Raw genomic sequence first — 61,999 nt, forward strand, 5'->3', positions numbered from 1 at the left:
AGAAAAAGGACAGATTTTTTTTTAAACCTTTGGGATGAATTTACATCACAGATTGAGCCTTTAAGCAACAACGAAACAACTTCAACACATCTAAAGCGACTGAAACTCGGCCAGAATGGACAAAAGACAAACACAAACGCAGAAAACGTCAAGTGATAATCCAGCAACAAAATATTTATAGGCAAGAAGATGATGTGAGTTATCCAATTGTAACAATACCCTGCCATCTACAGTATTTCAAGTTTCCCGTTTTGTCATTAGAGTAGTACTTGCATAACAATCTAAAGGCCTGACGCTTTCCGCCATCAGAAACCACAGCGAGAAAAAAAAAAAAAAAAAGCAAAGAACGAAGGCAACGACAGAGACGAAAGTGAAGAAGAAAAATACCGACAGTCTGAAGCTCCATCTATGACGAGAAACACAAACAGGAAGTGGGATCACGATGCCATGCAGAGGGTGAGGAGGGCGATACGATGGGAGAGGCAGAGATCCCGGCATCATCCTGATTGAAACATCTTATTTTCCTTTAGTTGTTTGCTAACAGAGAGGCACATAGAAGGCTTGCAAGTTACAGTTCAAAAGCATTTACGTGTTTGAGCCGAGAAGAAGACGACAGGAACGTACACAGCCCACACAAACACACGAGAAGAGTCTCTAATGGATCGGTCAAGTCTTCAGAGGGAAAACAGCAGTTGTAATAAATAAGAAAAACTGCAGTAAATATGTCCGGGGAAAAATAAAAACCTGGATCTAAATAATAGCAACAATAATTAATATAATATTAATAATAATAATATTAGTAATAATATCCAGTTCTTTTCATGTTGAACATGGAGTGGAGAGGGTTGTGATTGGCTCAGTACACACAACAAGGAGAAAATGAGCAGTCTTCTCCTGCAACTGACCACAATGTCAACACACACCTCACGCAAAAAAATGTGTGTGTGTGTGTATTGTGAAGGGCTGCATGATCGATCGGATTCAGATCGTGATTTTGCCTCGTACCTCGATGCAGTCTCATTATATTTGTGTGTTTGCATCAGCAGGGCGGTCTGCTGCATCAAGCCAAGCGTTTCTGATTTATCCTAAAGTTGCAGATACAAAACGTGATGGACTTCCTATGTCACGGAAAATAAATAGAAAGTAACGTCTGTGTGAATGAGACAGAATCAGCGGTTCATCCTTCGCAAATATGTAATGAGTGTAACACCATGAACGCCTTCAAGGAGACACGAGCTGTTTCCATCCAAATGTTTCACAAATTTAACCCAATTTTAAGTAAAACGGTAAAAGAAAATGTGAGTTAATGCTTGTTTCCATCCACCACCTTTATGTGATCACGAGGAGTTGGTTTATTGAGATCAGCAGTTGGTGGCGCCATTTCTTCAGCTGGAAAACCATTGGACCATTGCGGCAAAAGAGGATGCCACAAGATGATGAAATTAAAGGAGGGCCAGTTGAACCAGTCAATTGAAAAACATGAGTTAAATGTTCTCTGCAACAGAACTTAGTCAGAAAAAGTGTTTCCATCTCCCTGTAAGTGCACTAACTCTTTTTTGAAAAGAGCAAAAACCACCTCAAGCAACCCTAAAAACCTTTTTGCGAAGTTGAGGACGGTTTTTCCAAATGTTGCCATTTCCATCAACTTTTTTCTTCAAAATGCACGTAAAAATATGTTGATGTTTAGCCCTAATTGTACACTTCAGCATGTCTTGTCCCTCTCTAGACAGCAGGGTTTTCGTGTTGCCTTCACGTGTGACCATTCTGAACAGCTATAAACACTTTTGTCTTCAGTTATCGCCAGATGAAAAATTGTTCAAACTAGTTTAAACCACACCCCTCAGGCCTCTGTGAACAAAACAAAACAAAAAAAATCAGGTCCAGACAAACAAAACCTGATCATTATTAGTGTTAGACAGAATCAAGGAAATTGATTTTTCTAAAGTAAGCAATCTCAAACAAAACAGAGATGCAATACAAAGGAAACCAAAGCTTTGAAAACTACCCGAAAATCAATGACTGCCCATTGTTCCGAAAACCCAACAGTCCAAAAAAGTGTTGCATTGGACCGAAAGGCATTTGTTCGTCAGTCCGTTATCCCCAAAACAAATGCCCATCGCTACAAAAATTATACGCTCTTCTGGCAGTTGCTAAGGTTAGCGGTTTCTTGTTGAGCCAGTGTTCTGCTTTTTACATCTGCAAATACATGAGCGTCAATGAGACATCAATTTAGTCATCAGAAGGAGCAGGTGAGGGTCTGTGTTGAACAATTAATCGCAATTGCACTAAAACTGCACTAAAACTGCAATATGGCCAAGTGCAATATCCAAATCGCAGAACCAGAACTGCACTGAAATTTTTTGAAAAAGGAAAAATGTGTGAGAAAACAGCATTATAAGGAGGTGCTGCAGATGAAAAAAAAAAAATTGTTTGGTTCAGATCTCAATAAATGTCACATCATCATGATTTTAATATTGTTTTCTTCAGTGAACATGAACGTTTTAATGCAAAACTGATCATTTCCGCTAACCATTTCATATATCGCAATTTCAGTCAAAATAATCAAAGTGTGACTATTTTACCAAATTGTGCAGCCCTACTGCGCAGACTTGTCCCTGTAGTCACTACAGTTCTGGATCTAGTGCGCATGTAACATATAAAAAGAACTAAGAGGCGTCTGTGGTGTCCACAGTCATCTGTGTACGCGTCCATTTAGGAGTATAATCCAGCCCTGGGTGTGTTACTGCAGGGAGAGTGTGTACTTTTGGAGCAATGGGCGTTTGTTTTCGGGATAACAAGCTGGAGGACAAATGGGCTCTAAATTTTTTTTTACCATTGGGGTTTTGGAATAATGGGCTTTTCATGTCGCTGGAAAATCTCTGCTTGTGAGCCACAAACCACTTGAAGGCATTGATGTGACTCCACTGAAAAGAATCGATTTCTGTCCAAAACTTTGGACAGAAATAGGAAACAAAGTCAAATAAATAATGAGCCAGAACCGAGGAAATTAATGCCTCAAACCAGAGTTCTGACAAAGACTCTACCAACACTTGAAAAAAAGCCTCACGTTCTTTAGTGAGGAACAGTTTAAGATCTAAACACTGAGCCGTGTGAGACAAAATACATCCTGCACCGAAATGCAACAACCAAGTACCACACGTTGGTACCAAGCAGAGCTGCAGTGATTCAAGAAAATTAAATTATTTCAGTCACTTTTCAAGCAAAAATGTCAAACATTTGCAGGTTCCAGCTCCTTAAATGTGAGATTTTTCTTCTTTTCTTTGTTATTTGTGACATTAAATGAAGAGTTTTGGGATTTTCGACTGTTGTTTGAACAAAAGAAGCTATTTGAGGATGTCACTTTGGGCTCTGGGAAATTGTTATTAGCATTTTTTCACAAGTTTTTGCCACTTCATGAAAATAATCAGCAGATAAATCAATAATGAAAAGAATCTTTAGTTGCACATGTAGTACCAAGGCCACGAAAACAATCCGAAAATCCTGCCGCCCGTCCACAAAATAACGTAAATAACAGGAACTTCACTCAAACATCACTGCATCTGACAATGAGACTGCAGAGGAAATGCAAAAATAGCTATTCTAATTTTATCCAAAATCATGCAGCCCTACAAACACACACACACACACACACGCACACACACATCATGCACCAGCTCACACACACAAACACACTCACAGGCAGCCAGAGCCCAAAAAACGTGTAGTAGACCTCTGCTGTAATCAAGGGAAAGCAGTTGAAGTGCAGTACCTATTTGTGACCACTATGGGGGCCTTAAAGTGAGGCCGTACATCTGCATCTGATGGTCTTCAACCAATCGGACTCTACAACTGCTCCTCACTGGCCATCTGAGCCCGTGTTTCACCCAGAGATATATTCTGTACATGCAGTCAATTAATAAACCGATGCAACACTTTTGCTTTGAGTATACAAACATTTAGATTATACATAGATAGCATTATATCATTCTTCTTTTTTTTAATATAATCTGCACCTCTTTTCACTTCAGCAAAAAGAAAAAAAAAATAACCTTGAGTTTGACCATGTGATGCTCGAGCTCCACACACAGTCAGCTGACTAATGTTTGAGTAGTAGGCGGTGCACAGAGGTGGGACAGATCGAACCAAGGAGGGAGTTTTTGCATACAGACATCTTTAAATTATTCCAGATTTAAGTATGAGGCACCCGTCTCCCCCACCCCTCCCATGTCAGGTAATGTACGGAGGCCAGGCGGGGGGGCGGGGACGAACTCCTCCTTCCGCTTTCGTCAGCTTCTCCCCCGGTGCTCCTCCGGCCCGTGTGATTCTGCAGGGAGGGACGGAGGGGTTGAAGAGTACGGCGAGGCGAGGAGGGGGAGGAAGGAGGGGGTCCTGGGCTGCGATTTGGTGCTTTTTTGTTTGTTGTAAATTTTTCTTTTCTTCTTTTTGAACGGATCTTCCCTCCCTCCTGTGCAGGTGTGGCAGCTCAGTCGCCCCCCAGGATGACTTTCACAAAGCTAGCCACGTCGGTTTCTTTGGCCTCGTGGGAGGTGAAGAAGGGATGTTGCTGAGGAGGAAAGAAGGACTTCAGTTTAGTCTGAGTGTAGAAACAACTGATTCATGTGCTGAAGCATCACAGCTCAGATACTCATATGTGAGGCAGATACTGGTATTAGTACGCCCCCCAGTGTCTCATTAACAGCATTACAAGGTGCACGCAGGTGAAGCATGCATGGGATTTGAGAGAAAAGTACAAGAATGACAATAAATTAAAATAGAAACTAAACTCACCATGAGTTCTGTGTAAGTCGGCCGCTCTTTGGAAACTTTCTTTAAGCTGCAGAAATAAAAAGATCAAACATCAACATTAATTCACAACAAAATGTTACTTGTCACCGACTGCAGTAGAGACTGATGCATAGATCTGTCAACTGATATTATCAGCCAGATATTAACCGATCACAAGCCCATATGCGCCTACATGAACACTTTTAAATTATGTTTTTATTTGGTAGCTTAAAAGCAGCATTTTTCTTTTGTATATTTGATAATTTTCCTTGATTAAGGTTCAATATATACATATATTTTTTTCCTATGTGTTTTTTTTTATTTAACAAATACAAAATCAGATGAAAGTGTAAGACATCCTGTTTCCAATGTTTATCTTTGTCACGAGTAGAGCTGCAACCATTTTTTTTTATTAATAAAGTATTTTGATAATTGCGACTGCAACTCAACTGTAATATTTTATGTTTTACTCCTTTATGACGGTAAACTTAAAATCTTTGGGTTGTGGACAAAACGAGACACTTAAGGACGTCATGTTGAGCTTAAAAAAAAAACTTTGGCAACATTTTTCTCCATGTTCTGACGTTTAATCAACCAAACAACTAACTGAGAAAATGTTTGACAGATTAATCGATGATGAAAATGTTTATGATAAACTAAAGGATAAAGTGTTTTTCTTTTTCTTCTTAGGCTAAATTAATTATTTAAAAACCCTCTTGGATCAGCTGAAAAATGCATCACAAAGCTGAAAACAGTTTTTTTTTTTTCTGACACCATGAAAAGACGTGTTACAGATACGTGGACAGGTGCTTCAGCTGCTCAACAGTCCACAGTCTCTGTTGTCGTATTTTGTGCTTCATGATGCACCACTCATTTTCAGTAGGAGACAGGTCTGGACTGCAGGCAGGTCAATCTAGTACCTGAACTCTTTTACTACGAAGACACGCTGTTAGAACACGTCCACAATGTGTCTTTGCATCATCTCTCTGAAATAAGCAGGGACGTCTCTGATGGCAGCATATGTTGCTCCAAAACCTGCATTAAGCCTTTCAGGATTAATGAGGCCTTCACACATCTGAAAGTTACCCATGATGCCATGGGCACTGACACAATCTGGTAACAATCTGGATGGTTCACACACAAGCACACAAACTTATTAGAGTGTTTACTTTGATGTGAGATCCTGTTTAATTCCAAGGAACAATCAAACACTCAAGCATGAGTGGACTTTCAGTAACTGAGAAAACACAGAGCCGAACATCATGAGTCACAAAAGCATCGGTGAATAGAGGAGAAGTCCCTCCCCTTCCTGTATCCCACTGGGATCTTATTTTGGAAACATATGCACCATAGTTTGATCCTGTTTCAATTGTGCCTGAATTACACATCATGTTTGTACATTTACAGCACCACAAAATGTTCCTGCCTTAAGGTATGTATTAATTATTTAAATATTAAAAGTAGGGCTGGTTATTGATTCAGATTTTCCTGTTCGATTTGATTTATTTTGATTCAATTAAATTCTATATTGACTTGGTCGGGGATATTTCAGTTACATACCAATGTAGCTTAGATATGAGAGAGATTGTCAGAGAGATAATGCTGTAATTTGCACAAAGAAGCCTCTAATCCAGTACATTATTAAAATATTGATGTTTACATTAAGAACCTAAAGTAGTTACTTTAACAGTGTGATGAGATCTCGCACTGAAGTCTGGTCATACAAGAGTAGTGGAAGTTAAAACTGCAGGCTGTGCCACACATCCAGGGGAGAAAAGACATTAAGAGATCGATTTTGGGATTTTATGACGGACCATGCAAAGGAAAGTCGATTATATATGTGCATACTCTACGGCTTTTAGTCATGGGTCTGTGTCTCACATCTATATATATTTATGTATCCTATCCAAGTCATGCTGAAGCACAATTAAAAACCTGTTAATATCCATGTTTTTCAGAATGTAGGTGTGTTTTTTTCTTCTGAGTAGAAGTTTTGGCTTTTCCTTTGTGCATGAATCTCTGCCTCAGCCTTGCAAACAGTTGGCTGGTTGGTTTGTTTACAGCACACAGAGCTGACCGCAAACAGACAACAGGCCGTGTGTTGCAAAACTGCAGTACAAACCCCTGCAAAGAACGCTCCTAAAACCTGAATAATATCGATGTCTTCTACACGCTTTATCAGAAATGCTATAAATGGAAAAAGGCCTAAATTTACTGCAGGTAAACACAGTCAGTGTCCGTTTCCACACACTGCTGAGTGATAAGCAGTGAGAGTAAAGTTGCATCTTGGAGAGACGGATGCATTTCCATCACTTTTCTATCCGTCTCAGAAGCTTCTTGCCTGCTGTTACACTCAGCTCTTATGATATCAGACAGCTGCAGTATCTGATTCAGCCCAGGATGCATTAAATGGATGGATGAGTGTAAATGGGGTCACAGGCTGCGAGCTGAGCTCAGGGCTTCAGCTTAGAGCGAAGTGCACACTGAAACAATCTTGATTAGTTATCAGATAACGATCTGATCGACCGACATTTAATGCTCTACGGTTTTTTACACTTTGATTAATTAGTTAATCGTGCAAAAGCAGCAAACATTTGACAGTTTCAGCTTCTCAGACGTGAGGATTTTCTTTGTTTTTCTCCGTGTAAGCTGAATATCTCTGGAGTTTCAGTTTGTCAGTTAGTCTGTCAATATGTTTTACAGAAGATAATGAAGATAATGAATTCCCTGTGGATTGTTTAATATATATAGATTCATGTGTATCGTTTCTGTTTTTGTACTGCTTGGATTTTATTGGTCAATATATATTTTAGAATTTTTTTCTCTCCATAATATCAATGACAGCCCCAAAATAAAAACATCACCTCAGACGATATTGTTATGGCTCCATTTTGAACAATTTTTTAATTTTACATATTTTTTTTATTTAGAACTAGAAGGACAGCCTGAGAGCGCAGACATCCAGCAAGTCCAAATGATTTCACAGCGTTACTGAAAGTGAAATAATTTGTGCCTCTGCTCTAAAATGTAACGGGTTCTTTGCTGGCCTGTGCTGCATCCTTCCACCAAGGCTCATGAAAACTGAGCCAGTAGTTTTTCCTTCATCCTGCTGACAAACAGACAAACAAACGGCGCTGAAAACAGGTCCTCCTTGGCGGCAGTATTAAAGGGTCTCTGTGCTGTACACGGTGTCAGAACAGAGTCTTGGCCTCACAACAACAGCAACAACAAAAGAATGTCATAATGAACTCAATCTGATTAAAGGGGTAATTAACTGAAGCCCTCTCAGCTGGGATCACTACACATTTTTGTCTGATTTATTGTGGCTTTGTTGAACGGCACAGCGACTCCGCTGCCTTCTCGCCCCAAGAGATCAGCCCCGAGTGGCTTTTTGTGTGGAGAAGAAAAATACAAAACACATTTAAAAAAAAATGTGGAACTGAATGTGAAAACTGGGACAAAACAAGAGAAAAAAAAAAACAAGACGCACCACTGAGAGGTGAAGTCCACAAACTCGGGGGAGAACTGGTCGGCAGGAAGCTGGGGCGAAGGTTCTTCCACCACCTGCTTCAGCTGCTGGAAGGGCGTGCCCCACGAGTCGTACGGGAAGCGCAGGATGGCGAGCTCGATCTGAGAGCCACAGAGAGACGAGAAGAGACACTGAGAACGCAAACTGTACGAGCAGAGCGGAGTCTGGTTCTTCATCACACTGTAGACGTGACACAAACACTATCCAGGTTTTTAATTACAACAGTGCAGACGTACGCACACGTGCACACTGTTGTTTTAGTACAGACCGACATGGACGCCTTGTTAGAGATAAAAGCGGAGGTGGTAAAATTAGCACGGGAGGAATTTTCACCTAATTAACACATGAAAGTGTAATTTCCTGCAAGATATCTCCTTCAAACTCGATCAATAAAGCTGCTCTTTCACCATAAAGCTCAGTTTCTATTGCACTATTCCATATATAAATATTACTTTTTCATTGTGTTCTGCACTTGTATTAAGTGACAGTTAAATGCACATAAAGGATGACAATTTACAGCAAACTGAGTACAATTCCCCCTTCATAAGCCCCGCCCCTTTATGCTCAGTGCTCCAAAGATAGTTGAGCAAACTTGTTAACGCTTGTTGACTGTGTTATTTAGGAGACTGAAATTACGCTTGTCCCCGAGTCCGTTAGAAAACTATTTTCAGACACTTGAATCTTCTTTTTTTTAAAGCTCCTTCCAACAATACAGCACAGCAGACCGAGCTGTGCTACATGTGAGAGAAACAATGATGAAAACAAATTCAGAATGATTCATATAGATTATTACAGCTCTTAATATCAAACACAAACTTAATTAGAATGTATCCAAACAAAAGTAACAGAGTAAATGTGAGTTTTCTACTGTTTATTACAAGTTTAAGTCCAGAAAAAAACATTGTGCGGTGTTTGCTGGGATTTTTGTAAATGGCAGCACACACACTACAAACACATGTCACAAGCTACCTGCTGCTGCCGCTTATTCCAGCAAAATCTTTTTTTCTATTTGGCTGCATTTTGTTTGTGGAGGCCAGGGGAAAATGATGTATTTTTGATTTTGGGGTGAACTGTCCCTTTAATGTTGCCAGCTACAGAGCCACAGTGCCTGTTTTGCAGCCTTTAGATGAACTGATTCAAGCCAGAATCTTCACTCTGCAGTTATTTTAGTGAATCATTGTTCAGGTGGCTCTTCAGTGCAGCTCTCAGGGAGAAACAGATCCTCCAGAAATCAGACCAAAGTGTGTTTTATTCCACACACTGATTGCTCATTCTGTCTTAAGATATTAAAAAAAAACTCCCTCCCACCTTTCAGAATTCATAACGAAACGATTTCTCCATAAAAACAAACAAACTCCAAGCTGTTCTTTTCACCTCCATCATTTAAAACCCCTTCTTCTTCTACCCACCAAACATTTAGCGCTCTTATTACCATTCAAATTAGGCCGAGCTGGAACATTTGCTGCTCGTCAGTAAAAGCCGAAGCCGAAAGGACGAGCCAGGTTCAAATGATGGGAAATTGCCAGAGATTGAATCCTTGAAGCCAAAATATTCTGTGGTCTGAGTTGGAAATGTGCAAATGAGAAAGCGATGAATATTTAACAATTCATAATAAAACGTCTAGACACTACTCTCAGAACGGCAGGTTTCTTTTTTTTTTTTAATCATGAATCATTTTTAGCCTTCAGGTGGGTTTATTATTCCTGCACTAATGAAGACATTTAGAAAAACTGAGAGGCACAAATTAAGGACGAGTGTGTGAGATGAAAAGTTTCCAACACTGAAACAAAAATAAAAAATCTGATTTACCATCGTGATTCCTAAACTCCAGATGTCAGACTTGACGTTGTAGCCCTTCTGGTTCGTCTCGGGGTTGATCCTCTCCGGCTGTGGGAAAAGAAGGTCACATGATGATGTCACTTCTGGAAGCAGCGGTTGTCAACGACGGCCTGCACGCATCCCTGTCATCCTAAACTTCTTGTACACACACACACACACACACACACACACAGACCGCTGTGTTCCCTGAGTGCTAACCTGGCCCTAAAACCCACTCAGCCAATCAGCAGCCGAGCAGACGTAGTTAAAATGTAACCGGGCTCATTACATGACAGACAGAGAGGTGAACCTGTTCACCTGTCTGCTTTAGAAAAAGGACTTTCATGCACAAAATTTGTACTTCTGGTCAAATCTAACCAAAGTCGTGACATGAAAAACTGATCTCTGCTCCAAAAATTTCTTGCAAAGTGCAAAGATCCTGATTCTGAATTAAATCGAACATTTGATTAAGTCAAAGAACGATTAAAGTCCTGAAATCAAAAGGAAGGTTTGTTTTTTTTCCCAGACTTGGGTTGTACCGCTGTGGAAAGGGTCAGCAGCCATCTAAATAAATCAATATCAGCTTAAGTGTACACTATATTTAGAATATTTTCATTGTTTTACTTTGCTGTCATACAGCCTTTTCTGGTGGGAAAACATTGTTAAATAAGCCAAATATCACTTTCTCCAATCCAACCAAACTCCATTGGAAAAATCGGCAATTTTATCTCTCAGAACACAGGAGTTGCTGCTAGTTTGTGTGTTTTTGTGTGACTTTGGTGAAACCAAACTAATGCTTTAAACCACAGATGTCACACAATAATGCTAACTAATCAGCAGATCTATGCAGCGGTAGACCAGCAGCTCCTGTGTTCTGCGAGGTAAAATGACTGATTTTGCCTATGGAGTTTGGTTGGTTTGGAGAAAGTGATATTTGGCTTACATAACAGTGGTTACCTGTCGGAAAAGGCTGTCTGACAGGAAGGTAAGGAAGGTACAACAACATTCTTTGAAGCAAGGTACAACCCTGATTCAAATAATCTGCACTATCCCTTTAAACGGCATCTTTTCTTCTGCAAAAGTTAACAGACAAACTCTGTAAATTGCATTTCTTGTTTTCTCTTTTGAAAAACATGACAAAGAGTCAACAGTCATGCAATCTGGAGCCGTGTTTGTGTCACCTGATGAAAGTCCAATATTCACTCTCTTTTAGCTCTGTTTTTGGTCTCCACCAACTCCGCTATGTTCACCAGCTGGTCTCTAACTGTGTCCGTCTGCTGTTTGCTGCTGAGCAGGTATGTGAACAGCGAGCTTTCAGAGCTTCCTCTCCGACAACAGCTTCCTGCTTCGACTAAAAACAGCCAAACAATGAGCTCGACAAAACTGAGACGAGCTGCAGGTTCAGGTGATGATTCTGTGCAGGTTCATCACTATCTGCAACTCCTTTTACATCGTCACATTGTTTTCATGAAATATTGATTATAACCGCTTTAAAGGTACTCTGTGGGGTCAGTCAGTAGCAATACACAGTCATGTATTTACGAGTGGGCTCCTATTTTGTTTGCATCATCACATGCAAAAGGGCGCACATGTTCATGCAAACACATTCCTGCCTCCTGTTTCCTGCTGCTCCACTAATCAACGGTCTTATTCACCAAAGATGTAGCAATACACCAAAAAAGGCAGGGAAGAAGAAGAGTGCAAGCTAACAAACACAGATGTAAGCCACGGACAATTTCAAATGTTCAAAAAAATCTACTTTGCAAACGTTTGGAAGGAAGGAAGGAAATACAGCTAATAGATTTGTCATGATAAACACAGTATGTTTTGGTGAGTAGCTACCCTGATCATAAACATGATCTTTTTGTTTACTGGAAACTCCAAAGAGCACCTTTAATGCTAACATGCTAACATGCTATGGTTCAGCAGTTTTAAATATATTGTATAAATCATCTGGAAAGCGTGAATGTTTGACCAAAATTCAATGTCATTTCTGCAGATTTTTATTTCTGTCCTGAAGCAATGGACTGACCTGCTGACAGGCTGAGTCAGCTGCTGTTTCTCATGACAGAAAAGTTCTTTAAATATAGACGCCCACATTAGCTCTCCAGCTAATGTTTGCAGGTTAAAGAGCTAATTAGCTGGTTAACTATACAAGCTGAGGATCTTAAAACTTTAGATGCTTGTCTTGTCCTCTTTCTTTAATTCCACTGCCAATAAAAGACTGTCTGTCCTTGGCTGATAACACACTCGGCACAAAGTGACCATGTTTCTAAAGACCTTGTTTTCGTCCTTTCACTAGTATAAAAATATGAAAACATTTGAAAATTACTTTGAGAATGAAGCCTCAGGATTGTCAGAAGTAAAACACCTAATCAATCAAACATCAGTGCTTTAAATCTTTTAATCATGTGGTCTCTCGCTGCTTACCGCCATGTAGGGTTTGCAGCCGGCGTCCATGGTTTTAGCCACAGAGTCGACCAAGTAGCCGCTGATGCCGAAGTCGCACATCTTCACCTGGCCCTGCGTGTTGATCAGCACGTTGGAGGGCTTCACGTCTGCGACGGGAGAGAAAGACGACAGCTTTAGGTTCTGTTTTTTTTTTTTCAGAGAACAAACGTCTCCTGCGGCCTCAGTCACACTCTCAGATTGCGCTGTGGTCGCTGGTTAACACACTGGGTGACTTCATCTTTGACACATAACCTTTCTATATGATTACATGGAGCTTTGATGCAACAGAGGCCACAGAGCGGTGACAGGGGTTTGACACAGGAAGGATTAAAAACCCTTTAATGACTAGAACAGTGTTTGCACGTTGAAACTCCTTCCCTAGAAATAATGTAGGCTTTAAATTTTTATACAATAATGAACTATTTCTATTGTTCCAGGCAGCCATTTGTTTCTCTATCATATGACAATCAATAAGTAGGATGTCAACCTCAAGTCTGCATTAAAAGACAATATTACATTACTGCTGCATGATTGTGCATTTTGAAGTAAAATGAAAATGAAACTTGGGTCTTACTTTCATAGTTTTATATGTCATAAGTCATATGTCATAAGCAGGTCAAAGCTGAACCAGGTCTGTTAATGTGTCTTTACTACATACAGTTTGGTATGAACAGGCACCGAGAAAAAGAGACAAACAGACTTTACGGTCACTAAAATGGATTATTACGCTAGTGTTGAAACGTGCACAGAAAAAAGACGTTCAGCAGCAGTTGTCACTTCTGTTTAGGGAGATAAAGCGAGCAAAACACTGGCATGGTCCTTTAATTATAGCTCCATGGATCAGGGAGACACAGACAGACAGAAAGAAGCAGCTCAGTGCATCCTGACGATGCATCACAGAGGAGGAAATTGACGGTCTCTGAGAGGTTTAATGGTTTCCTCTCAGGCTCTTACCTCTGTGTATGACTTGCAGATTGCTGTGCAGATGCTCCAGAGCTTTTACTATCTGTAATAACAAAGCCCATTAATAAGCAAATGAGAGTTACATAACAAGGATCTGTCATTATGAGTGTTCGCAGGAAGGATGTTCTGTGTGAACCCACTGAGACGGCGATCTTTCCCAGGATGTCCTCGGGGATGGTCATGCCCTTCTCGATCACCTGCTTGTAGAACTTGTCGAGGGATGTGTCCATCAGCTCCATGCAGATCCAGACGTCGCCCTGGCAACAGACGAGTCAGATTTGGAAAGAGATGAGGAAGAGCGGCACACAAAACAAAAGCGCCAGGACGCATTCCAGACGGACGGGAAGCAGCGACAGAATTTTTCCAGTGTTTGAGTCACGGCGAGGAAATCCTGAACATCCACTCGCCGCTGCAGGAAGTTTTCTGCATCCGAAAATCTTCAGAGGTGTTTGTCATGAGGACACACTGGAGGTTTGGGTTTTTCACAAGTCATTAACGAGGGCAGATCTGGACAATAAACCAACTGATACATGTCAGATATCAGCTGATGTCGGTGAATCAGAGACATATTGATATCAGCAGAAGAAACTGTTGTGCAGTAAAAAATAAAAACTTATATTGAACATACAGTGAGAAATATTCCACAGGCTGCATTTTTAGGTATATTTAACCTGAATGTTTTTAAATCTAAGATCAACATTTTTGTGTTATTACTGTTCAGACTTTACTGTTATTTATTAAATGGATGGTTCTGGTCCTTGATTATGATTGGCTGAGCCACATTTAAAATCTGCAACCACATTACCGCCCTATAAAAGGAAAAAGGCAGCAACTTCCCAGAGTGCAGAACTGAGAAAAATGACTTGAAAGTTTTCTTGTTGTCAAGCAAAAATATCAGATTTACAGCTTTATATCATATTAATCCTGAACTCTGATTTGACCTTTGACCTTATTTGGAACTTCCTGTATTCTGCCTTTGCAGAGCGAACCAAAAAATATTGGGGCGTACCGAAGAAAAAGGCAGAAACGTCCATTTTATTTGATCACTTTAGTTTTAAAGTGCAGAATAATGACAAATATGATCAAATCCTCGGTCTGATAATGAGGTTAAATGAAACACATTATTGTTATTATTATTATTTATTTGTTATATTATGTTACACCTGTAATGTTCCAACTAACCTTTTCAGTGGTTTCTGGATGTTTCTGAACATTTGAAGCTGCTAATATTTATATTCCAATCAAATAAAATTTGAATTTTAAATATAAAAGGCTGCAAAAGACAAAAATATTTAACAGCATAAAACTGTTTCTGATAAAATATGAAACTGATTGGTTAATTTTAATTCAATGCATTGATTTATTTGAATATTTTTCTATATATTCTGTTATTACATATAGTAGTATGTCGCACATTGTTCACATATTTCTTGTTTTTCTTGTATAAGCTTATCATGTTTCTTATTTTCCACTTTACTTAAATTATGTTATTGACAATATTCTGTATCATACAGACATGAATCACAGTGATGGTGGTTTTCTCTGCAGCTTTTTGCACTTACTCTAATTACGACCCTCTATTTTCTCCAAATTAGAACACATTTGAGAGAAGATATTTGTCCACATGACAAAGGATGTCTTTAATGTCACAGAAATTATTAGAACTCATTTTCCTTTTTGTAAGGGCAGATTATATCAGCAGGGAAAAAAAATGCTTGAAAATGTCAGATTTTGTTGCGAGTTTTGATTTATTGAGTGGGTTGAAAGAAACAAAACAAAAAAAAAAAAAGAAAAAAGAAAGGAGTCATGCTGAAATGTATGAGAGAGAAATTAAAGAGCTGGTGAGGTCAAGAAAAGACACAGAGACAAAAACACTCCATCAACGATCTATGGACAGTTGGCAATGTAACTTTAGCTTGCAAGTTTTTATTTGTTGCCTATTACGTTCAACTTTTCTCTGGTTATGTTTACATCAATATACGTTTTTTTTTTCACAGTGTAGTTTGGTTACACTACACTGTGTAACACAACTGCACCATTAATGATGATAAATGTCAGTAATTACAACCCAGCCTGATATTAAAACATACTTTCCACTGCGTCTTTGTGTTGCTGCATCTCCGTGTTGCTCGGCAACCATTCTGTTAAATATCACTGAAGAACTTGAGCTCGACGGAAGAATGATAATCTGTTTTCAATAAATGATTGTGTTTTTTGTTTGCTTCTCTTCGTGCCTATCAGCGCCCCCTAGCTGTCCTAAATATCACTGTACACCATCAGCCTCTGGGGGTTTTATCGCTTTAGTTTACTGTTCCTGTCATTTATGATGAGAAAACTGACTGTTTAACTGGACAATATTTATAAAAATATAAACAGATTTTTGGGATTACTATGGGGCAAGTTTTTTTCTTAATATCCATTTTTAAGTCGTTAATCACAAGGGACCATATGGACCCGTATTTCCACCAGTGTCTTTGTAAAAAAAAACAAATATAGTAAATACAGTATGATACAGATGTGGCTGCATCTCAAAATCTACAGTTATATCAAATGATATGATGCTGAATTCAAAACAACTTCAAATTCAGTAATATGTGCTTTAAGAAAGTGTGAATGTGATATTTAGCATGTAAAATGAATATTAAACTTATTTTTGCAGAAAATCAACCTTGTCTACCAACCATGACAGGATAAGTTCTGTGAAATCAAATATTTTGATTTTGTCGTCACAGTTTTCACAGTAAATTGTGTGTTTCAGACAGAAAATAATCTGTTGGGCTATTTCTTATCACAGTAAAGATAACTGTTAATCATTAATGTGTTAATAATCAGTGTATTACATCTGTATGACAGCTCATTACCTCTCTGAATAGTGCTCCGTAGAAGGTGACTGTGTAGAAACAGTCCACTGTCCTCATGGAGATGTCCAGGTCCATCAGCAGCCTCTTCTGCTCCTGAGTGTTCACTGTGGCCCGAATCCGCTGACGGAGGGACGATGAGAGACATGAAGGGTCAGAACGATGAGGAACGAGACGACAAACACTTCTGATTCGTTCGAATGTCTTCATTGTTTGTAGCAGAACGTGTGCAGCTGTACACACTGAGGGTTAATGCTGCTTCTGCAATCAACATTCTTCTTCTATTTTATCTTTCTGGTCATTTTATCCTCCGCTGAATACAAAACATTCTTGTATTTCAATTAATTCAAAAAATAAAAAGCTGAAACGCGGATCAGCCTTGAGAATTTGCTTGCCGGATCTGATTTCTCTGAGAAACCTGGTTACTTAAAGGGATATTCCACCAATTTCACACATCAAATTCTGTTTACAGGTTTTGGGGAGGACGACTGTATATGTGAAAAAGTTACACCGAGCAAAATCTGATAAATCTCCTCCGGTTATTTCACTTGAGTCAATGTCAACTGGGGCTGCTGAGGACACTTGAATCAAGACCACAGATCATGGGGTCTATATGAAGGCACTAGAGGGCACTTTTCCATGTTTTGTCCACTAGAAGGACACTTTAGAGGACACTTTACCATATTTTGTCCACTAGAAGGACACTTTAGAGGACACTTTACCATGTTTTGTCCACTAGAAGGACACTTTAGAGGACACTTTACCATGTTTTGTCCACCAGAAGGACACTTTAGAGGGCACTTTACCATATTTTGTCCACTAGAAGGACACTTCAGAGGACACTTTACCATATTTTGTCCACTAGAAGGACACTTTAGAGGGCACTTTACCATATTTTGTCCACTAGAAGGACACTTTAGAGGACACTTTACCATGTTTTGTCCACCAGAAGGACACTTTAGAGGGCACTTTACCATATTTTGTCCACTAGAAGGACACTTTAGAGGGCACTTTACCATATTTTGTCCACTAGAAGGACACTTTAGAGGACACTTTACCCCGTTCGCCCTTGCTGCCCCCCTCCTTGAGTCCACCAGTGAAGTAAATGTAAAGTCAAATGATTGGTTGAAGGTTGAAGTTAATCTGATTACTTCCTTCATGTACCAAACACAGACCCGCCCTCCACTCACCTTTACAGCCATGATGAGGCCACTGGGCACGTGCTTCATCTTGTCCACCACGCCGTACGCTCCGCGGCCGAGCTCGCAGATCTGCTCCAGGTCATCTGCCTTCACCTCGAAATTCTGCTCCGGACAGCGAGAGAGCGAGACGAGAGGCGGAGACAAACATGTCAAAAATAAATGACAGAGACTGAACACAGGAAGAGGATTAAAACAGTGATGTCTGAGCTGCAAAATGTAAAGAAATCTGAATCTCCTCCACAGAAGCAAAACTTGTACTTTTTTTTTTTACATTATTCAAGCAAATTCACTTTGACATGGGGCCAAGACGGGCAGAGAAAAAAGCAGGCACCGCTGCCAACGGAAAATTCCATTTATTTGATGAGTTTAAAATAAATATTTTTACTGCCTGATGGGCAATAAAAGACATTCCAGTCTCCCCACAATCAGAAGTGTTCAATTCGGCTGTAATGTTCAGTGGGCCGTCCTTTACAGCGTACAGACCCTTTATGAAGCCAAACCGAGGGACCTTACTGAACCAAAAATACACCGAGGGAAGGAAAAGAGTCAACAGTGAGGAGTTACGTAAGAGTCGAAGGTACGAGGGAAAAAATATAAAGCTTGAATGGGATTGGGAAAAGTGCAAAGATGAAAGTAAATATGTCCTCATCCAAAAATGAGTCAAAGGAATAAAATCACCTTCTCTCCGATGGTTACACAAGCCTTCGAATCCAAATCTCTGGGGGGTCTGAAACACACAGGACACATTTTATTCCATGGAAACAGGTTCAAGTTGACTGATGAGGAGGAAATCAACAGGATGAAGAGGAGAGATGTCAGAGAAATCTCAGGGGAAACGTGATGTGTGTTAATTTAAATGTTAACATCTACGTCTCTGTTCTCCACCAGTCTGAGGACAACAAATAAAAATAAACAAAATTAAATATACTAATAGATAAATAAGTGAATAAAAACAAAAACAAAAAAAAAACGTAATCAAAATCATCAATGTTCATTTTTGACCGTGCAAACAGTAGTTTGACTCCACACAGCAGATGAATTACATGAAATACAGCTGAAAGATTCAGAAGTTAATTTGTTTTTTTCTGGTCAAAGTTACAAATTGGTTCATAAAAACAGATACAACTGAAGATACTTTACATTTTATAAATTAAGAAAATAATTAGACAAAAATTAAAATCTAATCAGGAAAAAGATGAGTAAAAAACAACTAACAACTACAAAATAAAATAAATATATTTTTTAATATTATTATAATAATATAAATAATAATGATAATTATTGTTATTAATAATGTTATTAATAAATACAATAAAAAAAATAAAAATTGTAAAGTGATATAATAAAATTCAGCAGAGTGATGAAAACAATTAACTAAACTATTAGCATTATATATTAGCATAATTTCACTTTCTTTGGTTTGTTAGATTTTTATTTAACATATTCAGAATTCTGTCAGTCGGGTCTACAGAGGTGAATCAAACAGGATGAGATGATCAATATAAGTATTGGAAGTGATGAAGAGTGATTGTGAACTTACACTGCAGCGGGAGGAGGCTGCTCAAACACCTCCTTGGAGAGCTTGAGCACCGGCTTCCTCTTACCTGGAAACAAACACAGGACACAGAGCAGCGTTACACATAAACCACTTCAGTTCAGTCAGTTGATTGACTATTGATTTTAGCTCTAAAACCAGCAGCATTTTACTACATCTGGAATAATCAGATCAGCTGATCTGCAAACCTGAATCTGGATTCAACTATTTTACATAACAAAAGTAAAATGTTGTGGCCTGTAACACGACAAGACTGACTGAAGACTAACACTTGTTTTCATTACTGATTGATCAGCTGATCATTTTCTCAACCAAAACAGAAAAAAACAGCAAAATCTATGAAAAGTTTGTCATTTTGATAGAAAAATCAATAACTTAAGACCAGAAACTCAAAAGTCAGAATTTAAAATGTATTGAAGAAAGATAAATGCTCGTACATCACATCCAAATATTCTGGAAAGTTTCATTCAGTGATTCAGGAGGTTTCTGACAAAACGTTCTCACTGACTCCTTCGTTTTATATTCTGAACTATATTTTCATAAAGTTGTCAAATCTCTGTTAACAGGTCTTTTATTTTTGGATAAAAGAGTATTTTGCTGTGATGGCCAGAATCTGTCTGGTGTCTTATAAAGATCATGAGTCAATTTCTCCAACTTTGGGAACCGCTGAACTTTTTCCTTCAGAAACTTTGACTCACCTCGTGTTGGAAAGCAGCAACTGACTGACTGCTAATGTCAGTGTCACAGTGCTGTATACATTTCTTTATGATTTATTTATCTATTTATTATTTGTAATGCTTTTAAAGATAAATGTTATAATTTCCAAACTTCACAAGATATTTTTATTAGAATCTGACTGATAAGGATTTTGGAGGCTGACGCCGACATTAGGGAGAAAGAATTCTTGCAGGAAGTTTAACAGAGGCAGGACGTTTTACAGTGAACTGAAACAGTAACTTTCACAGGGATTTTTAAGAATGAAAGGAAACTATGAGTAAAAAAAAACACAAATAGAAAAATATATGTATATTAAACTTGAAAAGGATCAAATATACATAAATGCTATGTATAAAGCTAAAAAAAATAAATAAAAACATCTGATGAGCTGACAGGTCAATAATATTGGTTGGCTGTTGAGCTCTAATTTTAATTAGGGCTGCAACTAAGGATTATTTTCACAGTCAGTTAATTGATAAATTATTTTCTTGATTAATTGATTAAAAGTTGTTTTAAAATGTCTAAAAAAAGTGAAAAATGTCACAGTGTTCCCAAAACCTATGATGATGTTTAGACACAACCCAAAAATATTCAGTTTACTGTCAGAGAGGAATAAAGAAACCAGAAAATATTCAGATTTCAGGAGCTGAAATCAGAGAATCAGAGAAAAAAAAAATCTCAAAACCGATACGGGTCGATGTCGAGCTGATAAGCCAGTAAAGGGGCGATAATATCATCTGAACAATATATATCAGTCAGGCTTCAAATTTAATTTAACAAAACATTCTGCTTCAGTTCATATTTGGTGTTCATTTTCACAGTGATCACTTGAACTTGAAGGCAGACACACACCTGTATCAACAGACCGGTCTAACAGAAACCTAACAGCTCTGTCAATCAATAAAGTTAGAAATAAAATTAAAAAAATTTAAAAATCTGAAATTCCATGAATCTCTTTAGTCAAATTAAAGACTTTTAATTTCTCCATTTAAAACCTTAATAGAAGCTTTGAATATTTAAAAAAAAATGACATTTAGTAGAGCTCGAGTTCCCAGAATTCAGTGTGACGTCAAATTACTCTTTTTATCTGAGTCATGGTTCAGAACTCAAATTAACTCAACTGACTCTCATATAAATCTGAGAAAAACAGAAAATCCATGACAGTAAAATGACTTCAGAGATGAATCGATTATCCAAATTGTTGCAGATTTCTATCTTCAGCTCGTCTGATTTGATTCCCTGAAGCTCCAGCATCTCAGTGTGTGTGCAGATCAGCGCAGCAGCCGAGCGCGAGTGAAGTCAGAGCAGAGGAAAGCAGCCGAGCGAAGAGACTCCAGAGAGGACGCTCTCACTGGCAGCCGAGCATACCACGAGATGAAAGCATACTTCACTTCTTAACTTAGCTCAGGATGAGAGATCAGTTCATCAGACTTCATCCTGCTCAACCTTTCACTGTCACAGAGTCAGACGGAGTTCAGTCTGCAAACCTGATCAACTGTACTTCGACAACGACTGCAGAAAATCAGTTTTAAGATTTGAGATGAGACCGAACCAGCATTCAGGATGAGTCAGTGGTTTAAGGCAGATTAGTGCTGAATAACTGACTGCATGTATCTGCACTCCAGCGAGACTCGATGTCAAAACACTGATGATTCTTCAGCCACCAGCTCTTCAAAACTCCCACTGATGCAACATGACTCAAACTTCCTGCAGCCATCAGTCCAAACACGACCAACACAGAAATGTTTCACATCCAGTCTGCAGCTTCTTTTTTCAAATATTCATGTCGACATAGAAACTGCAGCATCACTGACACTTACGGTTGGATGCAGTAAGTGACTCCAGATCCTAATTGAGTGAAACAGGCACTGAGAGCAAGAAGAAGAAGAAGAAGAAGAAGAAGAAGAAGAAGAAGAAGAAGAAGAAGAGGAGCTCAGGTGTGCTCGCTCCATCTGGAGGTGCTGCACTGACGCTCAAACGGCTGAGCGCCTTGTTAACAGGGCGTCACAGTTTCGTAAGGGTGGCATTGTCTATGTGCATGTGTGTGTGTGTGTGTGTGTGTGTGTGTGCCTCGTCTGGCTCAAACCTCCTCAGACCAGCTTGCAGCAGCTGAATCCAGTCAGAGTTTGTTCTAGTAAATGTAAAATGTGCAGGCAGACGTGGACACCAGGAGGAGGAGCAGCCATGTTGGATCTGCCTCTGATGTAGAACAACTTACGTTCTTTTACAAACCTGTTTCCAAAAATGTAAATAAAAACTGAATGCAATGATTTGCAAATAATTTTCGACTTGTATTCAATTGAAAACAGTACAAAGACAAACTGCACTGCATTAAAAACTGAATTAAAAGCCCACGTCATTGTATAAAGGATACTACATGGGCTCAGGAACACTTTGTAAAACTGTTGTCAGTAAACACAGTTTGTTGCTGCATCTACAAATGCAAGTTAAGACTCTACCATGCAAAGAGAAAGACATATCAACAACATCCAGAAACACTGCAGACTTCTCTGGACCTGAGCTCATCTGAGATGGACTGACGCAAAGAGGAAAAGTGTGCTGTGGTCTGACGAGTCCACATTTCAGATCGTTTTCACAAAACAGTGTGTCTTCGTAGTAAAAGATTTCAGGTACTAGACTGACCTGCCTGCAGTCCAGACCTGTCTCCCACTGAAAATGTGTGGTGCATTATGAAGCACAAAATACGACAACAGAGACTGTGGACTGTTGAGCAGCTGAAGTCGTATATCAAGCAAGAATGAGAAAGAATTTTACCTTTAAAGTGTCCTCAGGTCCCAAACACAGACTTTTTTCAGAACATGTTGCAGCCATCAAATTCAGAACGAGTGTACATTTACAAAAAAACAATAAAGTTAATCACTTTGAACATCTGACATCTTGTCTTTGTACTGTATTCAACTGATTATAGGTTGAAATTGTTTTGCAAATCATAGCATTATGTTTTTATTTATGTTTTACACAACGTCTCAACTTTTTTGGAATTGGGGTTCTAGTTTTATAAATGTACTGGGATATATAAATAAAATCTGACTTTGACTTGACTTGATCCCACTTTTCTGTCTGAGAACATTCTTTGTATGTTGCCAGGAAGTAAATTACTTCTGTCTTAAATTCCAGATACATTAACTTTGCATGTGAGTGTGTGTTTCTAAAAACGGCGTGTTAGTGTGTTCACAAAATGCTTGGAAATGTGTGCGTCTCCCTGATCAGCTGACACACAATTCTTTCAGGCAACATTTAAAGTCACCCCACTGTGCACCGCCCTGTGATGTCATCAGGTGCTATTAAAAGTAAAACTGGAGGTGTGTCTCCTCAAAAGACGTGGAGCAGAGCCAGAGGAATAACTGGAATTTCTGTGTCGTGAGAAAATGCAGACACATGTAGCTGTGGACGGCGAAAAAGACAAATCACTAAAAACGTGCGCACACACACACACACACACACACACACACACACACAGACGATGCGTCCAGTGTGTCCTGGCCTGTTCAAACAGTGCAGGGTGTGACACTGCTGCTGTGCTATGCGGCCCTCCACCGGCGGCCTCCTCCTGGTCTCCACTTTCCAAAGCAGCTTTGTTGCACTAAAATGTCAGTTTGAGCCCCTCCTACATGCATTTACACAGACAACAATAGTAACTGGAAACCAACACTCTGCTAACACGTCCATAACACGCACACACTCTCACAACTAGAAAACTGTCAGACAGAAAACACCTGCACCAAGTCTGCAAAAAAAAAAAACCTCTCAGTCGCTGTGCCACTTTAATATCAGGAAGAGTTTTCTCATCTGCATGTGAATCTGCATCAATATACCGAACACACTGAGAGAGAGAATCATGCTGATTGGCTGATGGTAGGAAAATGTGAAGTGAGACACACTCATGACCAACAGAACCATCCTAATGTATCACGCTGCTCTGACACCTCCTATAAATGTCAATCATAACATGGGTGTGTTAATAATATTTGGTTACAGATGAACAGTGAGTTCAAAACTTGTGACATTTTTTGTTAATTAGGACAAACCTGGAAGAATCTGACATGTTGTAAGGAAACCAAACATCATAGGAACAACTACCAAATTAATAATTCCATTTCCACTGCTGAAAGTGAAAACTGAAGGCGTGAAGGATTTTTTTTCACAATTATCTGGGAACATATGACCCTGAGAACATATATAACATTGAAGGACACCATAGGACCCTAGGAACATGGGACCCTGGGAACATACTGTATATAAGCTGGGGAACATCGTACCATGGGAACATATGACTGTTGGAACGTATGATCCTGGAAAGATAGGACCCTAGGAATATGGGATCCTGGGAACACAGGACCCTGGGAACATATATGATCCTGGGAACATATGACTGTTGGAATTGCTGGAAAGACAGAACCAAAAGAACAGAGGACCCTGGGAACATAAATTACCTTAGGAACATAGGCCCATGGAAAGATATGACCCTGGGAACACAGGATCTTGGGAACATAGATCCTTAGGGATGTATGACCCTAGAGACATACAACTCTGGGAATACAGGACCTTCAGAACATAGAACCCTAGGAACATGGGACACTGGGGACATATACAACACTGGGAATATATGATCTTCAGAACATAGAACCCTTGGAACATAGGACACTGGGGACACAGACCCATGGGAATATAGGACCCTGGGAACATATATACAACACTGGGAATATATGACCCTGGAGACATAGGGCCTTGGGAACATTAGACCATGGGAACATAGTACTCTGGGAACAACCCTCATCTCTTTAGCAGAAGGAACCACAAGTTCCATTCGAGGAGAAGGATCAATAAATACTTTCAGATGCATTAACCAGACCTGAACTTTGTCAGATGATTGACCTCAAACAGCGTCAGAACAAAAGATTCACTGTGTGATCACAATGAAGCGACAGCATCCTTTCTCTTCCTCTGTGAGTAACTGACTGAAAAAATCTGCCTTACAGCCTTCAGTGCACCGAGATCATGAGACAAGAGGCAGCACGCTCCTCCACGGAACAAACCTCAGCCTGCACATTAACATGCACACAGCATTTCAGCCCGATTTAATGTACGCACAGAGGAGACACGGCCGGGCTGCAGGCACAGATTTGTATGGAAAGTGCAGCAAGTCATAAGTGGCAGGTATTGCAGACGTGCTGCATGTTGTGGTGGTGATGGAGGGCCACCCAGCAGCCACGCATGCAAATCAAACTGACATGCAGCTCCGTGCTGCAGCACGACGACATGTCTGAACCAACTGGAACACTGGATTCAGTGTTTGCAACGCTGCACGGCTCCAAAACCTGCTGCTGCCGACCGAGAAGAAATGACACGGAGAGTAAAGAGAGGTGTAAGACAGAGAGAGAGGAGGTGGTGGGGGGGTCGGAGGGCCATGGATTATGTAATCTTTGTGGCTGGCAGGAATAAGCATGTGTTCTACTTTATACCACAGCACAAAGCAAATTCAGATCATTGGATTAAAGTAAAAGGAGCAATTACAGCTACAAACTATTAGCCAATGAATGGATTAGTCGATCAAAAGATCTGATAACAGATTAATCAGTTCAGTCGTTTTTTATGTAAAAAGAATCCAAAAAATCTCTGGTCTCAGATGAAAATATTCACAGGTTTTCTTGGTCTCCTTGGGGTCTGGGAAATTGTTTTTTAATTTATTATTTATAATTTATATGTATTCAGAGACCAAATGATTAATAGGTTAATCACAAAAAAACTATACAAGATCCATTGATGATGAAAATAATCTTAAAATGCAGCTCGAGTAGCAAGAAAACAAACTAAAAATACTCAATTAGAATAAAAGTCCCAGCGTTCAGAATTACACAACAGCACATTTCCATGTGTTATATCATCATTATATATTATATACGGCAGCAAGATATTAAGTTTTCAGTCATATAAACCACAGAGTGTGTTTGCTGCTTTTAGTGACATGACACACATCAGTCCATTATCAAAAGGTTTATGAACATTTGTACAGATATTCATGGTCCTCAGAGTCCTAATCACTTGTGTCACTATGAGATCAAACTCTTCATTTATGGCTTAACATTCCCATGAGCCTTAGCTGTACTTTGTATTAGTGATCAACATTATACCAATTAGCATTTAGCTCAAAGTATGGCTGTAGATTCTTAGGCTAAGCTCCAAATAGCAAACCTTTTCTTTTATTTTTAGTAAGCACTGCCCTTACAAGTACATACTGCTGCATACAGCAGGACAAATGAACACTGTGCCTTTAACTCTGACCCTCTTGCTCATAAATCTGTTTGCAGATGAATATGTAGTTTGTAGCGCAAAATCTGTACAGATGAAAAAGAAAAAACATGCAATTTGGACAGCGAGCTTTCATCTGCGCCGCCTTCACACTGACTCAGTTAATGTGACGGATGTTCCGCTGTGCAGAGGATTGTGGGTCAGAATAACCAGAAAAGCACACTGGCTTGTTTACTGCACAATGGAACACACTATATCTTCTTACAAAGAACTTTATTTCATAGCTTATTTTGATATTTTCATGTCATTTGCAATATTTAATTAAAGCGTTCCATTAAAAAAAATGTGTTCTGTGAGCGCCCACACTTTTTTAAGAAACTGGACCCGATCCAAATCAAACAACCAGTCAAAGTTAGCGAGCACATAACCAGCCAATCATAGCAGTGACTCTGTCCAAACAAGGGTCATCCAGGTTCTTTGTGTCTTTCTTTCCTCTGAGGCAGACATAACTAACCAAGTAAAACAGACGTTAGTTTGCTAGTTATTTACAACAGTTGACAAGCTTGACTTTCTGCCCAGTAACATGTGTGCTTGTGTTTGGTGCATCATTTGGTGGGAGGGGCAAAGCTGTCTGCATTGTGTAAATGGCCTCCTGCAGCTTTAATAACATGGTAGTTCTGGGTACTACCATGGATGCACAGTCAGTTTTGTTGCATGCTGCTCTGTCTGTCAGCTGTGCAGGTAACCTGGAACTCCTCCCCCCATCATCCCCTGCTTTGTGACACCTGTTGACTGGAAAACCCTCTCCAGCCCCGCCCACACACACTCTCTCTGACACACAGTAGCCAGCTTCATCAGCTGTTATCAGCCACCTCTTTCTGTTTCTTTGCTTTAAGTGCACCAAACCTTGTCCTGAAAATTCTAGTTGTTGTTGTTCCTCCTCCTCAGCACACTGACCTACTCTGGAGAGGGGCCAAAGCGAGCCCGACTCTCCTCCAAGCAGGCTGCAGAGACATCTAGCAGGCCGCGGCCAACCCGCGATGACCCTCCTCACTCTCCCTCGAACAAGTGTGATACTGAGCTCTTGTGTGTTCAGGAGAGCAGAGAGAAAGATGTTTCCTGAAGTCTCTTTCTGTTCAGCTCTCAGGACTTTTGTAGCTTCTAACTGAATCTCTGTTCTTTTAGTTTCTCTCCTGTGTCGCTGTTTGTACCTTCAGATCTGCATTATTTTACCGCTTCATATTCACTTTCAGCTTGTCGGAGGCGTGTTAAGTTACTGCTGGTGAAACCCCCGAATGAAAACACAAACACAAACAAAAAACTAATTTACCATGTAATGTTGTGTCAGATATCATCACAGTCTGTTACAGTATGGAGACATTTTTATTGTGACATTCAATATATTCAGGCCTGCAACTAATGATCATTTTCTTTTTCTTGATTAATCAATTTGTTAGTTAGTTAGTTAGTTTGGTACTTGGAAAATGTTGATCAGTGTTTTCCAAAGCCTAACATGATGTCCTCAAATGTCTTCTTTTGTCCACAACTCAAAGATATTCAGTTTACTGTCATAGAGAGAAGTATAGAAACACACTTAAGAAGCTGAAATCAGAGAATTTTGACTTTTTTCTTGCAAAATGACTCAAACCAATTCATTGATTATCAAAATAGATAGTGATTAATTTAATAATAATCTATTATTCTCTAAATATATTGTTATCCCTAATATTCACTATACTACTACAATACTAATGAAGCATTAATATGTAAAGAGAATTTACATGTTGTAGGATGTTGATGTGGAGTAAATTCTAACTATTATAATAGTACATCATATTTTATGAGTAAAAAGTAAAATACTTCCCTCTGATAAGCACTGAATTCAAAGTATTGAGCTGCATAAATACTCAAGTAAAGTATAAGTAGCTGTGGCTAAATGTACTTCGTTACTTTGCAGCAGGCTGACTAGGAAACATGGCGAGCGATCTAAAAATATCCCATTTCAGATGTTCTCCAGATTATGTTGCATAACTCAAATACACAATTCCTTCCTTTCTTCTTGCTGAGCTCAGCATCGAGCTGCACACTGTGGTAGGCAGTGTGGGTTAATTAAAAGCAGCAGTACATATCATTCCCGGTGATTTGCAGCACATGAGCTCAAGTATGCATTGAGATGCCAGAGCGAGGCCACAGGAGATGGATGTCTGTGCTCCCAGTTTCTGCCACGCCCGATACGAGCATGCAATCAGCCTTGTCGTGCACGCGTGTCCGTTTGTGACAAGAAAAATAATGCAGACTTGAGGGTTTGCAGGGCAGAAACAGAGACACAGAGTGCACGCAGGAAAAGGCTCGGAGTGTGAGGGCAGGTGACGGCCGGCCTGCGTGATAATGAGCCCTGCTCACCCACACATGCACCCCGGCTGGAATTCCAACAATCCCAAGAGTTCCTCAATGGAATTCCAGAGAGCCAGAGGAAGACAGATCAATCACAGACTGTGGGACGCAGCAGACCGCAAACAAGTGACACAAGGAAGGACAGGAAGAGACAGCAGAGGGAGGAGGAGGGGGCGGCTGGTAGCAGAAAGAGATTTCAAAATAACTCCCTGAGCTGTTTGGCCCCCTCCGACCGCTCTGGCAGGTTGTGAGATACTCTATACTTCCAAAGATGGCAGCTCCTTTAGGTTACAGCTGTTGGAAGCTCCTTTGGGAACCATGTCGTCACCGGCTCGCGCTACACTTCCTGTGCACCCGATGATACTCGCAGAAAGACTTCAGAGCAGGAACACAACACTTCCAGCAAATAACAGAGATCTGGCAGGTTCATCGTGCAGCTACAGTCTACAGACGTGTGCAATCTAAGACCACCGTTCTGGACATCTCAAAATCCACAACCACAACCCTGTAGACACAGTAACAATCTGACCTGAGTGTCGTCCACCTCTGCTTATGACTTGATGTGTTTTTGTTGGGCTGTGCGTCTGTATTTGTTTCGTCCATTTAAATTTGTCCTGTTTTCTTCATGTACATAAATGTGAACTCTTTGCATTAATAAAGGTGAAAATTCTAAAACCAAACAATATAAAAGAGCCTTAAACTGAACTTAGACTCTGGCGTCGGTTCTGTGCAAACTAGGGGTGCAAGAAAATACTGACACTCTTGAGTATTGCGATATCATGTTTTGTGGGCGCAGTCTTGTTATTAGGGCTGCACAATATGATAGAAAAGTCATTAATTATTTTTGGTGAAATTGCAGTTACGATACACGATACAGTCAGTGGAAATGATCATTTTTGCACCAAACAAACATGTTTTCTTTCATCTGGAAGAGTTTTAGACCAGAGAATCTCTGCAGCACCTCATTATAATTTTTTTTACACTTTTTCCCTTTTTCAAAAAGCTGTGATTTGGTTCTGATTCTGTGATTTGGATATTACACATGGCCATATCACGGTTTCCATAGTTTGATGATTAATTCTGCAGCCCTATTTGCTCTGATTGAATGAAATAGTAAACTTTTTAAAAGCTTTTTTGGTGTGTTCTTTATACTATACTTTATACTTAACCATTGGTTAAGGAAAATGCACAAAAGTTTCAAAAGTTTTTAAAAGTTTCCTACCCTACTTATTTCTTTATTTCTCAGGGACAGTGCATTAATAAACATTACTGTAAATATGACAGAATCAGCCAAAAGGCTAGTTTTCATGTGCAGTCCCTGGTCAGATGTAAAGTTAGGAACCAAAAATAATTACAAAAACTGACAATTAAGGAAGAAGTCATAACAATGATCCTAAAGGCTTGTTAATTATATCACAACAATCAGCTGATTTACTGCCAGACAACAAAAAGGTGGAAATCAAGAATCAGTCCAGGACACTAAATAAAGAACAAACATTAAACCTTGTTGTTGTTTACAGTCAAGCACTCTGATGTTTTACTTCATATGAAACAATCTGAAAACTTATGGTTATTGGTATTATCAGGGTATTGTTAAAAAAAACAAACCCGCATTTCTGTTGCATTATTTCGTCCCTTTCACACATGCACGTCAACATGTTTGTGTTTGCATTTTAACATTTCAGTCCACGTCTGAAGAAGCACCAAGACCAGGATTACATTTCTGACACAATTTCTACAAGACTCGGGCCTGAAACAAACCTCCCACTGCTCCGACGGCTCATCATTCCAAAACCCCATTAGTCTGAAAAATGTCCCTTATCCCGACAGCCTGTTGTCCTGAAAATGAAGGCCCATTGCTCTGATAATACAAACTCGCTGTGCAGTTGTTGGAGGTAAGAATTAGTGTGTTACTGCACAAGCAGACAAATGGGCTTTCGGTCTAGTGGGACATTTTGTTGACATGCTGTTGGAGTTTTGAAACATTGGAACGGCGCTGAAATAAGTATGATCGTAAGAACGGACAGGCTACATAGTGCACAAGGTTAATCTATTAGAGGATTCACAAAGCTGAGTGTCCCTTCACTCAAAAACATGGGCCTTCAACTGCAAAAAACTGAGTCACTGATGCAGACTGGAGCACAGCTGAGGGCACAGACATGAACTAATTATTATACCGTCCACATTCATGTATCCATGAGGGTCTGTATATCTTGAGATCTGGTTGTGTGCATGCAGAAAACACAGGAGAGCATCTCCATGTGTGCAGACGCCCAACACAGTACAAACAAAAGCATGTGTGCATCCACTGTTCACATCTGTGTGCGTTCTTCTACATGATGCCGGCAGTGTTAATCGATTAGCTTTATCAAGTAAAATGCTGAACCAATCTCAAATAGGATGATTTGCTGCATTTCTCTGTTTTATATCTTTGTAAATTGAATATTTTTGTGTTTATGTCTATAAATCTGACAAAATTAGACATTTAGAAATATCATTTTGGCAAAATCTGTGGCAATTTCTCACTGTTTTCTGACTTTTTGAAACAATTCATCAAAAATGTATGAGGAGAATAATCAGTTATACAAATAATCTTTAGTTGCAGTCTCTTGCTAGAAGCTCTTATAAAATATAGATGCTCCACTGTGTGTTTTAATGGGACTTTTCTTTCTGCACACACTTAGAAAGACACATGATCGAGCACAAGTTGCCAATTTACTGAAATTCCTTTTCTTTCCAATCTCTGCTGAGGTGCTAATTGGAGCTGGTGATGACTTGTTTTATTCAACACGAGCAGAAACACAAGCGAAGGGAGAAAAAAAAGCCAACAGGTGTAAAAACTGCTGACTGTTGGGTAATATCAGCATGAAGAGGATCTTCTCATGCAATTACAACAGTTTAAAATTCAGCAGAGAGAAAATAGCTGCCGGTGCTGCCACTTTTCCTAAATCACCAGCGTGAAGCATGGAGTGAAACGTTCGGCAATACTAAATTCTCATTAAGTTGTATCAAATCCAGACAGTCATTAAATGCATGAAGTGTGGCGCAAATATGTCTCCCTCCAGAGTCGTTTTAGCTGCAATCTTTATATACTTCAGAGAATTAAAAATTGTGAAATAAACAGAAGAGCTGCAGCTGCTTCAGTTTTAAAGTTGGAGTGAAGGTTAAGAGAAATACACACACATCACGCAATCAGATGGAGATCAGTGCCTCGATCTACCTGCAACAAACTGCATTTAGAGCTGCAACGACGAGTCGATCAATACACAAATAATTCAATTAATTTTAAAAAGTAATTCATCATCCAAACACGGCAGAAAATGTCAGTGTTTCTGCGTTTTCATATCACATCACACTTATCTTTAGGTTCCGACATCAGTTTGGACATTTCTCATCATTTTCGGACATTTTACAGATCAAACTATTGATAAATCCATAAAATAATCAGGACTCAACAAAAAGACTTGCACGCTTTCCTGGGGCAAGTTAATCTGGAAACTCACCCACCTGACCAGGCAAGTTGTAAAAAGGAATAAAACTATGAAAATATTTGATAATAAATTAAATGTTAAAGTCATTTTTCATTAAAAATGGCAGAAAATGTTGTTTTCAGCCTCTCACATGTGGAAGTTTCCTGCTTTTCTTTGTCTTTATCATATTAAACTGAGTATCTTTGGATTTTAGACAAAATGAGGCATTTAAAGACATCACCTTGGACTTTGAAAAACTGGGATGGACATTTTTCTCTATTTTCTGACATTTTATAGACAGAAGACTTTGTATTAATTTGTTAGCCGATAACACATAAAACAATTTGTGCAGGCGTTAAACCCCAAAATAATCAGTAGATTAATTTATTATCAAAAACTGCTGTTAGTTGCAGCCCTCATTGCATTATTTATAGGGCTGCGCCTAACAATTATTTTTCTTATTTATTCATAAGTTGATTATCTCCTTAATTAATCAATTGTTAATTAAATGTTTGAACCATAAAATGTCAGACATTGGTGAAAAATGTCCAAAGTGAAGTCCCCCAATGTCTTGTTTTGTCCACAACCCAAAGATATTCAGTTTCCTGTCTGAAGCAAGATAATATTCACAGGTGAGAAGATGAAATCGGAAAATTTTGACTCAAAACGATTAAACAATCATCAAAATAGTTGGTGATTACATTAATAGTCAATTAATAATCAATGAATTGCTGCAGCTCTAATTATTTCCTTCCACTATCTTGCATTTCAGGGCTGTTCCTCACCCCTCCCTGCCTCGTCCTCTTTCTTGTTCTCATCACATTTCAGCAGTGAAATCTGGAAACCTGCTGCCATCACGACCAGAGAGTTACTCCAGGTTGAACTGAGACCTGGATTTATGTCTCTCTTGTTTTCGGCACGCTCTCTGTCTCTCTCTCTCTCTTTTTTTTTATTTAATTGCACAACATTAAATTTAATATCTCAGCACACACCTCTGCCTGCACGCACGGCTGCAACAAGGCTGAAATAAACAGGAAAAATGTCCTAAATGTTGCTGCTGATTCTTGCCATCAGAGAAGTGGCTGCAGGCAGAATGTATGCACGCTTACTCAGTCATCCCCCCCCCCGAAAACAGAAGTACAGTTAGTGGATCATCTGAACAATGCTCTGAACAATTCTACTGTTATTGCAGCAAAAAAAGCCACTATAGGCCTGGAACCGGACCAACAATTGGCCCGTCGAAACAGCAAATTTAGTATCTGTGCAGCTGAAAACGCAGCCTCCATTTGCATGACAAACGGGACATTTGTGCAGGGGCGCGAGGGCCGGCCGAGGCTGCAGGGGGGACACGAGCTGGGAGGGCCGCTGTCACGCTGCCATCGGCCAGCCGAGCACACTACAGCACTCAGCACACCAGAGCGCACAATGGCGAGGGCAGAAAGCGTCCGGGCCGCACTGACAGGGCAGCGCTCGAGACGGAGACCCAAGACTTCACATGTGTCTGTGCCAAACGATATGAGAATAGAAGGAAACCAGCAGCAGCAGCAGCAGCAGAGGGGTGAAGTGACTGAGCTCAGTCTGGTCTGATTTAAATAAAACACAGGGACCTGATGCTTATTTTAGCTTTGTACTCATTTCCTTCAGCAGTTGTAAGTTATACAACACTTTGTACAATCTGTGCAGAGCTGAGAGTAACATGCACTCTGTCTTTTTTTTTTTTTTTATACAAAACAAAATGTGTTCAGTAGACTGAAGGTTAAAAACTGTCATGTGTCAGAATTTAGTATTAACTGTCCAGCCAGGTTTATAATATTGTTTACTCATTCTTTGATCAGGTAGTTCCTGATTGAACTCAAAATTTTTCCAATTTTAGACAATTTAATTTAGTTCTTGCACAGCTTATTTTAGACAACATTAAATATTAAAGAGGCTTGGTTGCTTTTGATTAATTTAAAAAAAATGCTTCAATTTTATCTTAAACCTGCTTAAACCTAAAAAATTATATTAACCACTTGGAAGCAGTGAAACTTTTTTAAGTTGAGATGAAATGCCCTTTTAGTCTTGAGATCACATCCTCGTTCATATTGTGCAATTTAAAAATAACTTTAAAGGACCAGAGTGTTGGATTTAGTTGCATCTAGTGGTGAGGTTGCAGATTGCAAACTTGTCACCACACTCTCCTAAGTCCATATCTTAATTAATTCAGTAAAGTCATAAAGTCAGTATTTGATTTGTCCATTCTGAGCTACCATAGAAACATGGTGCAACATGGCAGCAGCCATACAAGAAGACCTGCTCCTTCTGTACATATAAACAAACAACAACATTCTTATGAATATTAAATTGCATTTCTGCCAAATTTGGCAAATAAATCCGCCTTTAATTCAAATCATATAAACATCAGCTCTCATACATTCAAAGTCAACTTTTTGAGAAGTGACAACAGCAGTAATGTTGCAGTGCAGTAAAAGTTCAGATACTGGTATCAGTGATACTTCTCTGTAATTCATTCATTAGTTACGTCATTTATTACCCTGATAATTTTACCATAACTCTAACCAACCCAAACCAAAGGAGGCAGCGAATATCAGCCAATCAGATAACAATGATAGTAATTATATCACAAGCACACAGGGGTTAGTAGTGTACGACTGTACAGTGTACTATACTGTATATGCAAAGTTCAGGAATCTGAATCAATATGATAAAGGAAAGAAAAAGTATCAGAACATCACTGGAAAATATCCGTCACACATCTCTGAAGCTAAAGGTGATGATGTCATCAGATTACCAGTTTTATGGGACCATGAGCACAAAATAAAAACAAAATATTCAACTTATTATCAGACAAGAAACAGAAAAGCAGCAAAGTCTGACCAATGACAAACATTTTTACTTTAAAGACGATTTAAAATGTTGTCCAAAAAATGGCTACTATTTTTCTGTCTACAAATTAATTGTTTCATCATTACTACGTAGGGATGCTAATCAATCAGAGCTGCAACGATTAATCAATTATTAAATCAATTCATTGGTTTGAAGTTTTTTTCAAGGGAAAAAAAGTACAAAATTCTCTGATTCCAGCTTCTTAAATGTGAATATTTTCTGTTTTCTTTGCTACTTTATAACAGTAAACTCGAAATCTTTGGCTTGTGGACAAAACAAAACAAAAACAAAACAAAAGAGCAGCTGTTTAGAGCGAGAACCTCATTGTTTTATTATTCTGTTAGTTTAAATTGTTTGTGCTTCCTGAATTTGAGTTTCAGATGCTAATTTTCTCCTAAAATTGTTTAAATAAAACTGTGAAAAATGCTAATTGACTGTAAACACGTTCAACTATCAATTAAGATGAATGCACAAAAATTGCAGCCCTTCACACAGCTGCAGGAGAAGCATGTGTGTGTCCTCGAGGTGACTGACAGAAGCCATTTTGCTCTTGTTTGTTGAGCTACAAAAAGTCAAGACAACAACTTCATCAAGTCAATTAATGACAAATCGTTTGATCGAATATTGCTTCCAGTACTCGATCTGCACCGTCACAACATCAATGAACGATGACAGAAACCAACTTCTGCTGTCAGGAAAGTCCCAAACCGACTCATTCATCTGCTCACAATAAAAAACTGTGTGTGCATTATTCATCACGAGATGAACCGGCTGCAACAAGAAGACGAGAAGACAGTTCCTCTGTGTGGGTGGGAGGACGATTGACTGTAGCAGATAAACACTGAGAGGCTCCAACCATCAGGGGCGATCGCTCTCCTACCTGTTCACATCCTGCACAGACTCTGACTCTCACTCTGTGTGTGTGTGTGTGTGTGTGTGTGTGTGTGTGTGTGTGTGTGTGTGTGTGTGTGTGTGTTCTGCATGTTGTGCAATGAACCAGCCTCACTTTGGACTTCTTGGAAAACACGGTAAGGGGAGGAAAAACGCCTGAGCTGCTTTCACTGTAGCTGCTTTTTTCCTTTCTCTGCAGGCTGCATTCAATGAGGAACTTAAAGGAATAGTTCGGACCATTTGAAGCAGGGTTGTGAGCAGTGCTTAGATGGCGGTCGATAAGGTCCCAGTTTGGACAAGCAGCAGGAGTACTGGTATAGGAAGCAAAACATATTTTATCCATCGAAAACAATCAGTTAACGTGTACGCTAGGGCTGCGCAATATGGTTAAATAAAATCATATTGCAATTATTTTGACAAATACTACGATATTAGTTTGAATGATCATTTTTGCATTAAATCTGGAGAAAAAAGATTTGTAGGTCAGGGCATCTTTCGCAGCACTAAAATACTCCATTATAATGTTGTTTCATCACATATTTTTCCTTTGTCAAAAAAAAATTGCGATTTGGATATTGCACTTAGTCATATTGCCATTTCAACAACATTCAAATTAATTGTGCAAGCCTAGTGTACAGTGTATTTTGATTATTTTTCAACACCTTACTTTGTCATCAGACAGCCTTTTCTGATGGGAAACTGCTGTTATACAAGCCATATATAGTTCTGTCCGAACCAACCAAACTCCATAGGCGAAATCATTAATTTTACCTCATAGAACACAGGAGTTTCTGGTCTACTGCTGCCATGATCTGTTTGTTTGTTTGTGTTATTGTGCGACTTCCGTGTTTTAAATTATAGCTCGGATTCATCGAAGTCACACAATAACACAAACTAACTAACAGATCAAGGCAGCGGTAGAGTAACACCTCCTGTGTTCTGTGCGTTAAAATGACAGTTTTTGCATGTGGAGTTTGGTTGGTTTGGAGACAGTGAAAACTGGGCTTATGTGAGAGCAGTTTCCCATTACATCAGCCAATACCAGCTTAAATATTGGCTATAGTTAGAACATTTTCTATGCTTTACCTTGCTGACAGAAAACCTTGGTTATTTAAGCAAAATATTGCTCTCTCAAAACCAACCAAACTCAACTGGCAAAAACAGTCATTTTAGCTTGCAGAACATGGGAGGTGCTGCTCTACTGCTGGCTTGGTCTGTCAATTTGTTATTGTGTAACTTTGGTGAATCCAAACCTGTTAAAACACTAAAGTCACACAAAATCACAAACAAACTAAATACTCAAGGTAGTGGTAGACCAACAACTCATGTTCAGCAAGGTCAAATTACTGTTTTTGCATGTGGAGTTTGGTGCTTTGTATAGAGCAATATTTGGCTTATGTAACAGTTGTTTCTTGTTACACAAGAAAGTATCAGTTTAAGTGTACACTTTAGAATATTTTCAGCACTTTACCTTGCTACCAGGAAACTGTTTTCAATAGGAAATAGTCGCTATACAGGCCAAATATTTATTTCTCCAAACCAACCAAAAAAAAATGTAATTTTACCTGGGAGAACACGGGTGTTGCTGGTCTACTGCTGCCCAGAACAGTTAGTTTGTTTCCATTATTGTGTGACTTTGTTGAATCCAAACTAAACCCTTAAAACACCAAAGTCACACAATAACACAAACAAATTAACAGACTGAGGCAGTGGTAGACGAACACCTTGTGTGTTCTGTGAGGTAAAATGAATGATTTTATCTATGGAGTTTGGTTGGTTTGCAGAGAGCGATATTTGTATTTTATTACAGCATTTCTCTGTTAGAAAAGGCTGCCTGACAGCACAGTAAAGTGGTGAAAATATTCTAAATATAACATGCACTTAAACAGATATTGATTTTTTAGTTGGCTACAATATGTTTTGCTTCTGACTGCTGGTACTCCTGCGGCTTCTCTAAACTGGGGTCGTACCAACCACCATCTGCTGCAGGTAACACACTGACTGTGGGCATGTACCCCACATCAAATAATCCAAAGTATCCCTTTAAATAACTCCCAGGCTGCAGGGAGTTTCTCCTCCGCTCTCCTTGTTGTTGTTGCTGCTGCACGGTGATAAAAGTTGGGGTCAAAGTGTGACATGCATGCTTGTGTATGCACGCTGAGGACAGAGCTGGACATCAGTGGACACTCACCCAGGGGTTTGACACACATCCAGCTGACAGAATGTGTTTTAACAGCCCGAACGAGCCCCCTGTTCCTGAACTCACCACCACAACAAATTCTATTATTAGATTCCCATTTTCTATCCCATAAGCAGAAACAAATCTGCAGCCAGTAAACAGTCAAACTTGACAGCAGCTGCAGGTTGTCACGTCATGTTGCCCTCTCCTGCACCAAACCACGCATTATTTGTAGTCCTGCACGCGACATGGCTCTCATTATTTACCTTGAGCCGTGCAGCAACTCGTGCGGAGTTTATTATAAAGAGTTGCAGTGTCCTTGTCTATCTCGTGACTATTAAAGGCGCCCTGTGCTCAACATCCCTGCTGCCTGTGCGCTGTTATAACATCAATATGAGTGAGTACATAGAGCATCGTCTTACCAGGAACTGTGCAAAGGGGAAGATCTTAAAACAGGAAATGCAACTGACCCTTGTAAACCATGTAACTTTAAAATGCACGGGCCGAGCCGGAGCTGCAGCCGTGCATGTTGCACACCGTGCAGCCGTGATTGCATGTCGCTAGTTTTGCACAGATCGGTGCGATATTCTTACCTCCCTTTGGCTGAGACATTTCCCCTTTGCTTTGATGAGGGGGAGGGGAAGCACAAAAGACTTTGCCTTCTTTCTCACTCCCTCCCTCCATCGCCCTCGCACTGGAGCTTCAGCGGCTTGCTTTTGCAACAAAGATGCAAAATACAAGCCTCGATCTTCATGCACTTGGAGCCTTTTTGCGTCCGAGGCGTGCGTGTCCGTGCGGGGAGCGCTGGTACGAATGCACCGCCCGCGCAGGCGACGGGAAAACAGGTAATTTTGCAATTGCACTGCAAAGAATTCTCCGCAGCACTTACATGATGGGCCAAGGCTGGCAGCTGAAAGCTCCTAACTTGGATCAGTGTGAGCCCCTGCGAGAGAACGTTCTTCCTGCTTGGAGCGCGGGGGATGATGGGAAATGTAGTCCCGGCAGTAAAAAAAAAAAAAAAAAAAAAAAAACCAAAACGCTTCCTTTCATCTCAGTACTGGTTTTGTTTTATCTTAGCTGGAGCCTTTATTTGTGAAATGATATTTACTCATGTAATAGTAGTACAAGTTTATAGTACTAGTACTACATTGTGGTATTTACTGCACTGCACTCAGAGGGAAATACTGTACTTGTCACTCAACTACTTTTGTCCGCCAGCTGTGGTGCATATTATGAATTCTTTAAACAAAACATGATCAGCTCATAAAATGCGAGGCTTTATTCAGATCAAGTAAAAGAAGTTATATCAGTTTAGTAATACTCCATTACAAATAAAAGTACTGTTTTCAAAATCAGCTACATGTGCATTAAATATTAAAAGTAAAAGTAATTAAGTAATTAATATAATATTATTACTAATGCATCCATGTGTAGCTGTAGGGTTTGATTTTTTTTATTTATATACTATGTATATAAATACAAATATAGCAGTGGTGGTAAGAGTACTGAAAATCTGTACTCAAGTACTGTTACATTACTAAAATATTACTCAATTACAAATAAAAGTGTTAGAAAAATACTTAGGTGAGTGTACAAATTATTTCAAAAACTACTCAAAGTATTAGTTACTTTTAACTGTTGATGTTATGGTTTCTTTTTCTCCAAATCTCCAGATTAGAACTGAAGATTTCCTTAACCGCTAACTGAAAACACTAACAATTAATTAATCATTAATAATTTCTTAGATACAAAACATGTTTTTTGTCATTGTCAGTGTTTTCTAGAGTTGTTGTCTTTTTTTTTTTTTTTTTTTTTTTTTGTCATTTTAAGTTTAATAACTTTCTTTATTTAACAAACGTCTCCACCAGACAGTGTAGTGTCAAATAAGGTGCAATTTCTGGCATGACTATTGACTAAATATCAATTGATACATTTTTAATTGATTAAAGTCTTAACGGCAATTAATTGATTAATCATGAATCATTAACATTCTTACTCCAAACGTTTCCTGGTTTTTTTTGGGTGATCAGATCACCTGATTGGCTCCTAAAATACTAAAATGCAGATGAAAGGTTTGGATATTAATTCAAATTATACTCAGTAGTCAACTATGATTTTTAAAAGTAACTAAGTAGATTACATAGTGTAAAGTATACTCAAGTACATGTCAAAATACAGACTTGAAAATCCATTCAAAAAAGTACAAGTACCCAAAACAACAACTTAATTACGGTCATTTGAGTATTTGTAATGAGTTATTTCCACCCCTGTGTAATGTTTCACGACACAATAATGTTATTATACTGTTTTACTCCTCTGATTTTTACATGTTGGTTGTTTTGTCTGTCAGTGTCTTAACTTTTGTCATGTTTTTATGTTTTGTGTGGAATCCAGGAAGAGGAGCTGATGCTTTATATCAGCTAATAAAATTCTCTGATTTCAGTTTCTCAAATGTAAATATTTTTTGTTTATTTTAGTCCTTTTATGACAGTAAACTTAATATCTTTGTGTTTTGGACATGACAAGACATTTGAAGACATCCGTTTGGGCTTTGGAAAACACTGATCAGCATTTTTCACCCTTTATTGACATTTTTGGACCAAACCACTAATCAATTAATAATCAATTAAAGAAAGTAATCAACAGATTAATCAATGATGAAATAATCATTAGTAGCCCTAATAGTGTTGATATACATGCAGCAGTGACAATGATGCTGCTGAAAACTTCTGTTTGTAATAGAGGATGTGGTATTGTCAAATTTACTTAAAGGGGAAATTCACCACTTTTCATGTGGATGTCCAGTCAGTGTTGATGGTAAATGTAATCAGTTGAAGTAATTAATTGACATGATGAGTATTTTTGTCACCTAAAACTACATTTTGGCCAACAAAGTAACAGCTATAGGTGGTGATAGATGCCAACATGGTCATCAGAAGATTGTGTGCGATGTATCCTGGTACATGTAGGCACTGCCAGCTCGCTCTCTGAGCAGGAGAACTCAGTTTTTTATGTCAATATAGCAGCAATGAAGAATTTATTGCTTAAATTGGCTGCAGTGGACACCTGCGTGGAAAGTGGTGAATTTTCCCTTTAAGAGAAATAACTTCATGTCATTCTGTTTCTCTGTATTGTGATGTTATTGTATGTCTGTACCTTCTAGAGGAGAATCCCTCCTCTGTTTCTGTTTCTGCTCTGCCCCCCATTAAAGGTTTTTGTGGGGAATTGTCCTTTACCTGTGTCACATGTTTTTATTGCATATTGTGGTGAAGTGATGAAACCATGAAATCAAATGACAATCAGGACTTTCTTTTTTTTAAATTTACTTTTAAAACTTCAGTAAAAATCTTTATTATGAGGTAACACTGATTAATGACAGTGAATCTAACGACTTCAATCACATTGATGAACTAATTACGTCTACTGTGGTGTGAAGGCTTATAAGAGTGGTTTTGTAAATATATGATGAGTAAAGTGAAAGTAAAAGTAAAAATGTGTCTGTCTGCACCTGAAGTTCAACAGGTTCAACATCTGGTGCCCATTAAGAGCTGATTTAGTGATCTGCAGGTCAAAACTAAAACTAAACTTTGAAGAAAAGTGTTTTTCTTTTAAAAAAAAAAATCTAAGTTACATATAATTACTATTTCAACCTCATCTTAATGACTATATTTCACTTCCAAACAAAGTCATTAAAATGCTGTTGAAACAACAGTTATTTGAAACCTAAACATCTAAAAACATTTTTATTTTTACATCAAATCTCTCCCAGCAGACATCTTCATGTACTTTGACCTGCAAATCACTAAAACCAGTTCTGACTGGGTGATGAATAATAACTGACCCCTTCATCTTAAATGGGGGGTAATAGCACCAATATTTCACAACAATACAACGAACATGTAGCAGGAACAGAATCTAAAACATAAGGGTTAAAGCTGAAGATATTTTATATTTTTCTTACTGTCAACAGATCCCATGCAAAGAACAAAGCTGACAATGTGTCAGTATTTTATGACTTCTCTGTTTGTGGCTTTCAGCGCCAAGCTCATTGGTTCCTACTGATGATTTAAATTTCTAAAAACTGCTCATAAATATAGTTTCTTTTTCTTTTTTTTCTTTTTTTTTTTTTTTTAAAAGCTCAGTATATTCCTAAAACAGCTGGTTGCTGTAGTTTTTAGGAAAAGTTACTCAAACAGGAGGAAACAGTGCATTTATAGGGGACTATTTTCAGCTGCGGATTAATACACATTTGGTTCTTTAGTGAATATTTATAGCGGGAGGTGGAAACTCGAGTTGCAAGTTGCAAATTTGAGAACTTGGCACTTTCCTGAGACTTGACACCAACGACTTGATAGGGCTTGACTTTTTTTAAATTAAATATTTGCATTTTTATAGATATTGTGAGAAGTTATGTTTTGTTTCTGAAGCATGATTGAGTGACTTCTAGTGCACTGTGTGCAAATGCATTCAAATTGATTATCCGTTTTATTGAGACGACATATCGTTAACAGGTAAAAGACAATCAGGGGGCTGATTCGGGGCCGTATAGCCAGATATCCAGGTGCATTATTAGCTACCTTACTTGTGACTCCCACAGTACTTGTTAGTAGATAAATTCATTGTTTTAATCTTTTCATGGGTTTTGTTGACAGTAATAGAAAAACAGAATCACACCAGACTCATCCTTTAAAGGGATAGTTCAGGGCCCCGTTTCTCAGGGCCTTCGTAGTGCTACGTGCATCGTAAGTTGTATTTTAAGGTCTCCCTTAAGGTTGTCCCAACTCTGGGAAACAGCCCGTAACCTTAAGGAAGACCTTAAAATACAACTTACAATGCATGTAGCGCTACGAAGGCTCTGAGAAACGGGGCCCAGATCATTTAAAGTGGGGGTGTATGAGGTACTTATCAATGGTCAGTGTATTACTGTCAGTAGATGTCGGTTGGCAAAACCCCAGTTTGGAGAAGCAGAGAAGGGTACCAGCACAGAAGCTGAGCATTGTACTGCTGTATTTTAGCAACTTAAAAAAAGGTTCAACTAAAAAAAAAATCAACATCAGTATGGGTGTATTTTTAATATTTTCACCTCTTTACCACGCTGTCAGACAGACTTTTCTAATGGGAAACTGCTGTTACATAATCCAAATATTGCTCTCTCCAAACCAACCAAACTCCATAGATCAGTAATTTTACACAGGACGTGCTCGTCTACCACTGCCTCCATCAGTTGTTATTGTGTGACTTTACTGAATCCAAACTATCCTTTTAAAGTCACACAATAACAGAAACAAACTAACCGACAGAAACAGCTGTAGATCAGTAACTCCTGTGTTCTGTGAGGTAAAATTACTGATTTTGCCAATGGAGTTTGGTTGTTTTGGAGTGAGCCATAATTGGCTTATATAATGACGATTTCCTGGCAGAAAAGGACGTCTGATTGCAAGGTAAAGCAGTTAAAAAAATTCTGAATATAGCATGCACTTAAACTGATATTGGCTTTCTTTAAGGTGGACCTTCCTTAAGTGGCTTAAATACCTTTTGTTGGTGACCCCATCGACAGCGGTGCACTGCTTAGCTTCTGTGTTGATGACTTTGCTTCTGTCAACTATTAAGTGCCTCATACAAACCCAACTTCAAACAATTCATAATGATTTTACAGCCTGATTCACAAAATGCTCTCAGACAGTCATGAGTCAGGCTGTAATGAGTTAGTTGCCCAATGAAAACAGCCATTGAGATGAGACAAATGATCCAAACATCACACATGAGGAGGATTCAGGTCCGTGACCTCATGATGTGATATGAGTGAGATGTCATTTCAGAGGGTTGAACTGTGTGCATGGTGAGGTACGGTGGCTCAGAGGGTCAGTTCTTGGTGGCGATGAGGGTTTGGTACAGCGGCTTCACCACAATATGGAGGAAGAGGGAGCTGTCGATGAGGTATTCCGATGTCCGGCGGTACAGGTCGGCTTCGGCTAAGAAGTCGCCATTCTCCTCCGTGCTCTGGTGGAAGTTGTAGACGTGTTTCACCACCACCTTCCCCTGCTGCTGCGCCATCACGAGCACCGTCTTCTGGAAGTTCACCCCGGCGAAATCTGCGCTGGACGTAGCCGGTGTGATGATGATGCGAGGGCGTCCTCCCTCCACACGTGTCGGCTGCATGGCGCCCGTCTCTGTGTACATTGGCCTCATGCTGAGTGGTAACCAGCGTGGCGAGAACAGGGCATTCCAGGTGACACGTTTGCTGGAGTCGTGGCCGCTGGGGCCCAGCTGGGTCTGGAAGCTGGTGCTGCGGTCGTCTCGTGTCGGGTTGCTGATGATCCAGGGTGACCCCCACATCGGTGACAGGTAGTTCCTGGGCATGAAGAGGCTGCAGTTCACATCAAAGTACTTTGCCATGTGCAGCGGCGACGCAGAATGAAACTGGTAGGACATGTAGAGCAGGTCACGCACAGACTCCTGATAGCGAGCCAGGACTGATGACTGCGTCTGCAGGCGGAAGAGCTCTCGTGGCGGCATCATGGCATAGCGCACGGCTCTCAAAGCGTTCTCCGCTGTCAGACCGTCCGGCTCGTTCTGAATAATCCAGGCCTCCAGCGCGGCGAAGAGCTCCATCTCACTCTGCAGGATGAGGTCGGAGCGCTGCAGCAGCGACATGAGCAGCTGGCTGCTGATGGTCACCCACTCGCCGCTCTGCAGCACCGACGACAGGTTCCACGCCATGTACTGAAGACAGCTGTCCCTCAGGGTCACGTCCCCAGCTTGCAGGGCGTACTCGTACCAGCCCGCCACGTAGCCTGAGGTCGAGTCCCGGGCCAGGTTCTGGGTCATGTACTGGGTGATGCCCTGCTGGAGACCTGTCACCTGATACTTCGTGGCCAGCTTGTGTAGAGGTGTGGCCTGGTCCAGATGCAGAGAAATCTCTCCACAGTACAGATACCTGCTCAGAGACAGGAAGTACAGGTTGGATTACATGTAGGAGCATTTAAAACACAACATACAGACAGAATATGAACATGTAGCCTAAAACTTCTGTTCCAAAAATGTTTTATAGGGTTGTTGCTAAACTGATAGCAGTATTGGAAACGGCTCAGATACGGCCTGAAATGCTGGACTGGGTAACGGCAAGTTGGTGAGTCAATGTACTGATCTCATATTATTAGCCCCAAAATGGGATCCTGCTATTTTACAGGAGTGTCTTGTTCATGCAGGGTTATAATTCTTTAAAAAATGACAATATACAGTATCTATATTTTTATCCTGTTTGTATTAAATTGGTACTTGGTGTGAGCCGATATGCAACATTCATGTATTGGGTATTGCAAAGGTAAAAAATAGTATCTGAAAATAGGATGGGGTGCATCTGAAATTAGTAGAGCTGCACTACAGTGTGGGCCAGAAACAGTAATGGAAACCAGTGTAGGCATTATGTTACGGGCAGAGTGTGTTAATGTGAACAGACTATGCTGGAACAAAGGCTCAGAGAAGTGCTGTGCCAGAGCGCAAGGCACAGCTATTCACTGTGTTAACCTTCATTAAATCACTTAAAAACAACACCAGGCTGCTGCGGTATAACCATACAGAGCTGTACACACATCAGACTGAGTGGTTATAATTCCATATTCTGCTTTTTTATGAAGGAGAAGTAACCAGGGTTTGCTGCTGTTTTTAACCCTGAAACACATTGCACTGCATTAATGACTAAACTATGTGAAGCAGGTATGAGGTGAGATCCAGTAGAATGACTGCTGAAATAGCATTCATCTGATGTAATCATGTGAATGGCTTCGCCTTTATTTATTTTATTTCGGCCATTTCTTCCTGATGGAAAATCACAATCAAATTTATTTTTGGTTGCAAATTTATGTTGTTGCAATCATTCATACTCACATTAACATAATGACATACGTCCTGCAGCTTATAATATATATCATATCCAAAACACATCCAAAAACCACATAGAGTTGACTGTAAACAGGGAAGAGGCAGAGTGTTGCGAACTGCAATAAAAATCCCAATTTAGATGCTTATTTCAAACATACTTTGCCAAGAATGCTTCTAAAATCTGCATAATATCAGCATATCCCACTTGTCTTAATTAGAAAATGGTACATTTGGAAAAAGGCCTAATTTGGAATATCCGACGCAGTCAAGTTTGGAATATTGTCATCTGGAAGTGTGCATGCAGTCACTGTTTCAAGTAACCTCATAGCTGCTCCTTTCAAAAAGTTACAGAAATACAGAAAAATACATTTTGTCGTTCTGTGAAAAGATGCAGTTCACAACGTGAAGAAGAAGATTTTCTCAGTCTGGCAAAAGGCCGGTCTACTGTTTGATCAACCTCATTAACATTTGAGATAAAAAATAAATAGTATTATTGATTACTTCTGCAGCTCAGGCTCCACAGTGTCTCACTGCTCCACCACAGGAGCTGCTATTGAGCAGCACAGCAGTTCACTGATTGATCGATTTGTTTTATGTTGAACTCATCATTGATTCTCAGATGTAGGTTTGCAGTTGCAGAGTTCAGCACTCTAGAGGGCGTGATAACTCAGTAAAACTGGGTGAAGCAGCAGGTTGATCTCCCTCCTGTTGAGATGAAAGTCTCCTCCCGTTGTCTCACCTGATGAACCTGTCGAACACGGCGGCACAGTCGGAGCTCTCCTTCAGGACCAGCGTGCTGCTGTTGCGGCTCAGCAGCAGCTCCTCGAACACGGGGCTCTGCAGGGTGAGCACCAGGGAGTGGGCCAGGATCACCTTCACCTCGTCTGCGTTGGGCGTCTCCACCCTGAGGGAAACGTCGCTGCCGTTCCCCTGAACCAGCAGGGCCTCCAGACGCTGCACCAGGGTCAGAGAGTGGCTGATGGTGTCCCCGCTGCTGCCACCTCCGTCCTGGGCCCCGTCGACTCTCAGCATGCCTGGAGAAAAGAAAAAGGGAGTTATAAGACTGGAAAACAAGTAAAAGAATATATAAATACCAAACAAATAACTCAAAAGCAGGGAAAGTTGAGTTTCTTCAAAAGTTGCACATCAGTTATTAATCGGGGCAGATAGTGGGTCAGTATCATCCAAATCCATGCCATTGATCAGTCCAGCTGCACTCGCTGTCTGGATAATGAGGGATTGTGGGTCATGTTTAATTAAAGCTTTGTCTCAGCTGAGGCAGTTGTTGCACCCTACCCCTCCTCTACCTCCTCCTCCTCCCCCCTGCAGACTAAGCTCTTACTGTAAGTGAGCCTTGATTCATACAAACAAAGTGTGGTTCCTCTTTCTGATTCATGATAAAGAGTCGGCACTTCCTTTTACCCCTGATAAATACAGAACACCACACAAACTTTAGTTGTGGGCCATGTTTGTTCCCTTTAAACAACAACCAGGACTAGACAGAAAGTTTCTGGTGCAGCCTGTTCACAAAGCAGCAGGACAGTTTCATCAAGGTCTAAAGCCAAGAGGAAGAAAGATATTAAAAGGCTGGTTCATCCAATGAATAAAAAAGTTGCTATGAAATCATTAATCTTGGTATATATCTGTCAGCTTTTACATGTCAAAAAATGTTAGTAGACAACCTGGAGTTAAAGGTTTCTGAAATATTCACAAAATGTAATTGATAGATTTTTGCTCATGGACACAAATTGTCCAAATTTGTACAAAAATGATGAATGTGAATGTATGCAACTTCATCTGGTATCACACAAATTAATTAATTAATTATTTTTAATTTTTGTGTATAAAGAACGAGAAAGTCCATGCTGGGAGGAGGTCGGGGTCATGTGACACCAATAGTCAGTGTTAAGGCAGGGATTTGTAGTCCCGGACAGTGATGCATCGATGCAATTTGGATATTGCAGTTTGCCATATTGCGATTCTGATAAAATACGTTTGTTTTAAAAAACCCATATCATGATCCTTTCCTAAATCTAACCAAGTAGTTTTGATGCCTAAATCTAACCAAACTGCAACCATCACCTTAAATATTTCTCAGCCAGCATTACTGTGAAAGTCTAACTGGACGTTGCATTTTTATTATTGCAAACTTCACCATGAAATGAGAGCAACAGTGGATAGTACATTTTGTTATAAAAAAATTATAACTATTTCACAAACTGCTGTAAGACTGTGTGTTTGGGTGGGGAGGAGGGGCTGAATGTTATGTTTCACTTTCTTCTTTTAAAGAAGCAATATTAATATTTTCTTTGGACTGCTGTTAAATCTTAAAGCGATAATTCAGTGTATTACCTACAGTCGATGTCAGTCGACACACCCCCAGTTTGGAGAAACAGTATTGGTAAAGGAAGCAAGAAATGTCCTGCTGTGGACAGAGTCAGCAACTAAACATATATAGGCACCTAAAAAAAATCAATATTAGTTTAAGTGTATACTATATGTACAATATTTTCACAGCTTTACTTTGCTGTCAGAGAGCCTTTTTCAACAGGAAACTGATGACAAAAACAGTCATTTTACCTCACAGAACACAGCAGTTGCTGCTCTGCAACCGATTTGATCTCTTAGTTTGTTTGTGTTGTTGTGTGACTTTTTTGAATCCAAACTAAACTTTTAAATTACAGAAGTCACACAATAACACAGACAAAGTAACCAATCGAGGCAGCAGTAGACCAACAACTGCTGGGCTCTGTGAAGCAAAAGTGATGATTTCGCCTATGGAGTTTGGTTGGTTTGGAGAAAGTGGTATTTGGTTTGTATAGTGTTTTTTTCTCATCAGTAAAGATTGTCTGATGGCAAGGTAAAGTTGTGAAAAAATTCTAAATATAGTATACATTAAAACTGATGTTGATTTTTTTTTAGGTGGCCACAGCAGGACATTGCTTAACTTCCTGCACCGGTTCTCCTGCTGCTTTTCCAAACTGGGGGCATGTCGACCTCCATCTACTGTAGGTAATACACTGAAAAACTAACTAACAAACTATCCCTTTAACATCTTATTGTAACAATAATATAGCAGCTGCCATGGTGCCAAACTGCAGCTTTATTCTCAAAAAATATTTCTTCTCTTATTTTTTTTCTCATGAGTGGCAATAATACTGGAAGTCTGACTTATTCTTGAAATGCAAAATTAAAAAAGATATTTTTTTATACTACTATATTATTTTTTATACCTGGCCCTAACAGTCTTCCATACCAAGTGCTTATACAGTATGAAAGATGAGAAAAAAATCACTGCACACATAAACATTAATGTTTTCTTTGTCACTCGCCCAGTCGAGCAAATGGATCAGAAATCTACTCATTTGTCTAATTTACTTTACAAATTGTTTTAGTATTAGTGGCTATCAAACAACAAAAAAGCGTAATGTGTAATCCAAGGCTGCAACATCTCTAAAATGTCAGAAAATAGTGAAAAATAACCACCAGTTTCTCAAAGTCCAAGACAATGTCTTTAAATGTCTTGTTTTGTCTGTCCAAAATCCAAAGATATTCACTTTAATATGATAAAAAATAAAGTGTCTAAACAGTATCTTATTTTTTGTAATTTGGGTGAAACAATTCTTTCAATGCACAACTGAGAAACAAGATTTATTTTCCTGCAGAGAATCCATCCGTGATTACTATTATTAGTTTAAAAGCCACATCAAAGACTCATTTTCAACAGCGCCTCTGGCCTGCACACCCAGAACCACCACACAAACAAACTGCCAATTCTTTGTTGCAGCCTTAAATTAAAACTGGATCAGACTACAAATTATTCAACACAACATCGTCTCGGTTAATGATGTTTGAGGCGTTAATGAGCTGAGCACTAACTCACCTGCAGCAGCTGCCCCACTGAGAACACAGAGAACCACAAACAGCATCTGAACAACTTGTTTCTCCATCCTCTCTCTCAGTCCTCTGTCTCCGTCCTCTCTGCGTCTGTCTGCCCTGCCGTGGAGGACGAGGGGGTCTGTGTCTGTCTGAATGTGGGACAGGGGTTCTCCTCGCCACATCCGGCCCGCCGCACACACACACGCAGAACCTCATCGATTGGTGGGTGGAAACAGGCCTGGGTTGTTTCCATGACTACCGCTTTGATTCCGACTTTCCTATCCTTGGGTATCAACGCCTGCTGCATGACATTGATTCGATGGGGGGGCCACGGGGGTTCTCAGACAGCTGTGGGATGAGGAACAGCTGGAGTGGTCGGGGGTCTGACTGAGCGAGAACGCTGACATTTGATCTGTGTATGAGAACCGTTCGGAGCAGAATCGGTTCTGATCACAGGTTCTATCTGAATGATCAGTGATCTCTGTGAGCTCTGAAGCTCCACGATGAACCAGCAGCATTAAGAATTTACACAGAACACTCTGAGAAATAAAGGGGCTCACTAGAACCAGAAAGGGTTCTCCTGTGGGGACAAACCGAAGAAAAGGGTTTGTTCCTCTCTGGTTCCAGGTAGAACCTTTTATAAAGGTTGCACTTGGAGCCCCTTACAGTTCTGCTTAGAACCCGACACGCACCTGGGAACCTTATGTGAAAGGTTTCACCCAGAACCCTGCTATGAGAGGATCTACAGAGAATCCTTCCATGGCATAATGGTTCTATGCAGAACCCTCTTTGGGGGTTCTTTCCACAACCTTTCCACCTTCTAAGGGTGCGGCCAAAAATCCACCCAGGAGGTTCTACCAAGAACCTTTTTATATTCCACAGGTTGTTATCTAGAACCCACCCAGGGGTTCTACCAAGAGTCTTCTTATATTCCAAGGGTTTCATCTAGAACCCACAATGGGGTTCTACCAAGACCCTCTTCTATTATGTTACAAAGGACCCACGATGAAAGATTTCAACAATCCTCAAGGAACACTTTGTTCCAAAACTGGTTCTTTTGATGGAAAAGGTTCTTAACAAAGAACCCTTGATGAAAGTTTTCTTCAAAGCAGCGTTCTTCAGAAGCTAATGGTTCTAGGTACAACAGTGGCCCCTGAGGTAGAACCCTTTAGGAACCCTTATTTGTGAGCCTGTAGTTGCAGACTCGACATGATGCAGTTATGTGTGTCAGTGTGTTCAGCTCGTGTGTGCGTGACACAGCAACAAGAGCAATTAATTCACAGCTTCGGGCAACAACACGCCTCATCAGGGGGGAGTAACTTATACAATCAATGATTCTCTGCTAATGATTTTCACTCTAGTTCTCATCAAACATGCAGAACCACAAACCAAAATCCAGACTGTGTCCAGGAACAAAGTCAGGGGGAACGGCTCCACAGCTGACACCCGTCATGTTTATGATCTGTTTATGTCATGTCATGTCAGTGTTGTTGACCTGCAGCCTGCAGTGATCACGTGTCACAGTTGATGTTGATCCCAACAGGACGAGTTCTTCTGTCCCACTGTAACTCTGGACAGACACCGTGTCACTGAGTCTGGATGTTCTCCAGCAGGTCAGTCAGTCATACAGCAGCCACACTGTGATCATACAGAATAAATAAAAGTATTAATCAGTTACTGTGCAAGATTTTCTCCAAAAAACACAAAAATCACCATTGTCTCTGGTCCTGCTGATTCCACCTGAGTGGAAACACCTTTTCAGACACTGTTCCACTGTGGGAAAGACAGCAGGTGTTGTGTCAAAATCTGCTCCCCCTTTAATGTGTTCCCTCTTACTTTAGTCTGCTACACAAAAACATAACCTTTCCGTCAACACAGTGGTGGAAAGAGTACTGAAAATCTCTACTCAAGTACAAGCACTGTCACTTTGCTAAAATATTATACAATTACAAGTAAAAGTACTGGTGTTAGAAATATACTTAAGTACAAAGTATTCTGTGCAAAAACTACTCAGAGTTTTAGTTACTTTAAACTCACACCTCTGCAAACTAGGGTTGCAAATTCATGCATTTTCCTGAACAAATAGATGAAAATGCTAATAATAGATTAATCAGTAATAATTTATAAGATACTAAACATGATTTTCCATAATTTTCATTTTTATTTGTGGTCATTTTTTCTCATTGTAAGTCTAAGAATGGCTGCAAACAGATCCACCAGACAAAACAATGTCAAATGAGGTGCAGTTTCTGCCATGACCATTGATTAAATATCCATGAAAATATTTTTAATTGGTTAAATTCTTAATGCTAATTAATCAATTAATGCTGAATCATGAACATCCTTACTCCATTTGTATGTCACTGCTTTCATTTGTGATCAGATCACCTGATTGTCTATTAAAATGCAGATGAAAGGTCTGGACATTAATTCAAATTGTACTCAGTATTCAACCATGATTTTAAAAGTACTTAAGTAGATTACATCTTGCAGTGCATACTGCAAAAGTACAGACTTGAAATTCTACTCATAAAAGTACAAGTACCCAAAGAAACTACTTAATTACAGTAATTTGAGTATTTGTAATCAGTTACTTCCACCCCTAGAGAACACACAGATACACCGGATCACTTTCCATTTCCTCAGAGGCCAGGATCTGTGAAGAAATGATCAGCATCACTGTGGAAGTAAGAGACATGTCCACTGAAGACATACACTTCAATCTTGAATTTGGCAACAGACAAAATTATGTTGTATTTACGTGCATTATATAGTAATAACACATTTTGAGTCATGTTAGTCTATAGCTTTGGACAAACGAGTAACTGCTGCAGAGGCTTGTGTCTGGGTGGAAAAAGAAAGAGAACGTGTGTTTGTTCATTCATTCAGTCTGCAGCAGAGACATCATTTTCCCTGGAAAAATCACGCCTGGTGGCAGACAGAAGTGCACAGTGAAAGTGAGGCTTAAAGGCAACAATCTAAAAGCGGATGGTGTCATTATTCAATGGTCATTATACTGTGCAATCAATATTTACTGCATAATGATATGTTCAAGCACAAAAAGTTGTCTATTTCCACATGAAAGTTTAGCTTGAAAAAACCTCAGATATTACATTTCTTGGGCCACAAAGCTTCCTAGTTACAGAGAGTGGCTCCTGGTGATGAAAGAAGAAAGCACGACTGAACTTCTGACTTCACTTTTTGGTCAAAGTTAAGTTTATTATCAAAGACCCAAAGACCACCCAGGTTTCTGCACTGTGTTTAGGATCTAAACCCTAAGTCAAAGGAAAAGTGCTCAGTGGAGAAGTCAGGACTTTTAATAATGACTTTGATTTATCTGACAATAAGAGATGTTCTGTGTTTGCGGTTTGAACTCCTCACCTTTTACTTCCTTTCATGGTTGGTTAACCCAAATTACAAAAAAAAAAAAAAACAATATACAGTATCGGCTCCTTTTCCTTCATAGTGGTATCTGGTCATATTAATTTGGGTTTAATGTGTTCTGGTTTTAAATATTTGTCTCAGAGATTTTTGTTTCTTGTCCCAGTATGCGGGACAGAACTGTCTGCCTGGCCATTTACTAGTATAGGTTAAAAAAATGTTGTCTGGAATTTGGGTGATTTCTCCCTTTAATATTGTGGCAACACTGTGGTTGCACTGAATAACATCCACATGTGTGTGTGTTCAACCATCTTGAGTCTCGAGCACCAGACCATAACCCACAGAGAGAGAGGGAGCGTTCACCAACCACCTACTGTCTCCGACGCTGCAGACTGTGTTTACATGTCGTGTCCACTAGAGGACAGACAAGCTGCGTCTCAGAGTCCAGACAGTAAACAGGATGCAACTGAGGCCTCATCACAGAAACAAACATGATGGTTAATATGAGGTTTTATCATTTTTTAAAACATCTTTGTCATAATTTTGTCTGTTTTTAAAAAAAAAACAAAAGGAAATTGTGATTTATCAGATTTTAGACAATGCAAGACAGGAGGTAAACAAAATAAAGAAAAGGAAATAGTTAAAAGTGAAGTTTGGTTGTTGTATTCATGTATATTTGTTTATATAAGAGTTGCTGTATGTGAGGATGTGCAATTAGAAACATAAAAGCAGAGTAATACTACTAAAATAGCCATAATAAAAGTTGTCAGAGTGAAGAAAAGAGGTAAAAAAAAATTAATATATATATGTATATATATATATATATATATATACACACATACATATAACACAATATGTATTGTGAAACATAAGAAAAGAAAAAAGAAACCTTATTTATTGTCAGTATTCTTTTTCTTTTTTCACAACAATAAAATTAACCAGTTGAAGTGAATGAAAGAGAAAAAAAAATACAAAAAACACAAATAATGTCACACAAATAAATCTTCAATAAGTGCACAATAACTGATTCACCGTAATATATTTCAAAAAAATATATATATTCTAAATGGCATCAGATTTCTTGCGATTTTTATTTATTAATTAATTTATATATATAAAAAAAAACAATAATTAGCAACAGCAAAGCGTATCTCGCAGGAAAATTCTTTAACTTTTCTCTTTTTCCGTGAACAAACTCGACGTCATTTTGCTACGACGCAAACCGTTACAAAAAGTTCAGATATTTAACTTCTCGCACTCGTGAAGCTCTCAAGATGGACATTAAATGCAGAGATTTCTGTGGAAAGTCCTACAACACAAGTTGATCTTACTTTAAAAAAAAACCTAGGAAATTGATTGCCTTGAAAAAGGTAAGTAAACTTTTAGTCTTAATATATTTACTTTAATGTACAGTGATGATCTTAAGCCTCAGTCTGTTAACGTGTGCTGATTGTTTGTTCATTATTTCAGTGGACTGGATGCTAACTGACGCTCTGTAATCACACAGGTTCATTCTCTCACACAGCTGCAGCACAGCTGACCGATCGAGGCCGTTACGTAACTGTTAGTTCTTGTTTGTTTTACTTGAAAACTTCAACTTCAGGTCTTAATTGAATGAATAATGCAGCGTCTCTGCCAGATAGAGTCACTGCTTCGGTATGATCTGAAACAATAATGAAGAAATGTGAAATCAGTCAACAAGATAACCTTGAGATATTTCATGGCAGGACACACAGTTGCTGCAATTACCATGAGAGCGAGTCTCAGCCAATCTAACAGTCATGCAGGTGCACATCAGCGCCTTTTCTTTACAGATCTGGTGCTGCATTAAACTGTATCTCAGCATATATGGCAAACAGGTATTATGGTGTTCCTCAAAGGTCGGTTCTTGGACCACTTCTGTTTTCTCCATAAATGCTCCCTTTGGGTGATTTTATCATCCACAGACATGGTATTTATTTTCATTGTTATGCAGATGACACACAGTTGTACCTCCCAGTTAAGCCCTTTGTATGCTGAGTTCTCTACAGGACTGTCTGAATGTTGATACATATACTTCATCTCAATTACAATGAAACAGAAATCCTCATTATTAGGTCCCAATATAAAAAAGAGATACTACTATCTGACTGTCACAGCCATTGATATATAAATATATATATACGACGTGACAGCTTGCTGATGGATCACCCCCTGGTGGCTGGCTGCAGTATAGGTCATAAACCTTTATGGGTCAAACTAAAAAATCAAAGTTCAGGTCAAATACATTTTATCATTCTAGTTGTTCTTATCATGCTGATATTTGTCCAAATGCCCATTTTTCTGATCAGTTTGTATTTAATTAGTTATTTGATGATATAAAATTTGGATTTCATGTCACGACTGACAGCTGAGCTCTGCTCACAGCTCAGTTGGCCGGGTGTGTGGGTGCAGCTTCAACCCAGACTCAGACTACAGTGAGAGGAAGTGGGGACACGTTGTCCATCATATAGTCACAACATATGAAGCCCGTTGCAATAAATGTTGTTGTTTCGTATGACAGCAATTCATGATTTGTGCAGCATAACACAAAGCTGGTCCAGTCATGTTTTTATCACCTCACCTCATTTTGGTATTTTATTAGAGTTTTCCCTCTTTGAAGCACTTAGTTTTGATAAGAGATCAATCAATAAATAAAGTTTAAATACAGTATTATCATTATTATTTTATTTAAAGTTAAAGGTGAAGTAGGTGATTCTAGAGAAAGACAGTAGATTGTTGAGTCATTTTCAGATCGTCAGATGTTTTGGGTTGGTGGCTCAGAAAGAACTAGGAACTCAGACTCAACAATCAGTTCTCTTCCTCCAGAATCGCCTACTGCACCTTTAATTTTACTGTCACATGCATTAGAAGAAGAGTATTTGGTGAAATAAAAAAATTAACTCTGGCTAAAGAATGCAGAAAATACAATTAAATGTAGAACAGAAACATAAATATAACTGAGAGAAAGAAAATGTATGTTTCAACTTTGATTTACACAAAAAGAAGACAACGAGGAACAAAATCCCTTTTTCATGACTGCACAGATTTTATACATTAAAAACAAAGAAGTGTCAGTGAATGAAGTATTAATAAAATGCACAAATTCAAAAAAGGATTCAGAGATTTTTCAGCAGGATTAGAGCATGAAGTCATCATGAGCGTGTGTCTGAGCGGAGATAAAATAACAGTGTTTGTCTGGAGAGCTGCTCATGTTACAGACTCTAAATGCCTGAAAGCTGCACAGAGTGACAGTTTGGAGAGCTGAGGTTATGGCAGACGTCCAGACCGAGGTGACCTGAGAGAGGAGCTCTGCCTCAGCATCAGTTTATCTCTCTGCAGCGGCTCCATTAGCTCTTCCTTTCTCTCTTTTTTTTTCCCTCCCCCCGGCATCGCTCCAGCTGCAGAAGATTTGTTTTTCATGGTGGCTGTTTCTCAGGGACGAGCTGAAGGTAGGCAAAGTGAAATTGACTATAAATCTGAGCTGCCAATAGATTCTGCAGGCGTGAAATTGTCTCTGTGAGGTATTCCTCCTCTACAGAGACGATCATTCAATATTTGAGTACGGCCTCCTGGTTTAAATCCACAATTATGTAATCAGAGGCAGGAATGGTGCAACTTTGTGATAATGTTATTTCCATTTTAGGTAACTTTGTACCACTATATTTATCAGATGGCTGGAGTTTACATCCAGCATTTGATGGACTCAGAAATCTTTTCAGGTAAAAATGTTTTATTTATAAACTGTATAAAATGTAATATTTATAAACTTAGGCATTTTTTCATAATCTGCAGAGGAATAAATATCCAGTGAATGTGCTCTCTCTGACATCACTAACCTCTCTGTGTCTCTTTATTTTTCATTGTTATATTCATAGTTTTTGTCTGTTTATTAGATTTCTTCACAAACAGAAAAATACATATAATAAAATATCACGGGATGCATGGCTCAATCTAATGTGGCATCTGTCAAATATAGACTTGACGCGTGTTTGAAGTGGACTGGAGAGCCACCTCTGGGACATGTTGAGGTGCTGCTGATGGACAAGCAGCAGTGGTGGACCGCTGGGAGGAGATTTTCAGGTCCATGGTGGGCGTGACCTAGCAGGGAATACTGGTTTCTTTGTTTTTAACACAATATTAGTCATTCTGTTGTCTGTTTTATTTCTTTGTTATTCTCTCCTGTCTCCTCTGGTGGCTGTTTGCAGCCACCTGACCAATGCATGATGTGTGTGGACTGATGGGAACAAGATGGGACTATAGACATTCCTCCAAGACTGGGATGTTATATTTTTTTACTCTGTCAAGAGATTGGGAAGGGACAGCAGTATTTTTGTGGGACTGGGATGAGACAGGTGAAAATTCATTCCTGAATCAGGCTCTATTTCGCATTCCAGGATGACGTTTGACCCAGAATTGACAGAAGAGACGTACAGTCCTGCAGTACACTGACAGAGCAATAAAGATGCACTTAAATGTGACCTCAACCAGGGAACAAATGGTTCATGAACAGACATTACAAGGACAGGAATGAACTCTTTAACTTTATGTAACCTCAGGAAGTATTTTAAACTGTACAATTAGTTGCACGTTACCTCTTTTTCATGCTTTAAATTATATTTCTTAAATACGATGGAGAGATAATTCATGGGCAAAAGGTTTTTAAGTGCATTTATTTCCTTCGTCTAATGTGATTCATGCTCTCAGGTCTCTCATTTTTATTCAGTGACTCATGATTTTAATCATCTGAAATAACACTTGTTTCCAACAGAATTTATTAGCTGTGCCTTGGTAGCTATAACTAACTAAATTAATTCTACGAATTGACTGAAAATTTATTGTCTGCTTCAGTTTTTAATGTTTCTGTCTGGCTGTTATGAAAATGAGAAACCTGCAAAATATTCATTTGATGCCTATTTGATGGCCGTGTTTCCACTGCATCGTACAGCTCGGCTGAATTTGCTCTTTTTTGGTTTTCCATTGTCAAAACTTGTGGACAGTACCTGCCACTGTTTTGGTATCACTGAGCCAATACTAAACAGTGAGGTGAAAACAATGCAGACCACTGATTGGTCAGAGAAACGTCAACAGAACCATCACTTATATGAAATGGAGTAAACAGAGTCGTCTTGTCGTCTTTGCTCTGATGTCGAAATTCCCAAACTCTCCTGTTTTTTTTTCAGCAGTCTTTTGTCTTGCCGTAAACAGCCATGCCTGCAGTACCCTCCATTGTTCCTGTGTTTGTGTTTGTGTCGTGTTAAAGATGATGTCATGGCAGTTTCACATGATGTCACTATGACGATCAGTTAAGAATCCCACCTACATTGAGGGGCTACTACCTGCACTGGAAAATGTGGCTGAGAAAAGTACCTGATGAGGTCTTGTGAGAGCCTGACCAAAGATGGCAGCATAAATAACCAGCTCCTGATAAACACTCGATGAAAAGCCCAGAATTCAAACATTTAAAATGTAAGTAAGGACGTCTAAAATAGAAATGGAAGTGAAGAAGACCAAGAAGACAAACAACCAGGAAAAACAACTCAAACTGACCAATGAAGACAGAGAAGACATGTCAGACACAGGTGGTGAAGAGGACGTGCACATGGAGGTTGGTACAGTTGGTTTAAAAGATATTGTCAAAGCTCACAGAAACTACGAAAGAGATGGTGACAAAAACTGCAAAAGTTGAGGGAGCCGAGCAGAGAATTGGCAATAAAGAAAACTGGAACGTGGAGGTGAAAGATGCCCTCCTCCAGTCTCTAAAGCGACAGAAAACACTCCAGGACAGACTGACAGACCAAGAAGGAAGAAACCGACGGAACAACATCCGTATCTTTGGCCTGAGAGAAGGAACAGAGTGAGGCTCCGTCTCTCACTTCATCGTGTGACTCCTGAGAAAAGTACCTGATACCAGAAGTGAAGCAAGAAGCTGCCGTGGAAACAGAAATAAAACTAATTTGCAATAGCAGCGACCAGCTATTGCGACATATGTATGTGCATGTGTCCACTTGTGCATGCATTCACACACACACACACACACACACACACACACACACACACACACACACACACACACACACACACAACCACTTGACCTTGATGGATAAAGTATACGGAGTGGGACCAGGTCACACCAATGGAAAAAGGAAAGGGCTACTCCCGCTGTCACACCCCCTTTTTTTGCCAGTTGGCATGAACAGTTAATCAGCTGTTCTTAAGCACATGATGAAACTTTCCACTAAATCTAGTCTCTGAATCCATCCAGAAGTTGTGCGCCTTTTTGCGATAGGAGACAAACACACATCTTCATACATCAGCCTCCTGAGACCAAAACTGTGGCTGCCAAAGGGTGGGAAATTTTTGTGGACTGACCGATCGACCAACCCACCGACAGCAACCTATAGAGGTGCTGGTTGCAACAATAAATTGATGCTAAAGCTAACAGGACACAGTTTAATTGTCAGTATCCTCACCAGTTGGAAATAAAGGAGCAGTGTTGTTCCTGTCCTGCAGAGTAGAGCCAGCACTTCTGATGGTACAAAAACTGGTTTGTAAGTAAAGGTACTGCCTCAGTGACACGCTCTGGGTTTTCTAATGTGATTCGTGTCCTTAAAAGGGAGCTTTGATTTCTGTTGACCATGCTGATGAATATTAACTGAATATCAACATTAATAGGGCAGAAAACATTAACCTTAACCCCTCAAATCCAGCTTGATTCTTATTCATTCCCCCTGCATCAATTTAACAGGTCTGATCAATAACGAGTCATGTCTGAGCATGATCGCCGGCTGCCGAGCTTCATTATCTGCGCGAGTGACCCCCGCTGCACTGCAAAGTCAGAGGGATAATATTATGTCAAATAAACACAGAAAATGATCTGCAGCTGCAGGGTGAAGGAAGCCAAATGGAGTCAAACAGGCGCACGTAGGCCTCAGGTTTGCAAACTGACGGATGAATTAGTTCTTCAAATCTGCTTCTTTAGTGCTCTGTTTGCTTTGGAGCTTTGCTATCGTCAACAATTTGCAGCCGTGAGACGTTTTTTCTCAAAGGGTTTAGCTAAATTAAGGACACATTTGTCTTGAGCGAAACAACAACTCAGCTCCCAGATCCACTGATCTGATTTCCTCGCTTGTAATTGTGTTAGTTTCAACTGCTGTTAAGAATTCATACATGAAATTAGGAAGCTGCGGCTGCTGGGTGTCGTTATTCTGCCTGTTGTCAGTGTTTGTACTTCTACTAATCACATTAATCTGTTTGCTCACATTATGGGGACACGTCTTCCTTTTGGGGACAAACTTTTTGTCCCCAAAAGGAAGACGGATGAGTTTCTTACCAGTTAAGGTTCATAAGTCTTAGTGGGATCAATGTAGGCAAAACAAACATCAACACTGTGTTCCATTTCCATGTTAAATACTGTGTACTATGTATATATGTAATGCTGCATGTGCCAGTTGTTATCAGAATGATGAAACAAGCCTATGTTGTGATACATTGATGTTGTAACTGCATTTTAGCAGGTTTAAAAGGGCGGAAACAGGTCTTGGACATTCAGATCAAATATCAAACAGTTTTCCGGTCTGTTCTCTAAACTCGATGTGGTTTCAGTAGCTAGTTTTTATTACAGACATCTGACAGGGTGACATCTTCTCCCAGCAGCCACAGCTTCTTCTTCTGTGTTAGACATTCGCTTTCTTCGAGCTGAGAGGGAAGACTAACCTGACACAGAAACTGTTTGGAAAAGGGCAGGCACTTTCAAAAACAGGGGCTAACTTCAACCAATCAGATCAACTCTATGCGGCCCAGAAGAAGAGCAAAATTTCCATATTTCTGATATAGTCATTTCTATGGATGCCTCTCGCTGTTGGCGCAACTAGAACCAAGACTGTAGCTGCCAGTGGTCCCTCTGAGGATGCTGATTGGCTGCACCACCTCTGGTGCGGACACAAACGGATAACTTGAAACCTGGAAAGATGGATCCTCTCGTGAGCTTGAAAATCCAGCTGCCTCACAAGGTAAAGGAATGACAGCTGGTGACAGAAAATTTCAAATTAGAAATGAGTCATGAGAAATTAGTTATTTTACATCCAATCACAGTAATGATGTTAACAAATCAATCAGACAGTGCACAGGTAATTTGGTGATATCGATATGTGGTGGTCTTGAGACTGATCTGGAGACCAAGACAGATTCTGAGTACTACAACACTACTTGACTGTTGTGTTTTGTGTATTATATGTTGTACATACAAAATGACCTAACTATACTGACAAACAGGTAAAGGTTACATGTTGTGTGTCATTAAAGCTGCTGCAAGTCAAACAAGATCTTTCTGGAGCTGTTATACCACCATCTGTAAAATGTTTTGATTTTTTTGGCTCTAACTGGATCTTCAATCTTCTTTAAGTCCATTGCATTATGGGACAGCAAGTCCATCAAAGTTCTTATCATAATGATTACTAACTTCCTCATCAGTAGGTGCAGTTAGTTGCTGTTTCCAAGGTCAACCTTCAGGCTCTGGGTTTTCCAACGATTTACTGCACTTCTTGTTTGTTTGCCAAAAGCTCAATTTCCCTGTGCATTGCACTGTGGGATAACAGCATCCATCAACAACAGACAAAAATCATGCATTCATTTTTTAGTGTCAAGTCTAAAGGCTCAAGTTCAAGGTTTTTTGTTATTGCTGTTGCTGTTGTTTGTTTGTCAAGTACAGTATAAAGTCATCAAATGTCTGACTCAAGGCCACATCTCTGGAATGAAGAATCTGTAGGTAAAATTTTGGAATCACGAACGTTTCTGTTTGTGGTCCAAGTAGTTTTGACTGATCACTTTTGGGCAGGCTTTGGTTGCTTGTACGCAAACAGTCCACATGGTG

At 39.5% G+C, this 61,999-nt stretch overlaps 2 protein-coding genes across 3 annotated transcripts; both read right to left on the bottom strand.

Annotated features, from left to right (window-relative positions):
• Positions 1 to 3,068: 3,068 nt before the first annotated feature.
• map2k6 (mitogen-activated protein kinase kinase 6) lies at positions 3,069 to 38,987 on the bottom strand. Of its 2 annotated transcripts, XM_084740639.1 has the most exons (12): positions 38,562 to 38,984; positions 19,147 to 19,210; positions 18,285 to 18,333; positions 17,595 to 17,708; positions 16,408 to 16,527; positions 13,687 to 13,803; positions 13,538 to 13,589; positions 12,563 to 12,690; positions 10,124 to 10,201; positions 8,276 to 8,415; positions 4,789 to 4,834; positions 3,069 to 4,564 (listed from the first exon to the last, which is right to left on the bottom strand). In XM_084740639.1, exons 1-12 carry the CDS (start codon positions 38,650 to 38,652, stop codon positions 4,484 to 4,486), a joined length of 1,080 nt encoding a protein of 359 aa, XP_084596765.1. In that variant the 5' UTR covers positions 38,653 to 38,984; the 3' UTR covers positions 3,069 to 4,483. The 2 variants fall into 2 exon arrangements, with proteins under 2 accessions (XP_084596765.1, XP_084596766.1); XM_084740640.1 differs by lacking the exons at positions 3,069 to 4,564; positions 4,789 to 4,834 and adding an exon at positions 7,708 to 7,891 and having other exon boundaries at positions 38,562 to 38,987.
• A 4,200-nt stretch (positions 38,988 to 43,187) lies between these two features.
• btbd17a (BTB (POZ) domain containing 17a) lies at positions 43,188 to 49,863 on the bottom strand. Its single transcript, XM_084741361.1, has 3 exons — positions 49,733 to 49,863; positions 46,589 to 46,883; positions 43,188 to 44,905 (listed from the first exon to the last, which is right to left on the bottom strand). Exons 1-3 carry the CDS (start codon positions 49,797 to 49,799, stop codon positions 43,831 to 43,833), a joined length of 1,437 nt encoding a protein of 478 aa, XP_084597487.1. The 5' UTR covers positions 49,800 to 49,863; the 3' UTR covers positions 43,188 to 43,830.
• Between the last annotated feature and the right edge of the window lie 12,136 nt (positions 49,864 to 61,999).

This window comes from Lutjanus erythropterus, chromosome 17 (genome assembly GCF_056507025.1).
Source record: "Lutjanus erythropterus isolate fLutEry1 chromosome 17, fLutEry1.hap2, whole genome shotgun sequence".
NCBI lineage: Eukaryota > Metazoa > Chordata > Actinopteri > Lutjaniformes > Lutjanidae > Lutjanus > Lutjanus erythropterus.

Coding starts and splice junctions, on each gene's coding strand:
- map2k6 (XM_084740639.1), bottom strand. CDS start 38,652: ATGGAGGGAGGGAGTGAGAAAGAAGGCAAAGTCTTTTGTGCTTCCCCT. Junction 17,709..18,284: donor GTGTAACCATCGGAGAGAAG/GTGATTTTATTC, acceptor TGTCCGGAGCAG/AATTTCGAGGTGAAGGCAGA. Junction 8,416..10,123: donor GGAGTTTAGGAATCACGATG/GTAAATCAGATT, acceptor TGTGGCTCTCAG/ATCGAGCTCGCCATCCTGCG.
- btbd17a (XM_084741361.1), bottom strand. CDS start 49,799: ATGGAGAAACAAGTTGTTCAGATGCTGTTTGTGGTTCTCTGTGTTCTC. Junction 46,884..49,732: donor CAGTGGGGCAGCTGCTGCAG/GTGAGTTAGTGC, acceptor TCTTTTCTCCAG/GCATGCTGAGAGTCGACGGG. Junction 44,906..46,588: donor GTGTTCGACAGGTTCATCAG/GTGAGACAACGG, acceptor GTCTCTGAGCAG/GTATCTGTACTGTGGAGAGA.